Source organism: Lemur catta, chromosome 3 (assembly GCF_020740605.2).
Source record: "Lemur catta isolate mLemCat1 chromosome 3, mLemCat1.pri, whole genome shotgun sequence".
Classification (NCBI taxonomy): Eukaryota; Metazoa; Chordata; class Mammalia; order Primates; family Lemuridae; genus Lemur; species Lemur catta.
The window spans coordinates 18,699,561-18,771,649 of NC_059130.1; the positions used below are offsets into that span (position 1 = coordinate 18,699,561).

General features: G+C 43.6%; 2 protein-coding genes across 2 annotated transcripts; one reads left to right on the forward strand and one right to left on the reverse strand.

Moving 5' to 3' along the window:
- Positions 1 to 781: 781 nt before the first annotated feature.
- TSHB (thyroid stimulating hormone subunit beta) lies at positions 782 to 1,726 on the forward strand. Its single transcript, XM_045546888.1, has 2 exons — positions 782 to 1,025; positions 1,472 to 1,726. The coding sequence occupies exons 1-2, from the start codon at positions 864 to 866 to the stop codon at positions 1,724 to 1,726; spliced, it is 417 nt and encodes a 138-aa protein (XP_045402844.1). The 5' UTR covers positions 782 to 863.
- A 9,841-nt stretch (positions 1,727 to 11,567) lies between these two features.
- On the reverse strand, positions 11,568 to 53,057 carry TSPAN2 (tetraspanin 2). The gene is made up of 8 exons (XM_045546889.1): positions 52,917 to 53,057; positions 37,545 to 37,647; positions 25,375 to 25,472; positions 23,614 to 23,688; positions 22,320 to 22,418; positions 20,992 to 21,063; positions 15,478 to 15,561; positions 11,568 to 12,913 (listed from the first exon to the last, which is right to left on the reverse strand). Exons 1-8 carry the CDS (start codon positions 52,983 to 52,985, stop codon positions 12,848 to 12,850), a joined length of 666 nt encoding a protein of 221 aa, XP_045402845.1. The 5' UTR covers positions 52,986 to 53,057; the 3' UTR covers positions 11,568 to 12,847.
- Between the last annotated feature and the right edge of the window lie 19,032 nt (positions 53,058 to 72,089).

The following is a 72,089-nucleotide window of genomic DNA, read 5'->3' on the forward strand; positions in this document are numbered from 1 at the left end:
TATTCTCATTATGTCAACTTATATTTTTGCCTCTATACTGTTTTTGAAGTAATGAATTCCATATACCTTCTGTGTAAAATAATCCTTTACTTTTTCCAACTCTACTTCTTTCCACCTTAAAGGAATATTCAAAGGGTTCAGAAGGAGGGGGGGTGGGGAGTCTTAGATTTCTGAGTTATCCCCTTAACACCAGTGGCAATTTTAGTTGACCTTTTCTGGACTTTCCTTAGCTTCATTGTGTCTTCCTTGACAGCTAATAGGTAGAATTATATGCAAGATTATATGCATTGAGATGGTGTTGAAGTTTGGTTATGCTTTTTCTCAGTTTCTTTGCCCTTTCTGATTATAACCAAATAGTGTTTTGTTGCCATTTAAGCAATTGAACCAAAGTTTTTAGAAAACTACAGTTCTGGGAAAGCCTTTCTTGAACCTAACTGTTAACTCACTTCTTATAATCATAAAGGAAAGTATTTATATTATTTATCCACTGAATGAATTATTTTACAGTTAGTTGACATGTACATCTCTGCTTTTCTGTTGTGGTGTTTCAGGCTTGCCATTTCACTGCCCAGTGGTGCTTAGTGGAACTTGCAAGCAGCATCTCCACTATGTGAGCTCCTACACTATGGAGTATGTGGATCATAGCCACATCTAAGTGTATATTGGAAAGTTATGGAGAGTATTAAATATGTAAAAACACCTAATGCGTCCTAGGACAAAGTAGGCATTCCATAAACAGCTGTTATTGTTATTATTGGCTGTTTGTGTGTATGTATATATATTCATGCTCTTTGCAAATGTTCCCTCTGAATGTCCTGAAAAGATACATGTAAAACGTTCTTTAATTTTATCTTTGATCTAGCATGACTGCTATCTTCCTGATGTCCATGCTTTTTGGCCTTGCATGTGGCCAAGCAATGTCATTTTGTATTCCAACTGAGTATACTATGCACGTCGAAAGAAAAGAGTGTGCTTATTGCTTAACCGTCAACACCACCATCTGTGCTGGATATTGTATGACACGGGTATGTAGTTCATCTCATTTCTTTTAGCTGTAAATTATATAAACCTTAAAACAGTCTATTTCTATCTAAAAAGGAAATGAGATAAATCACAACCTCATTTCCCCAATCTAATGGTTATTGGCTCCTTAGAAGTAGAGTGCACAGGTTACACTATTATGTGGATCTACTCAGCACAATGGGTACAGATAATTTGATAACAGTTTTATGTCCCAAATTTATTTAAACCATATCTTGTTCTCATGAACAAGGATGAAAGAGAGGAGGGTGTCACTTTTGTCTCTGTAGGATTCAGTGTGGTTAAGTTGGTATTGGGGAACGAGGCCAAAGAATCCTTTCCCAGTTTTATTTGTGACAAAGGAATATAAATGAATTTATTTTTGTTTCCATTATCTATGTGTTTCCTAAAATCCTATCACATTATACTCTCTTTTATGTTCTTTCCTCAGGATATCAATGGCAAGCTATTTCTTCCCAAATATGCCCTGTCCCAGGATGTTTGTACATACAGAGACATCATATATAGGACCGTAGAAATACCAGGATGCCCACACCATGTTGCTCCTTACTTTTCCTACCCTGTTGCTATAAGCTGTAAGTGTGGCAAGTGTAATACTGACTATAGTGACTGTACACATGAGGCCATCAAGACAAACTACTGTACCAAACCTCAGAAGTCTTATCTGGTAGGATTTTCTGTTTAACTTTAAGAGCACTATAATTTGCAATTTGGTTAAATGTGTTAACCTAGAATAAAACTAATAAAATATCATTATGTTTCACAATACCTTGTGTACATTTTAAGTACTGTTTAATCCATACCCATACCCACAAAGGCATTAGAGAGCTGAAGGAATTTTGGAAGAAAAGGTGAATGAATGACTCTTTCAAACTTAGGTGAAGAATGGTTTTCATGTGAAGGGTGGAGTGGAGGAAAAGGGACATGAAATGCTAATGAAAGCTAGTCTTGAGCAGGCTCTCCTAACAGAGGTGGGAGGTTTGTCTTGACATAGAAAGTAAATGTGGGACCACTACAGAGTTATGAAGAGAGGGTGATGTGATCAGAAGCTGAAGGAACACATGGTATCAGGATGGTGTCAGAGTAGTGGAAACATCAACTTCCAAAGGCTAGAAGCAGGCTGGAGTGGAGGTGGGGAGTAAGGAATATGTGGAATCTACAATATAATACTTTATCCTAGTCACTCAAATGCACTGGATAAAACCCATTAAAACTCAGTAAAGATTATAGGAACTATTATCTTTAATTTAATTACTTTGGTGGGCCAACTGACCTGTGAAAGTTATACCCTAAAAGGTCAATTTACAAAGCCTAGAAAAGAGGCCACGATCATTTTACATGTAGAAGTCTAAATCCTTCATAGTCCTTCAAGTAATAGGAGATACTTTCCAGCATTTATACCAAAAGCAACTTGTACTGTTTTGACTTTTGATGTCATGAAAAACTAGTATGATTATGAAAGGTTTTAGGGACAGGGGAAGAGTGCTAAGGGATTTAATAGCGTAGAATCATCCTAAATTCTAATCTAAACCTTCATCAATACTGAAACACTGTTTTCTGGTAAATGTGCTTGGTAAGCAGCTGTTTATTTTTCTTTTCCTTCCTTAGATACTCTTTCACGAGAGTTTGGTTTCAAAAGACACTTGAAGTGAGACAGACCTAGTGCACTGTAGAATTGACTTCAAAAAGAATATTTATACTCTTTGTCCATTACTCTCCATTCACACTGCCACCATCAACGTGAAAATTAATAATCAGCAGGGCCAGTTGCCTTTACTGTATCCCACAGCCACTGGTTAAATTTAGCTGGGCATCTTGTAAATACCTGCATGCTGATAGTACCCAGGGAGGGGGTGGGGGTTGTGGTGGTGAGGTACAGATGAATTAGTACAAAGCCTGTGGTTTGCCAGTGGGGAGGGAATAGTTGTATATTTACATGCGAAAGGAACCTAATCATTTTTACCTCAATATTGAAGTTAATAATTGTGTGGTCCAAATATTAATTTGGGGCTTTAGGTTCTTGATAACATAGACATTTAAAGCTGCATAGCACTTAAAACTATATATAAAATATAGAACTTTAATTAATGAATCAAAAGTCTAATGTTCAAACCTAACTGGCACTAGTCACAAATAACTTTCGTGGATTCTGAAAGAGTTTTTTCAAGGACTTGAACTGTAGAAAGGCCAAGTGGTTTGGGGAAGCCCTTTGTAAACAGTCTAGATCAGAAGACAATACTGAAATGGGTTTCCTCAACCTGCAGGGAGGAGGCTAGGCCTGGACAACGGTGTGGTGGGCCTGTGCCATCATGGGCCACAGAATCCTAGAGTAAGCACATCAGAGACAACTTATTTCCTCCTACTGAGGGCAATCCATTTGGAATAGATGCACATATGAATTATAGACTGTCCCTGACTTATGATGATTTGACTTATGATTTTTCAACGTTATGATGAGTTTATCTGGATGTAGCCCCATTATAAGTTGAGGAGCATCTGTATATTAAACTGTTCTTGAAAGTGGAGTTGTCTGAGACAGAGAATCCTTAGGATAGAGCTTAGGGATTGGGAATAATTAAACTTTGCCTCAACTGGATCCAGAAACTTGGGTATATGGAAATACTGTCTTGGAGGGTCTTGGTGTTCTTTGGGTTTAAGACAGGGAGAATGAATGGAGTGCTTAGAAATGAGAAGGCAAAGAATTATTGTGTGTGTGATAGGAGAAATATGGAAACTGGAACATCTTCTGAAGGGATCTTTAAAGTCAACCTAAAGTTTAAAAAAATCAGTTCTTGGCAGAGGAAATTTGAGACTCAGTTCTTTAAAAAAAAGGCCTCTCTTATTGTGATTTGACTCTGAATTATAAGGGAATTCTAGTAATAAAAACTCTTTTATATAAGAAATTGCCTTTTTTAAGAGGAGCAAATCTAAGTGCAATAAAAATTATTTTATAAAGATAACTTCCACTCTAACTCTATTGTTCAATATTGGATTCTTCTCATCTCTCCTGGTTAATTCCTTTTTATCTTTTAAGACAACTCTGTCACTTTCTCTACTTTTGATGCCTTCCTTCCACCTGCTATTTCTGCCTGCTTAGCATCCATGTCCTTTCTTCTGGTAGCTGCACCTTGATTTTCCTTTGGGGATTCTCATCCTCCACACTTTGAGTTAAAGTGGTTTCAGTGGGGCTGATGGGGTTGGATATGCTACTGAGGCTCAACCAAGCCTGTACTATCGGAAAAAAGAGTGCTTGGCCTGTGGGGGTTCCTAAGCTGATAGAATGTGAACCTGGAGCCACTTCTGGCCATCTTTGGCATCTCTTGGAAACAGCTAGCCTGAGAATAAAGCTAACCCAGGGAGGAGCAAGAGAGACTGAGGAGAGCGAGAAACCTATTGATATCATTTCAGCTTAAACTAAAGCCAGCTTTACCCCTTAAAGAAACTGTAACTTTCCTTTTCTGTTTAACTAGTTAGAGTTGGGTTTCCAACACTTGCAGCTAAAAAGCCCTGACCGGCTGGGTGTGGTGGCTCACGCCTATAATCCTAGCACTCTGGGAAGCTGAGGCGGGAGGATTGCTTGAGCTTAGGAGTTTGACATCAGCCTAAGCAAGAGTGAGACCCCGTCTCTACTAAAAATAGAAAGAAATTATCTGGACAACTAAAAATATATATATAAAAAATTAGCCGAGCATGATGTTACATGCCTGTAGTCCCAGCTACTCGGAAGGCTGAGGCAGAAGGGTTGGTTGATCCCAGGAGTTTGAGGTTGCTGTGAGCTAGGCTGATGCCATGGCACTCACTCTAGCCCAGGCAAGGGAGCGACTCTGTCTCAAAAAAAGAAAAGAAAAGAAAAGAAAAAAAAGACAAGTTATTTGAAAATACAAAAGCAGAGGAGGAAAAGAATGAAGTACACTTACAATATCTAGAAAATAGCCTAAGAAGGGCAGATCTATGAGTTATTGGCTTTGAAAAAGAAGTAGAGAAAGCAATAGGGGTAGGAAATTTGTTCAAAGAAATAACAGAGAACTTTCCAAACCTATAGAAAGATAAGAATACTCAGGTACAAGAACGGCAAAGAACACCAAGCAGATTCAACTCAAGTAAGACCACACCAAGGCATAAAATAATTAAACTTTCAAAGGTCAAGGACAAAAAAATATCCTAAAAGCTACAAGAGAAAAGAAGCAAATAACATATAAAGGGGCTCCAATATGCCAGGGCAGCAAACTTCTCAGTGTAAACCTTATAGGCCAGGAGGGAGTGGGATGACATATTCAAAGTGCTGAAGGAAAAGAAAAACCCATTCATCTGAGAAAATCTATCCTTCAAACATAAAGGAGAAATAAAGACTTTCCCAGACAAACAAAAGCTAAGGGAATTCATCACCACCAGAACTGCTGCAACTAGAAATCATTTGAATGTATAAAATTCACTGGTAAAAGTAAGTACAAATTCAGAATATTCTAATGCTGTAATTGTGGTGTGTAAACCACTCATATTTTTAGTATGAAAGCTAAAAGACAAAGCTATCAAAAATAATAACTACAGCAATTAGTTAAGAAATTAGCAATATGAAAAGTTATAAATTGAGACAACAAAAAGTGGGGAAGATGAGTTAAAGTGTATTTTTTTTTAGTTTTTTCTTTGCTTTTTTGTTTCTTTCCCTTGTGATCAAAGTTAAGTTTTTATCAGTTTAAAATAACTTATTCTAACTTTAAGATGTTTTTTGTAATCCATGGTAATCACAAAGCAAAAACCTATAATAGATACACTAAAAATAAAAAGCAACAAGTGAAAACATACTACTAGAGAAAATCACTTATCCACAAAGAAAGACAGAAAGAAAGAAAGGAAGAGAAGACTTAAAAAAAATAGAAAACAAATATCAAAATGGCAGTAGTAAGTTCTTTCCTATGAAAATAACATGTAGATTAAATTCTCCAATTAAAATATATAGAGTGGTCTTAATCTATAATCCCAATATATGTGAAGCCAAGGTGGGAGGATCACTTGAACCCATTTCTAAAAAAAATTTTAAAAATTGCCAGGTACAGTGGCATGTGTCTATAGTCCTAGCTACTTGGGAGGCAGGAGGATCACCTGAGACCAAGAGTTTGAGGTTACAGTGAGCTATTATTGCACCACTGCACTCCAGCCTGGGTGACACAGTGAAACCCTGTCTCCAAGACAAAAACAAAAATAAAAACAAAAACAATGACTGAATAAATAAAAAACAAGACCTAGACCCAACTACATATGCTGCCTACAAGAAAATCATTTAACCTATAAAGTCATATAAAGTTATACACAGACTGAAAGTGAAGGGATGGAAAAAGATAATTCCATACAAACGTAAACCAAAAAAGTGCAGGAGCAGCCATATTTACATCAGATAAAATAGACTTTAAGTCAAAAAAGGAGACAAAGAAGGTCATTATATAATGATAAAGAGATCATTTAGCAAGAAGACATAACAATTGTAAATATATTTGTACATAATATCAGAGCACCCAAATATATAAAGCAAATATTCATAGATCTAAAGGGAGAGAGATTGCAATACAATAATGGTAGGGGATTTCAAGACTCCATTTTCAGCAACTAAAAAATCATTCAGATGGAAAAATCAGCACAGGAATATTGGAAATAAATTACACTCTAGACCAAGTGGACCTAACAGACAGAACATTTTACCCTACTGCTGCAAGAGTACACATTCTTCTTATCAGCACATGAACATTCTCCAGGATAGAACATCTGTAAGGCCACAAAACAAAACTGAAAAAATTCAAAAAAATTGAAATCATATTGTTTCTTCTCAGACTACAATGGAATAAAACTAGAAATAAATAACAAGAGGAACTTTGGAAACTGTACAAATAAATGGAAATTAAACAACATGTTCCTGAATAACCAATGTCAATCAAGAAATTTAGAAGAAAATTAAAATATTTCTTGAAACAAATGAAAATGGAAACCCAACATACCCAAACCTATAGGATACAGTAAAAGCAGTAATAAGAGGAAACACCTACATCAAAAAAGTAGAAAGACTTCAAATAAACAACATGATAATGTACTTCAAAGAACTAGAGAAGCAAGAAAAAACCAAACACAAAATTAGTAGAGAAAAGAAATAATAAAGATCAGAGCAGAAATAAATGAAGTTGATACTAAAAAATATAAAAGATCAATAAAAAGAAAAGTTGGCTTTTTGAAAAGATAATAAAATTGACAAACCTTTCTAACAGAAAAAAATGAAAGAAAATCCAAATAAAATCAGAGACAAAAAAGGAGACTTTACAACTGATATCACAGAAATACAAGGGATCCTTACAGACTATTATGAATAACTATATGCTAACAAATTAGAAAACCTAGAACAAATGGATAAATTCCTAGACACATACAACCTACCCAGATTGAACCACGAAGAAGTAGGAAACCTGACCGTCAATGAATACTGACATAGAAAACAGTAATAAAATCAAAACCATAATGAGATATCACCTAACCCCAGTGAGATTGGCCTCTATCAAAAAAATCCCAAAACAACAAATGATGGCGAGGATGTGGAGAGACGGGAACACTCTTACACTGCTGGTGGGACTGCAAATTGGTGCAACCTCTGTGGAAAAGAATTTGGAGATACCTCAAAGAGTAAAAATAGAAATACCGTTCAATCCAGCAATAGCACTATTAGGCATCTACCCAAAAGAGCGAAAGACATTCTATAATAAAGACATCTGCACTCGAATGGTTATGGCAGCACAATTCACTATTGCAAGGATGTGGAAACAACCCAAGTGCCTGTCAATTCATGAATGGATTATTAAAATTTGGTGTATGTATACAATGGAATATTACTCAATTGTAAGAAACGACAGTGATCTAGCACCTCTCATATTTTCCTGGATTGAGCTTGAGCCCATTATCTGCAGTGAGGTATCACAAAATCAGAGGAATAGCCTCCATATGTTCTCGCCATCAAATTGGCACTAACTGATCAACACTATGGTGCTCACACGGTAGTAATATTCTCCAGGGATTAGGGGGATGGGGGTGGGGCAAACTCACAACTAATGGTCACAGTGAGCATTGTAGAGGGGAAGGGCAAGCCTCTAAACCTCACTTGGGTGAGGCAAAGACATAAAATGTAACCAAAACGTTTGTATCCTCATAATATCCTGAAAAAAAAAAAAAAAAAGAAACAGTAATAAAAAGTCTCCCATCGAAGAAAAGCCCAGAAACTGAAGGCTTCACTGCTGAATTGCCAAACATTTAATGAAGAGTACTGATTCTACTCAAACTATTCCAAAAAATAGAAGCGGAAGAAATATTTCCAAATTCATTCTCTGAGGCCAGCATTACCCTGATACCAAAACCAGACAAAGTAACAAAAAAAAAAGAAAACTACAGGCCAATATCCCTGATGAACATACGTGCAAAAATCCTCAATAAAGTAGTAGCACACAAAATTCAATGACACATTAAAAAGATCATTCACCATGATCAAGTGGCATTTATCCCAGGGATGGAAGGATGGTTCAACATATGCAAATCAATAAGCATGATACATCAAATTAATAGAACCAAGGATGAAAACTATATGATCATATCAATGGATGCTGAAAAGGCACATGATAAAAACTTCCAACAAACTGGGTATAGAAGGAACATACATCAAAACAATAAAGGCCATTAATTACAAACCCACAGCTAGTATACTGAATGCAGAAAAATTGAAATCCTCTCCTCTAAGATCTGGAACAAAACAAGGATGCTCACTTTCACCACTTCTATTCAACATAGTACTAGAAGTCGTAGCCAGAACAATTCAGCATGAGAAAGAAATAAACAATATTCAAATAGGAAAGGAAGAAGTCTAATAATCCTTGCTTGCAGATAACATGATCTTATGTTTAGAAAAACCTAAAGACTCCACCAAAAAACTCTTAGAATTGATAAATTTACTCAGTGAAGTTGCAGAATACAAAATCAACATATAGAAATCAGTAGCATTTCTATATGCTAATATTGATCAATCTGAAAAAGAAATTAAGAAAGCAATCCCACTTACAATAACTACAAATATTAATAAATGAAATGCCTTGGAATAAATTTAACTAAAGAAGATAAAGCTTTCTCCAAGGAAAACTATTTAAACACTGATGAAGTAATAGAAGAGGATAAAAAAAGGGAAAGATATCCTATGTTCAAGGATTGAAAGAATTAATATTGTTAAAATGACACACTACTCAAAGTGAGCTACAGATTCAATGTAATCCCTATTGAAATACCAATGACATTCTTAACAGAAATATAAAACACAATCCTAAAATTCATATGAAACTAAAAAGAACCCCGAATAGCCAAAGCAATCCTGGGTAAGAAACAAAAATAAAGCTGGAGGAATCAGATTAATAGACTTCAAAATATATTACAAAGCTATAGTAACCAAAACAGCATGGTACTGGCATAAAAACAAACACAGAGATCAATGGAACAGAATAGAGAACCCAGATATAAATCCATTTATAGCTACCTCATTTTTGAAAAAGCTGACAAGAACATACATTGAAGAAAGACCAGTCTCTTCAATAAATGGTGCTGGCAAAACTGGATATCCATATTCAGAAGAATGAAAGTAGACCATTACTTCTCACTGGATACAAAATTCAATCAAAATGGATTAAAGACTTAAATGTAAGATAAGAAACTATGAAACTACTAGAAGAAAACCCTGGGGAAATGCTTCGGGACAATGGTTTGGACAAAGATTTCTTGAGTAAGACCTCAAAAACACAGGCAACTGAAGCAAAAATTGACAAATGGGATTACATTAAGCTAAAAAGCTTCTGCACCTCAAAAGAAACAAGTGATCCTCCTGTATCAGCCTCCCAATATGCTGGGATTACAGGTGAGCCACCATGTCCAGCTAATACTACTTTATACAAGGAACTTGAACATCTGTAGATTTTGTTATCTGTGGGGGGTCTTGGAACCAATCCCCCACAAGTACCAAGGGACAACTGTATATGTAATAAGAGTCCTTAGCATGTTGATTTTAAATCCAACCACTAATTATAACATTATAGAAGGGTTACCGCTCTGTTTCATTTTTTACTATATAATGTGATTTGATTGGTAGTTGGACATTTAGATAAGTTGGGGAAAGGTGTGTAGAAAGATATAATGAAGACTTTAAGAGAAATCAAATAAAACAATTTTAGTACATAGAAAATTTAATTTGAAATAACTTAAAATATTTCATCATTAATTTTAATTCAGTGCTTTGGCAAGAGAGGCTTAAAAAAATGTTTGGGTCTGATCTCAGATTAGTTCAGATAAACAGAAATAACCAAAAATTTATGCATACATGTGTGCATGTATATACACACACATATATACTTAACACACACATACATGTATACATACATTTAAATTATATATGTATATATAATCAAAAGGTATAGATTCAAGATATATAGATTCAAGATATATAGGGATTATATATCTACATATAGACATACTCTATTCACATACACAGATGGATATATATCTTTTGTCTATATTTATATATCTGTGTGTATGTGTGTGTATAAATATGCACAAACATATATACACACACATACATACATATATATATATACATATATATATATATAATCTGTCAGTGATGGAATTTTCTAATCTTGCTCATGCATATATTTTGGAAAGCTTACCCCCAAAAGGGGCACATTAATCATATGTAGAACAGATCCCTTCTCTTCTCTTTTTTTTAATTAAAAATTTTTTAAAAAAATTAATTTGTTTTTATTCTTCCACTTTTAAGTGTTATAGTCTTTTAAAAAGCTGTAAATTCAGATAGGGAATGAAACATTTTTGTGGAACCAGAGATGATTCTGTGCTGGAAGGAACCTGAGTATGTACTTGGGCCTTTTTCCTGTCTGCAGGAAGACAGATGAACTAAAGCTACTAAGAGAGCTGGACTGTATGTTCTTTGCTTAAAAAGTGAAATTTCTCAACTACTGGGGTACAAATATTTATTTCATGAAGTGATTTTCTTAAAATAATCTTTTCTTTAGCTATAGACACAGTCAACTAGCCATGCACAATTAAGTTTTTAGCTTGCTTCCAATCATTTTTCCTAGAAAAGTTTCCTCCATTGTTAGCAGCAGTAGTAAGTATGGCAGAAAGAGAAACGTGGTTCTACATGGGAGCGAGACTATTTCAAGCAGTTGTATCAACAAAATGTTTTGTGAAAGTTTCTTGGGAGCATGATATCTATACTTTCCTTTAGTGCACACCCAAACACTTGTGTTCTCATGTGTATAGAAGTTCACTTGGGGTTTTATAAAGTCACCCAACTTTTGTGTGGCCTTTTAAAATGTAATTTTTAAGAATCTATGATTTATTAAAAGTAACAAGTTACTAGTTAAAAATTACTGACAAACATGCCAATTTAGATCCTAAATTTGGGTTTACATGCTTAAAGTCAAGCATTAAGACCCCTCCCCCCATGAAAAGCCCTGAAAATTTTATTTTCATAGGAGACTTGCACAGAAAGAACATATTTTTGTGTTGTGTGTATATATAAATATATCTGTTTCCTGAACTTGTTTCTGTTGTGTGCACACAATTGGGAGAAGATGCTTTTCTTTGTTTATTTTGGTTTGGCCAAGGATGCTCATAAGATAATACTGAATTATGAAGGACTTTGTTTTACTTATTTTAAGTGGTGAAAACTGTAGTACTTAATCTATGAAGAAGAATTCTTTAGGTGAATAAATAAGAAAACACAAAAAATTAGGAAAATATGTAAACTCAAATTATGAGGTATTTCAGATACAATGCCAGTAAAAATTCTCTTTCTCACAATTTGAAACTGCCAGATCTCTTGCTTTAGTCTTTCTGTCCCTACATTTGGAGAAACACAGATGAGTTTGAGATAAAAGCAGTTTTGGGGATGGGAGGGTTGCAGTACTTCAGAGTCAGAAAAGGAAGTAATAAAGAAATATTTACATGTCTTTGTATAAGAACAAATATTTCCTTAAAAAATCGTTAAAAGTTTTTTAGTCCTATAAACACTCACTTTTATAGGGCACATGATTGTCTGTGTGACTTTTCTTTCCAGAGGAAGGTTTTTTTTTGCTTTTAAATACTAGGAAAACATGACTTATGCAAATTAGATTTTCCATGCTATATTTAGTTTTACAGATGTGTTTAGTTCTAAAACTGTGGTTTACTGTATTCTGGGGAGAGCATGTATATAAAAAATCCCAGGAAACCCTTACACCCAATTCAGACACAGTCAATTTTAACACTCCACTGTGATCTCTCCATTCTTGTAGCTTATTGCTTCCATGAACTAGGAATCCCTGAATTCCCTGTATCTAATTTTCAATGGCTAGAGTCTGAGAAACTGACCCATTATCACTTTCTATGAATAGCTAAGTTTTAAAAGTCTCTCAAAGTTTCTTGATCTTTTTCTGGGAGTTAAATAGGTGGTTCTTCTTACATAACAAGAATCAGGAATTCCCAGCAAACAGACTTCATTATGTACAACGCATATACCAGAAACACAGATCACACATTAATATGCTCTCAGTCAACATACACAGGCAGTCACTCAAGGGGCAAACCAGTAATGAGCCAAACATATATACATGTGCAAATGTACAATTGACAGCAAATTATTTTAGATCCTAATGTCATTTGAATATTTAAAATGAGCTGGGAGACAGCTCCTGTGACATTTGGTATGAAAGCCCTAGATTGCAATTTGCATGTAGAAGTACATAGTTCATATCACATCCCGTGAGTTTCGTATCGCACAGCAAAGGACCATGCTGAATATCATGCCAAAGATCTGAAACAGAAGGAACCATTCATTAGTGACTTTTAAACGAGTACTGAATGGTCAGCAAACACCCTGGGTGTCTACTTCAAGTTAACAAGTGATTATAAGCAGTAATTACTGGTTATAAATAACATTTGTATATGTTACTTAATGTTGGCTACTGGGTAAAGAGTTTTCATATTAACTCTACTTGAAATGCATTATTATATTATTATTGTTAAAACATAATAACAATGCTCTGCTGTAAGAAAAGGGCTCTGTTTCAGAATTATAGAACAGTTCTTTATAACTGTGAAGACTGATATACTACTAGTTTTGGAATTTTATTTCAGGCTGATCCAAGATCTCTTTTATATATTCATGTTGAAAAATGGGTTCATAACCGCTTGTATAAATATGCTTGTAGTCTAAACAGTTTTCTATTGTTGGAGAAACTCTAAGTTTTTACAACAGTGACCACATATTAAAAAATGGAGCATCACTTCATTTCTGGTCCATTTCTAAGTACAAATGATGTTTAACTGTTTAACTCAGTTTACCAAAGTGTAACAGGTATCTGAACTATGATATTATTGACTTCTTCTACCTCTTGGCTAGCTCTCTGAGAAGTTAAATAGTTGGGTGAAATCAATATTCACTTAGATGGTCGGAATAGAAGAATGCCAAAAGATCCTTCTTGTCCTCAATTATTTCCCTTACAATTCTGCAGAGCCTGTGAAATCCTATCTGTGGGCACCATTTTATAAATTACTGTCAACATTTGTTTTAAAAATTCGGTACCATAACTCTCTGGTTCTCTCCTCAATTCCATCCTAAGTCAGACCGGGATCTATAAATGCTAAATTCAACCAAGTATGAGTGACCAGTTGTTTCGGAAGGGGAGGGGCAGACTTAGGTCAGGACATAGCCAGGAGAAGGATTTCAAGCCTCAATGCCAGTGTGTGGCAGGGGAGACAGCTAATATACACTTAGTTAACTGATTACACGGTGCAACTCTCCCCTTATAAAGAGAAGAATTAAAAAAAAAAGAATTAAAGGAAACTCTGGGATTGCTGATTCGAGACAACCCATGAGGCACTTGCCCTTTGCCATGGTTGTAAGGCTGGACACACCCCTACCCCCCCTCCTGTGCTCTGAAGGGGCTCCTTGGAAAGAGACTTCTGTCCCAGCCTGCTGCTGGTATGAGTCAGGGGAGACTGCTGCCAGGACGCTCGTTTGTTGAGACTTTAGGATTGTTAGGAGGGTCTATTTGATACCTCCATTATGTAGAATGTTTCAAACCTCCTGCCTCAGGATTGTCTTTGGGGGAGCTGCAGAACTGCACCAGGCTAACCCCAGGGCAGGTGGGGGCGCCTGAGGGATGTCCCTGGATTTGGAGGTGCTTAGCATAGTATTTCCAGCCACTGTCCCACTCCTCTGTTGTCTAAATACAGAAAAGGGGAAAGGTGCTTGTATGTCCCCTGAGAACTGCCAATTCATTGATTTCCTCACAATTCCCAAAGCCCCTGCCTTTAGGCCATGAATTAATCCAGTAGAGGGCTGGGGAGAGTGGGACTTTATCACTAGCTATTACAGCCCAAGCGCTGGATAATGGAACTCACCTCTCAACTGGCCTCCCTGACTCCAATCTTGCCTCCCTCTAACCTTTCCTCTGTCCTTCACCACAGGTCTTTCTGACCCTTGGAGGCTCCCCTCTCTCTGTAAGGATGAAGTTCAGCCTCTCAAAAGGGCACACGAAGACCTCAATGATGTGGACCCGATGGCCTCTCCATTTCCATCTCTTGCTAATCCTACCATACCCATCTGATGTTATCAATTCTTCCTGCACATTCTTCTTCTGCACCTTAGAAGTACTGAGCTTCACATCTTCTCATATATGCTATTCCCTCTGCCTGGATTCTGGGTTTGGGAACACTCAGATTATATAGAGAGCTGCCACTTATTGAGTGCTATATGTTCCAGACACTTTTTATGTATTAATTCATAATCTGTAACATGCAGTATCCCATTTAATCTTCACAACGATCTTATGAGGTTGGGATATTAAATTCCCCATTTTACAGGTGAGGAAACTGAGGCATAGAGAAAATAAGAAAGTTTCTCATAATCCCAGGGCTTGTAAGTAGTGGAGCCAGGATTTGAAACTAGACTGTGATGCCAGAGTTCACCCTATGAATCACTATGCTGTGCTGATTCTTCAAATCCTAGGTGAGATAGATGAACCTGACATTATGTTATTTTGAATTTGCAACAGTAGAAAGAGCCTGGGAATTGAAAATCACTTACCTAGGTTAAGATTGGTGGCCTTAAAATGGGAAGTTACCACAATGATAAACTCAAGGTCATGATTAGGTAAAAGTTGGAATTTGCACTATATTTTAGAGGACTACTAAGTATTGATGTATTAAAATGTAATTAGCTTTTTTCTTAGAAGATGTACGGTGAACAGAGGTCTTTGTTCTTTATGAGAATTCTCTTCTAAGATACTTCTATATCACACTTGAACAGAAATAAGATGCAAAGGTTCAAGGATTCTTAGGGGGCAAAAAATGTAAGTTCTGGAACTTTCTCACCGTGAGACCTGCAATTCCAATACCGACAATTCCAATGAGGTGGAGCTTAACACTGATTATGGTGTCAATTTCATCAATGCAATTCTGTTTTGGGAAAAAAAAGTCAAGAATAAAAACTGATTGTATGTGTGAATCATCACCCTCATCCAATCCTTTCCATCACTACAGATCATCCTGTGAGAGTTAATCTGTGTCAGCATCTACTCATATTTAAACCATTCCTCTTGGGGTAACATCATCCTGACAACCTTAAAGCAAAAACATAGTTTGGGGAAAAAGAATACAACCCTTTCCTTTTGGTGGGATTCTCCTGTTTTGGCCAATGGCTGCTTCAGGGTCCTGAAATCTGGCTGGAGGAAGCTATTTCTCTGGTATCTGAGGCATTTAAGGATTTGGGGCCTGTTTTTACATTCGGCACAGAAAAATGATTAAAATATCCCTAAAATAATAAATAGCCCCTTGTTTTCATATTATCATTTACAGTTTAAAAGACTTTCTATGTACTTGATCCAATTTGCTATGCAAAGTAGTCATTACCTATCAAGAAACTAAAACACTTGTACAGGTTCAGATTAAACAAAGGGAAGCCAGTGCTTAAGAAAGCCAAGTCTTGGGAGCTAGAGGATCATTCTCTTCTCTGGTGACTGGGCTGGGCTGGGTGGGTCCCTCTCCTTTCATTTGTGCCCATAAGAGCCCTGTGCGGGGTGGGTTCAAAGAACTTTCATAGTGGAGGAAAAATTGGACAGGGAGCAGAAAAGATCACCTGTAACCATTATTAGTTTCTCCAGCTTCAAAAGCTATTCAGAGTCCTCTTAAGTAGAGGGATGCTCTCAATCCAACGCATCCTCAGGCTGCTGAGATCCTTTTAATTGTCACTAGTCAGCTCCCTCTGAAACCCACACAAGCTACGAGAAACCCTCACCGCTCTCCTCCTTTCTCCTATCATACTGCATCCATTCCTCATTCATGCATTCAACAAACATTTCTTGAGCATCTACCTGGCACCAATCACTGGAAGGGGGTGGTGGATGCAGAGATAACGGGACAGGGTTTCTTCTGCTCTCAGGGAGCTCACAGTTTAGAGAAGGACACAGACCCAGAGGAAATAACTATAGTACATTCTGGTAAAAGTTTGAAAACTGCTGCTCTAGACAGTGGCTCCTTTACTTACTGGAGAAAGCAGGAGCCAACCTATAGCAATTCTCCCAACCTTCCTCTTCTCCTACACACTTAGACGCTCCTCCCTTTGGTGCCAGGCACTGTCGCAGGTAGCGAACACACAAAGAGAACAAGGCAGCACCGCTCTTAACTCCTTTTTCTCTCACCAGAACCAAAGAGGTGCCATTCTCCGTTGCAAGTTAACCCTCATCCTGCTCTGGGCTTATTCCCTCTCTACTCCTCGGGAAGCCCGTGCCACCAGTTACCTTCTGTCCATCCTCTACACTCAGCCTCTGCTTCTCTGCTGACATTCTCACTCATCGTATAGCACCCTGCTCGAGCTCTTCCACCTACACAGGTGAGCCCTCACAACCCCGTCCTCCTCCAGCTCTGCCTACAGCCCCTTTCCTTCATTGCCAGCTTCTCTTTGTGAAAAACAAATGAACACAGCATGGATTGGCTTTACTTAGTCACCAAAGGAATACGTGCTTATTGCAGAAATTTGGAAAAGAGATGTGTGAAAAAGAGAAACATTTGTACTCCCACCACTAGAGATAATAACCAACATTTTTGGCGATTCTTGCACAAACAAACACACCCACATACTTAGTTCATTCTTTACATTCAACTGTGCTTTTTAACTGAATATTACAACTTCAAAAGTATCTTATTTCACTAAAAATTCTTTGAAACCATGATTCTTGATGGCTGTAAAACATTTCATCATATGAATGTACCATAATTTAACAATCCTCTACTGTCACATATTAAGGGTCTATCCAACATTTTGTTCTTATGAATAATACTGCAATGATTACAGTTGCACAAAAATCTCTGTCTACCTTTCTGATTCCTTTTCCTTAGAATAAACTCCAAGAAGTGGAATTTCTAAATTGAAAGGCATGAACACACTTAACTCTCCAGTCTTACATAGTCATACTGGCCTCTAAAACTATTGTACCAATTTGTCTGAAAAAGCTCATTTCACATCGTTCTTGCCAAAACTATATTATTACTAAGGAAAAAAACTTGGCCGATGTCATAGGTTAAACAACAGCATCTTTTCATTTTCATTAGCTATTTAATCTTTAAGATTACTTTTAAGTGCCCACATTTTTTACGTGTTTAATGATCATTTGGATTTCATCTTTTATGAACTCTCTTTTTTGTGTCGTTGGTTCAAAGTCAGACTACTTGAAAGGGTGCCCTCTCCCTTCACATCTCACTTCCTGCAGCCTGAGCTCTGTCCTTACTCGTCCCTCACCCCAAGTCACCGCCCACTCCCTTAAAGGCAAATTCTATCCGCTTTTCAGTAGTTACCTTAGTGGACCTTCTTGGGCTTTCAGCTCCCCACACAAACCATCACATTTCTGCCTCCATGCTGCTGCTTACACTGTTCCCTCTGCAGGCAGGCTTCCCCTTCCCATGCCCAGCGCTCCCATATTCTTTCTCATCTTTTAAAGTTTTAGCTAAGACATCATTACCTCTAGTCAGCCTTCCTCTGGCTCCCCAGCCTCTGGCCTCTCCTCTGTGCATTCCTCTATTACTGCACTGTGTCTATTTCCGTGTCCCTCTCTCCTATTCGACTACAAGTTCCTTGTGAGTAGGGACTTTTTCTCATTCATCTGTGTGTCCCCCTGTGCTCCACATAAGGTAGGTAGTCGATCAATACTGAACCAAACTCAACGGCAGCCCCGGGCCCTGGCAACCATTCCCTCCTCCTCACCTGGCCTGGCTGCTCTTCCCAGTTTCCTTCTTTGGCAACTCCTTCTGCCCACCTTTAAATGCTGCTGTTCCCCAGGGTTCTATCCTCACCCTTCTTTTCTTCCCAATCTAATGGGTCACATCCAAATCTATAGCTTTAAGATTCCCATAAAGTACTGACACGCAAACCCCTCTCCTGAGCCACAAACCAGATTTTCCAACTGCCTACTGGATATTTCCACTTGGAAGTTCCACTGGCTCCTCAAAATCACCATGTTAAACACTAAACTCATTTTTTCCCCATAATTGGCTCCTTCTCCTCCATTCCTTACCTCAGTAAAATGACACTGTCATCTATGTAGGTGGTGGAGTCAGAAACCCAGCAGTGATTCTCCCCTCTTCTCTGATCTCTAACTGTCCACCAGTCCTGTAGATTTTACTTTCTAAATGGCCTCCCCCTCTCAATTCCTGCTGCTCAGCCTGGTTTGTACCAGTTAACAACTCTTTGCTAATGATGAGAATAACAGCCTTCCCACACTGGTCTCCTCCACTCCTCGTCATTCATCTTCCATCCGTCCCCCACACTGTCACTACAGCAAAGTCAATAAAATGCAAATCCCATCCCAGATCCTACCTTCAATGGCTGCCCAGGCTAGCAGCACAAAGGCTAGACTTTTGGTTTCACAAGAGTATCTAAGGCCCTTTAAGAAGGGTCCCTCCTCATGGAAGCACTCATCTCCCACAGGAACCTGGGGCGCCCAGCCACTGGCCCTTACCTGGAAACAACTACCCTCTCTTGCCTGTGTACCTTTGCCCTATTCCCTCTGCCTGGAATATCCCGCTCTTTTTTGTTTGCTTACTGAACTCCTATTTATCCTTCAAAATTCATCCTAAGAATTACACCAGGGCCGCCTTCCGTGACTAATGGAATCCTATGCCCCAGGTGAGTCTGCAGTGCTCCCTCTGGTGCTGCCCGGACTCTGCTGTGTGGCGTTAGTGGCTCCCTCGCACGTCCCCCAGCCAACGTGAGCACTTTGAGGGCAGCACCGTGTCTCGTTCATTTCATCCAGGCAGAAGGACCCAGTAAGTGTCCAATGGGTGATTCAGGACGCAAGCCGGAGCTAAAATCTCACCCATCCCTCCACGCTGAGGGCCTAAAAGCATCTACACCATTGTCTCCACAATCCCACAGTTTCCCCTTTCATCCCCACACATTGTAGTTGTGCTTTCCCCAGTTATTTCACTGGAGCTGTGCGACAAAAGTCATTAGTAATCTTCTAAGCAACAAATCCAACAAATGATTTCCAGCCTTCATTTGCTTTCCCTCTTTCCAGTATTCACTGTGTGGACAAACCAACTCTTCCCTTGGCTTCCTGGACATCACTGTCTTTGGACCTGCCTGACCCTCTGACTCCTCCTTCACAGCCTCTTGTTCCCACTTCTCATCCTCAGCCTACCCCTTAAATGACAGTGCCCATACTCCTCATTCTACTCACTCTCCCTGGGTGTTCTCACTCACTCCTATGGCTTCAGCTACTGCTAACATGCTAAGGTCCCCACACCTGTGTCTTCATCGCAGTCTACTCGTAAGTCCCACAGGCACCTGGAGTACAAACTTGACCAAAACAGAAGTTGCCATCTGCCTCCTTTCCCTGTATTCACCTCTCTCGGTGAGTGGAGCCTCTACCCACCCGGTCACCGAAGCAGAACCTGGAAACCTTAGCCTCGTTCCTTTTACTCACCACTGACACCCAGTAAGTCACCCAGTCCTGTCGATTTTACCTCCTGAACATCTCTTGAATCTGTTGCTTCCTCTCCATCCCTACTGTTTATGAGTAGCTGTGGCCACTCTCTTACCAGGGTGACCGCAAGGTGGTCTCCCTTCATTAATCTCCAGCCTTCTATTCTACCCTTCAGCCCAGCAGCCCGAGCATTCTTCCTACAATGCAAAACTGATTATGTGCATTCTCCACTGAAAGCAATGGCTTCCTCAAACCTCCCGGTGCAAAATCATGCCTTTGCCTGCCTCTCCCACAACGTTACCCACCATCCGCTCGGGGCTCCCTGTTCTCCTGCAGCCCTGCAGTTTCTCACCACTAAGCCTCTGCTCCCGCTGCTTTCTGGGCCTGGGATGACCTTCCTCGGTCAAAACTCAGCTCAAGGATCCCCTCCTCTATGAAGCTTTCCTCACACTACTGTGTTTCCGGGGTACCCTGTACAGCCTTGTCACACATCACCATTGCCCCTGGCTAGTCTGCAAGGCCGCTGAGGGCAGGGACCGGGCCTTTCTCATTTTAGAGTTCCCAGAAATTGGCATAGTGCCTGACACACAGCACTTAATCAATGAGACATTTATCAGTGCTGTGACTTGCATGCACAGGTGTGGGGCAACCTTCTCAGGGCACACACCTCCAGCCCTGGTGAGCCTAATTAATGCCATAGGCATGTAGCATCATTACTGGTAGGTCAGCAAACCACAATCCTTGGGTACCAAGGGACTGTGACTAAGCATTGCTTCTGGCCTATTTTACAAGGAATAAAGCCGAGGCACCGAAGCCTCTGGGAGAGGGCCTCCCAGAACCCCTCACAGGTCCCCGAAGGCAAAAACCACCTCACGCTACAGGTAGGCTAGGAGCCTGGGTAGAAGCTTACCTTGTGTCCTAGAAGCTCCTTTGGGCACGTGGGTTGGACCTGTTTGGAGCTTTCTTTTCCACAGCACTGAAACTAGAGAGTCAGAGAAGAGACTTTAGGACGTGGGAGGGAGAAGCAGCAGCTGCAAGTCTGGGCATCCCACTAAGGACTGGGGTGCCCGGGCCGCGAAGCAGTGACAAGGCCCAGTCACTGCCACCCTAACTGCCATTTCTGGAATGAGAATGAAGACTCATGTGATCGTGCTAGCAAAACAGGAAAACGACTTCTCTAAAGCGGTCTGAGTTTTATGATGGGAAGTGACTCAAGGCAACCCAAACAAGGCAAGAAGGTAATTGACGGTGTCTGTGTAAATTGCTGCCGTTTAGACAGGAGTTGGGGCTTTCGGGTTCCTTCTTTCAGACTGGGAGTCATTTAACTTGCTGTGGAGCTAAAATTTTACGAGCTTTAGCAAGGGCTCATTAACTGGGGACAGCGTGGGAAGCAGAGGAGAAGTGGCGACAGTGAACTCCAGGGCTGACAGGCCAAGCTTGAAGACCGGCCAGCAAACAGGTGTCCTGCCTTAGGGCTGGCCCCTTAAACAAAGGAACCTGTGTGCTGCTTGATGTCCTTGGGGCAGCAGAGGCCAAACCACACAAACAGTGGGCACCCTCCAAGACAGGCTTGTCACAGACAAGAACCAGGTGCCTGAAAACCCTTGGCCCGGGAGTGCATAGCTACTTCTCCATATCACAGCGTTTAAAAGATCAGAATGACTCTGGCCTGGCCTATCTCTTCTGTGAAAAGCCTCCCTTGATTAACTGTATGTAGCTCTGGGCATGCCACTGACAGTGCAGTGCCACAGAAGGTTCCAGAAGGGAATGCAGCTATCTCCTGTGGCCCTTCATTTTTATATAATGAGGGAGCTGAGTGGGTCGCAGGGAGGCCCAGTACCTTGCTCAAGGTCACACAGCTGTTAAGTGGTGGAACTGCAGCTAGAAATGAGCGTTTCTCACTGAAAGGTCACACTTGTTTCCGTCACACCACAATGCTACCCTTTCAGAGAGCCTGATATTTATTTGGGCCGCTTTCTCTGTGTTCTCGTTCACGCTCTTTTGTGTCTTTCGGGAACATATCTTGACTTCCTCTTGTGAACTCTGTGTGGCGGGCCTCTTTCCCTTCTAGGGTTCTACACATAATGCAAATTGTGGCTCTCTAAGGGCCAAAATAGGCTGCTGTCACTTGGCGCCACTGACTTTTTAATTTTTAATCCAGGTGATTAGAGAGAATCTGGCTTACACATAATCTTCAGAAGATGTGGTTTCAAGGGAGAAGTAAAGTTAGTTACTCACTGTGGAGTGGAAGGTAATAAGAGTCCCATTTCCCTTCCCCTTGTCTTTCAGGTAATCATTATAAGCCTCTTCGTACATGGTCTGGACGTGTCGTATAGCCTGAAACAATGCCAGGGAAATTGAGGGAACAGTGAGTGGGACATTTCAAACACTCTCCTCTCGTCAAGAAAAATCCCCTCTTCCATATGCTTCAAAAATACTGCCTTTCCATATGTTTAACTGTATTTTAAGATAATTCTACATATATGGAATGGATTATAGATTCTAGAATTCCTAAGATGCTTTTGAGGAAGGGAGGATAGACTAACCAAGAATAGTCTTCATGGACTAGAAAAATTTCTTAGGAGTGGAGGTTCCCAAACCTGCCTGGGCTGCAGGAGCAACTGGACCCCAGATTCCTGCACAGCCAGGGCTAGGACCTCTGCAATCTTGGTGCCCCACTGGTTAAAAGGACTCAAGTCTTTTTATGACATGGTTTTCATCACCAAGGAAAACTTTCTACATTCAAATATAATATAAAGCTTAGAGAATGCTTTTTCTAGTATAAAGGTATGTGACCCCAAATCCATAGAAATCTCAAAAGATCCTAAGATACAATTCCACTTCTCTATGTAGCTGAATTTAAACTAACCTATAAACACAGCCAGCTATTTTTTAAAAATTCCAAAGCTGATATTCACTTATTCTACCTGCTTACAGTTTTTTTAGTCTAAAATAAGTTCATAAACACAATATTGATGGCACATGAATTAATCTGAAATATAGTAAACTTATGGTTCCATTTTTTTTCTTTTCCATTCTATTCCTGTCTACCCCACAGGTATTTTTACCCTTCTAAGAAGACCACTTCCTCTGTGGGTTCTCCTGATAACCTACTCTGGACACCTGGTGGGCAGCGACTCTAAACTGGCTTCACCAGCCCACAGCAGGTCAGACTCAGTCTCTGAGGATGACATGGCCTCTGTCCCTCATCTCTTTTTTGAGTCTATAATCTAACCCCTACCCCATTTTAAACTGAGGATAATCTTAGATTTTTTTTAAAAAAAATCATAGACCACTTTATAAATCTAATGAAACTATCTCTTCAGAAAAATTGTGTGCACATACAAGCATGCACGCTTACACACACATATGCTCAGTTCTGTACACTTCTAGGTTAAAAAAAGTTCTACTTAAACTATAATATTGGGGGCTATTTGGTTTCTTAATAACATTGTGGGTATTGATATTTTCATATCCTTTGCCATAAAGAGAACACTTTATAAAACACACATTGTAAGTAATTTTTACTTACTACACCCTTGCCTATAAAAGCAAATACTCCAGTGGTTACTTCAGCAGCAAATATCACCAGAAGGCAGGTGAAAAACTGTAGAGGAGAGAAAATACTAATTTCATTAATTTAATACCTTTTCAATTTGTTTAGCCTCTTTGATTCTAGTTGCACTGGAAAAGCATTAGGCAGGTTATTAGTTTGAACTGATCCAGCAGGAAGCATTTGTCCCTTAGTTTCCTTTATGTAATGGCTGTGTCACTTTCATGTAGTTTGCCCATTCCTTCATTCAGCAAATTGTTTATTGAGCATCTATCCTACCCCAGGTACTGTCCTTGGTGCTGGGTATACAGTGATGAACAAGATAAGATCCCAATGTCTCTGCTATCATGGACCTTATATTGGACAGAGGAAGACATGATAAATGAGTAAAGGAATAAAAAGGTGAGTAAGATAATTTCAGACAGTTATATAGAAATCCCACCACCTGGAATAGTGTCTGGCACCTGTGTGCTCAATAAATATGTGATGAGGCCAGGCACAGTGGCTCAGGCCTGTAATACCAGCACTTTGGGAGGCTGAAGTGGGAGGATCGCTTGAGCCCAGGAGTTCAAGACTAAGCTGGGCAACATAGTGAGACCCTCATCTCTACAAAAATAAAAAAATTAGCCAGGCATGGTGGTGCATGCCTGTAGTCCCAGCTACTTGGGTGACTGAGGTGGGAGGATCTCTTGAGCCTGAGAGTTCAAGGCTGCAGTGAACTGTGATGACACCACTGTACTCCAGCCTGGGCAACAGAGTCACACCTTGTCTCCAAAAACAAACAAACGAACAAACGAACAAACAAACAAACAACAAACCTTCATGAACAAAAGGGCCTATAAAGATATGGGAGATAGAGAGTCACTGATGGGGCCTGTGCCTGGGGAAGGGTGTGATGTGAGACTCCGTGGTCTGGAAAGGCTTCTCCAAGGAGGTGGGAGTGGAGGTGGGGGTGTCCTTCTGGAAGGATTTCTGTTCAAGTCTCCTGGGTTTGCTCTGATGAAACTAAGGTCAGTGATACACAAGATAGAGATGCTCAGCGACAGGGAAAAGAAAGAAAGAATGGCTAAAGAAACAAGTGAGAAACTTCATATAGTGAGGGATCAGAAGCAGCAACTAGAGTTAAAAAATCCAAAGATTACAATGAGTAAAGAAAAATGAGAGGCTGCCTAATAAAATTGCTGTTTCTGACTCCCGATGGAGAGACACGAACACTTTCTCTCCCTCTGCTCCTCTTCTTCCTTTGCCTTGTTTCTCCCAGGCTACACTGGCATTGTATGTATAGCAGTTAATTGAAATTATTTGTTTTTTTTTTAAACAGATGTTGCTTGTTAAAATAAGACAAAAGAGGGATATTTGGTTAAGTTATGTATCTCAAACAGAAATGCTTTGCTTGTAGATAACAGCACTTCCCTGGCTATAGGAATCTTTTGGCTGCCTCACCCACTGAAATATTATTTTTAAAAGAACAATCATAATCACCCCTTACAATTACTAAGCACTTTTCCTCTCAAAACGTCTTTATACCTCATTTTTTCACACTTTTCATATGAGGCAGGGACAAAGATAATATTATTATTATGCAAGAGATGGAGAAACCAAGATTCAGGGAGTGTGGGCCAAGGGTTCCAAGAGTCCAGGGAGGAGCTGGGCTGGGGCCAGATGTCTTGACTCCCTGCAGACCTGCTCCCCACCCTCTCTCCCTGCCCCCCGACACCGTGTACCCGACACCCCACTTACTGATCCCAGCACACACTGCGACTCCCGCATGGCTCCGCAGCACCCGAAGAACCCCACGGCCATCATCAGGGCCCCGGCTCCAACCAGAACATAGAGGCCTGTGGGGAAGAGGTCAGAGAAGACCACTGAGAGCCCACTGAGAAAAGCGCCTGGTGCTTGGCCCCCAGCACTGCCTCCTCCATGACCAAGCAGGCTCAAGAGCTCTCTCATGGTGCCATCAGTAGGTGCCATAATTACCTCCACGTTTGGGGGATCTGGGGGTCCCCAAAGGTTAAGAGGCTTACTCAAGATCATAGAGCTGGCGTTGGGCAAAGCTCAGACAAAAATACTCATGGGCCTCAAAAGACTCATGACCACGACGCTATCCTGCCTCTCCGGCAGTAGTGGCAGCCTTAATTAGGGTGGAGATTTTACGGACTCCTTAAGTCAAGCCTCAAGAACAGTTGTTCTGGCAGAGAAGAAAAGGGCAGAAACCAGAAATGCTCTGGTACTGAGAGAAGGAAAGCCAAGCCTTTTCTTATTTCTGTCTCTGATCCAGAGATAGGTTAGCACACAATACGGATCAGGCTAACGGGCTCTATTTCATGTTTTGCATTTCACTCTCATGAGTCACCTGGAAACCACTCCCATTCACAGAGGGAGGGTGGGGGGCTGGTGTCCCGCCTCTGCGGGGAACCCCTGAGCCTGGCATCCAGGCCACTTCCTGGGGCTCCTCTGGGTAGCTGACGGTGGTTTGTGGGCAGATCTATCTGTTCTCAGACTAGACAGAGCCGCAGGCGAGGCCGCTCTGCTTCCCGAGCCAACCGGGCCAGGTCTCAAGGTCCTCTTGGGGGGTGGGGGACAAAGCCCTGCTGCTCTGCGCTGCTGCAGCAGGTGTCCGCTTCCTGCTATCCCAGCTCCGCCACTTCCTCCCACTCCCTGTTCTCTAAAAGAATAGTTTCATGGGGGAATGGATGTAGTAATGAGGGAAATGATCCCACATTAAAAATAATAGTATTGTTGGCCCCACTGTCTAAACATCTTAATGTTTTTAGAAATGTCTTTCTCTGTGTTTCAGTATCTTCAAAGCTCTTTCACTTCTGTCTCATTGGCTCCTCAAAACAACCCGGGCAGGGGAGGCAAGAGTTATTGTGTGTTACAAATGTGGGGGGAGAGGCGAGAAGGTTGCAGGCGGGACTGACCGGGCCTGGAGCCCTGGCTCCCTCCCCACCCTCCTCTCCCACTGGTCCTTGGGAGCAGGCGAGTGCAGGGGCAGTGGCAGCACCCATTCAGTTCCCTCCCAGAAAGTCTCACGGCGCACCACCTCCCCACTTAAAGTGCCTGCTGACCCCGTTGCTGCTGCTGCAGCTGCTGCATAACACAGTGTGCAGATTCTACACGGAGTCACAGCCCAGGGGCCAGTCCTCGCTAAATCCTTATCCATCCTACACTCCAGCCACTTGGGCTTCACAGGATCTGACCTGCTCTCTTCTGCCTTGTGCCTTTGCAGGTTCTCATATTTGTCTCTCTCTGGAGATTTCAAGTCCACAAACATCCCGTCTGGAACATGCCCATCACTAGGCAGAATTCCCAATCAGTGTGTGTTGGGCAAGTGGATAAAGAGAGGAAATCAAATTGGTTCTGGACTGGCCGGCTCTCATCGCCCGTCTTTGCTTAGAGATCTATGCGGGGATACATCTCAGCAAACACCCCCGAAGCCACCACGGGGCTGGCTCGCCAGGGCCAAGCAGACGAGGATGGTTGCTTCATACCCGAGAAAGTCTGGACTGCAGGAAAAGGGGTGCTCCTGAGGAGACCAGGGCTCAGTGGACACAGGCACAGGGGTTTGAGGAGGACGCGGTTGCTCCCCACTGTGAACAAGACTGCTTAGTCCCTTGCCCTTTGGAAATAATGAACTTTCCAAGAAAATTTGCTTATTTGAACACTATTCCATTCTTAGGCTATCAGAATCCCAGTGCTCATGGCAAATATAACCCAAAACTGCCCCAACAGTGTCCACTCCTGAGCCTCTTCCCAGCACATCCATGTTGTACACGTGGGCCACGTGACTCAGCCCAACTCCAAATGGGCACTGCTGGCTGGAGCTGAAAGGAAAATCAGAAGCAATTCTGCAAGTGGTAAAATTCCTTGGGCCTGCTGAATCCAGCTCCAAATCTGGTTGTCATCCTCTGCACACCATGCGGCCACCTGTGGCTTCCAAGGGTACCTTATCCTTTCATGGTCTGGCCCTCAAAACATAGCTGCTGAGTGAATAAATTAGTTTACAGCCACATTTTAATTCCAGGAAGGTTTCTGCAGTGCCCCAGCCTTTCCATAGCAGCATGTGTGACAAAGGTATGACCTACTTCCGAAATCCCTCATGCTTTCCGAGTGCTATTTCCCTTGACTTGGAAAAGAGAAACACTTTGAAATTGTATTTTTATCATTGATACCTGGGCTTTGGGATGCCAATGATCTTCAGTGACATGCCACCAACAAAAGCTTTCCTTGGGACACTTTCTTTTTTTAATTTTAAATTATTTTTATTTTTATAGTTTTATTTTTGATTGTATTTTATATATATTGTATTTATATTGTATTTTATATTTTGTATTTTGTATATAATAGTTGTACATATTTTGGGGGTACATGTGATATTTTGATACATGTATACAATGTGTAACAATCAAATCAGGATAATTGGGATATTAATAATCACCTCAAGCACTTATCATTTTTCTTTTCTTTCTTTCTTTTTTTTTTTTTTAAGGGACAGGGTCTTGCTGGAGTGCAGTGGTGGGATCATAGCTCACCACAGCCTCAAACTCCTGGGCTCAAGGGATCCTCCTGCCTCAGCCACACGAGTAGCTGGGACTATAAGTGCACACCACCATGGTTGGCTAATTTTTAGAAAATTTATTTTTCTTGCTATGTTGCCCAGGCTGGTCTCAAATTCCTGCCTCAAGTGATCCTCCCACCTCGGCCTCCCAAAGTACTGGGATTACAGGCTCAAGACACCACTCCCAGACCATTTATCTTTTCTTTGTGTTGGGAACATTACAATTATTCTTTTCTAGCTATTTTGAAATATATAACAAATTGTTCACTATAATTTCCCTACTGTACTATCAAATACTAGAACTTATTCCTTTTATCTAACCCTGTTTTTGTACTCATTACCCAACCTCTCTTAATCCCCTCCACCCCTTTACTTCCCAGCCTCTGGTCACCACGACTCTACTCTCTACCCTCATGAGATCAGTTTTTTAGCTTCCACCTAAGAGTGAGAACATGCAATATTTGTCTTTCTGTGACTGGTTTATTTCACTTAACGGAACTACCTCTGCTTCCATTCATGTTGCTGCAAATGACAGAATTTCATTCTTTTTATGGCTGAATAGTATTCCATTGTGTATATATACCACATTTTCTTTATCCATTCATCCATTGATGGACACTTAGGTTGATTCCATATTGTGGCTATTGTGAATAGTGCTGCAATAAACATGGGAGTACAGATATCTTTTTGATATACTGAATTCCCCTCTTTTGGATATATACCCAGCAGTGGGATTGTTGGGTCATATGGTAGTTCTATTTTCATTTTTTTGAGAAACCTCCACATTGTTTTCCATAATGGCTGTACTGCTTTGCCTTCCCAATGAACAGTGTGCAAGCATTATCCTTTCCCCATATCCTCACCAGCATCTGTTATTTTTTGTCTTTTTGATAATCAGACATTAATTCTAATGTCCCAGATCTCTTTTGAGGTGAGAACTTCTTCCCAGACAATTCTATCACTTCACTTCCTTCTTAGGTTTCAGATACTTATTTTAAAGCCCATTAGCATGGAAATGAGAAAGGGGCTCCTAAAGGCCTATCAACATACATTTATTTTAAAATGGCTCCCCCCTTTTAGGAACTATATATGGTCATCAATTTCAATGGCTTTTTGGCAGCAGATGGTTTTACATAACATGCTAATGACCATTTTTCATCCAAAAATTTTTTATGCCTCTGCATAAAAACTCTCTCCCAGTTTTTCCTAAATGCACATAATTATATAAATATCTAGAATATTGGATGGGACTTGGTGCATGGGAAGGCAAAGAGGTTGAGTTCTTTCTAAACAGCAACAGCAGCAGCTATCAGTTACTGAACACTATTCTAATTGTTTAACATGTCTTAGTCATGGAGTCCTTCCACTACCACTTCTTGGCTGGCTCAGCCCGCTCTGGGTGGCATCTGCACTATGCACTTGACAGACATCATCTCAAGAACCCTAGGCTGAGGCCGGGCGCAGTGGCTCACGCCTGTAATCCTAGCACTTGGGAGGCCGAGGCGGGTGGATCGTTTGAGCTCAGGAATTCGAGACCAGCCTGAGCAAGAGCAAGACTCCGTCTCTACTAAAAATAGAAAGAAATTATATGGACAACTAAATATATATAGAAAAAATTAGCTGGGCGTGGTGGGGCCTGTAGTACCAGCTACTCGGGAGGCTGAGGCAGTAGGATCGCTTGAGCCCAGGAGTTTGAGGCTGCTGTGAGCTAGGCTGACGCCATGGCACTCACTCTAGCCCGGGCAACAAGAACTGTAGGCTGAGAAATCTCAGTGTATATACAAGTCTCTCATTCTGACTAAACGGCATCTAAGCCACTCCTTTATCTCTCCTTCCTGTGCTCTCCCAGGTAGTCATGCCCCTCACGGCGAGCCCTTCCTCAGCATGCCTTCATTATGACACAGGCTGAGCATCTCTTATCTGAAATGGTTGGGACCACAATGGTTTCAGATTTCAGATGCATGTTTTTGGGTTTTGGAATATTTGCTTTATACCAGTTGAGCATTCCTAATCTGGAAATCCAAAATCCAAAATTCTCCAATGAGCATTTCTTTTGAGTGTCATGTCGGCATTCAAAAAATTTTAGATTTTGGGTAATTTTGGATTTTCAGATTAGGGATGCTAAACCTGTTAACAACAATGGCCAATGTTTACTGAGGGCTCATCAGACAACTGGTACATTCATATTTCACAGCTGAGGAATCTGAGACACAGAGAAATTGAGTACTTTACCTAAGATTGGGTAGCTAGTTGGGACAAAATTGGAATCGAACCAAGGGGGTTAATCCAAAGTGCGTACCCTTAATGCCCATCTACACTTTAAGTAGGAATTCAGAATAATGACTCTCTTGGCTGGAAATCAGTTCATTCTGCAATTTATAAATGGCAGGAGGATTCTTCTTCTTCCTTGAGAAAAGTGCTTGAGGAATCTAGGATTGATGATTCCTGGGTTTTCCTCTGAAAGTGCAGGGCTGGGAGCCAGGGATCCCGGCCTGCCAGCCGTGGCTTTAGGTAAGCCTGCCGTTCTTCAGCTCTGTTATCTGCAGTACGGAGAGGATTATCTGCTCCAATTCCTTGTGAAAATGCTCTGCAGAAACTGCTCAACAATGTAAGCTATCATACCTCCCTGTTGTTCAGCTGCCAAGACTGTCAGGTACAACTGAGAACCAAGAAGTAAAAAAATATTGCCTGAATGAGTCAGAGTTTTTAAAAAGGCAAGCCAGCCCCTTAATGTTCAGCACTGGAACGCTTTCCCTGCACATAACTTCCAGCCACAACCGAAACCAGGCTCAGAGACTCTGAATTCGACAGGGAGAGACAGCTGCAGCCAGGCTGCCATCCCGGAGAGCCAAGTGGCGCCTGTGTGTGTGGGCAACCCCTTCACGGAGAAAACCTGCTAACATCCTCTGCTCACAGACATGACTTCATGCGTCCAGCACAGCCTCTCCAGCTTTCCAGGGGCTGAGGACATCACCCCCAACCCGTGCTCCTAGAAAGAAGACCCCTGGGGTATCTGCCCACTTAAGAGGCAGGCCAGAGAGGGACGGTAGCTGGACGTCAGATGAGCAGGTTGCTGGAATTTGGAAGATGCAGGTGCTACTCCCAAGAGTGCCCTGAGAGAGACTGGAGTGGAGACGGTCTAGGAAACACTGAGGAGCCCAAGGCCTCCTGCTGCCAGCTCCACTCCTGCCAGGTTCTCCCTTCTCCACCTTAGCAACCAGTGCACACAGAGACCCTGGATGGGCCTGCTGGCCTCGGCCTAGACCCAGAGGTCCTTGGGAAGAGGCGGCAGGCGACAGTCAGTCTGACTACATCCCTCCCTGTCCTCGTTTCCCACAGCTGAGTCCTCCTGCCCTGCCCTAGGATCTACCACTCCCTGGCTTGGAAATCATGTCCAATCTTTATCACAGGAAGGGAAAGTCACTCCATCACCAAGGAGAGAGAACCAAGGATGCCTGAAAGGAAAGTAGCCCCCAAAAGATGGGACCATTTTTCTTACAAAATTTAGCAGTCATCTGCTCAGAAGCAGGGAGCTAGACAACATGTCTTCCTGGAGTCCCCCTCAGAAAGAAGTGTCTAAGCTGGGAGGCCTTATTTCTTTAAGCACCACTTGAGGCAGGGTGCGGTGGCTCACGCCTGTAATTCTAGCACTTTGAGAGGCTAAGGCAGGAGGATCACTTGAGGCCAGAAGTTTGAGACCAGCTTGGGTAGCACAGTGAGACTGTAGTCTCTACAAAACAAAACAAATTAGCTGGGTGTGGTGGCATGCACCTGTAGTCCCGGCTACTTGGGAGGTTGAGGCAGGAGGATCAGGTGGGCCCAGGAGGTGGAGGCTGCAGTGAGCTATGATTGCACCACTGAATGGTGCCCTGTGACATGGAATGAGATTTTCCAAAAACTGGGACTGCTTCTTTCTTAAGATCCTACTACCCCACCCTGTATGCTACCCAAGTCCATAAATGGTGTCCTAGTGTATTTTTCATTTTTTTTTATTGCTCGGGAGCATTTCCTATTTGGAAAATTATTTATTGAAGAAAAAATATATTAACTTCTACAAACATGTATACTGCTCTTTTTATTTATATTGTAAGAAATATTTGAAGTGGAGGAAAGGTCCCTGACTTCACAAGGACTTCTGGTTGCCATGATCCAGACAGGCAAAACAGAGCAAGCGCTGGCCTGGGTCAGCAGACCCGGGGGCCAGGCTGAGCCCCACCAGGAGGAGCTGGGACGCCACGGCTGACCGCTGCCTACCGTGAGCATCGTCACCAGCAGCCCCTCTGGGCGGACTTAGAGAGGGGAGATGGGGCTGAGGAAGAACTGAGGGTGGGTAAACCCACATCCCTGCCCCACGCCACCAAGGACAAGCAAGAAGGATTCAGGCCCTGCTCAGGGATTGTTGCTTTCCCTACACAAGATTCACTTCCTCTTTTCCTTTGTTAGATAAAGGAACCTCCTGCACTCCCAGTCCTCGTGGTTTGAGGGTGCAGACTCACCTCCCGCACCAAGGTAGGCGTGAGGCCCAGGCTGACGCCAGCAAGTAACCACTGCAGCCCATATTGCCAGTGGGAGTTAGGCCTGGGACGTGGTTGGATCTGCAGGGATGAAGGAAGCAGGCTCTTCTACCAGGGTTTACTCCAGAGATGGAGCCTAGAGCCACTGGCAGCCATTTTATCACCTGGAGAGGAACCTGCCTAAGAATGGAGCCAGAGGAAAGCAGGGCCAACAAATGGCTACAGACTAGATTCTGGTCCCATCATTTGAGTCCCTGAGACTAGCACTAACCCTGGCCCTGTCAGTTGTATGAGTCAATACATTGCTACTTTGCTCTAGTCAATGTGAGTAGGTGTTTGTGATCTGCAATAGAGAGAGTCCTGGCAGATATGCCTATGAAGATATGACACAATCACGCACTGCTCATATCTCAGGCAGTGGGCGCATTGCTTTGGTTTAGATTAGAAAACAGAATCAGGGATGTTCGTGGAGAGCTAGTTCGGCCCCCTGCTCAAGCCAGGAATCTCCTGAATTGACAGAGGCCTAATTCTGATTTTTCCTACATTAGTGGTTAAATAACCAACATAAAGGAGAGCTCGCTTTCATCTGTGGAAGTCTGTCCAACTTTTTTGATTTACTAAATCATTAAAAAGCTTTTCTTATGTTGAACCCAAAGTCATACCTGTGAAATCGCTACCAGCACTTTGTTTCTGGAGCAACACAGGCAGAGGCTGCTCCCAGGGACTGGCTGCCACCCCGAGTTCCCCACAACTGCCCCCCTCTGAGCAGGAGGCGCCTTACTTACACCTGCAGCTCAGGTTTCCACCTGAAAACCTGGACTATCACCTGTAGGCTTGACTCTGTCTATCACTGCTATCTTCCACCATGTTCATTTCTTCTGTCCCTGAGTTTGATTAGTCAGGCTTAATAATGGTTAATAATGTTTCTTTCCTTTCTGCCTCTTTCTTCGTAATTCCTACTGCAACCACTGTGGGTTATGCCCTCATTTCTTCAGGCCTGACTATGTCAATGATGTACCATGTACTTTTCTGTCCTATGACTCCTCTTTCATTCCACGGCTGCCAGAATAGTCTCTTTAAAGTGCAGTGTAGACCAGACCCTGCCCTAAGCCCCAGATTACCCTTCTGTTGCCCACCAAATTAACCCTGATATTCAGGGCCCTCTACACGTACCCACCCTCCCTCCCCAGCCTTCCTAACCTTACTCCCTGCCATGCCTGGGCCCTGTGCACCCTGTTCCAGCAAGAGCCCCCGCACAGTCTGGGCTTGCGGGTTGCCACCCTGTGGACATGCCTGTGCATTCCTGTCCCTCAGCTTTTGCAAGTTCCTGTTCTTCGTCCTCTCCATTGATTAGAGCTCAGTCTTTAAAACCTAACTCAAACCCTTCCTGCCCCACCAGTTTAGAATGACCTCTGTCTGATACACCCACTGCAAAAACCACTTGGTTGGCATTTAGTGACATACTAGTTTTTATTGTAATTTAAACTATGAAGTCTATGAGTCTTTTCAAATATGTTGCAAGTTACATGGGGCCAATTAGAGAGTTCTTATCCTTTTCTGTGTGTGACACCAGAGCCCAGGACTGTAGGTGCTGGCCGATGGATTATATTTAGGTTGTATTGATAGGTCACCTTTTTTTCTAAAATAGAGAAACTGCCAAAAATGGAAGGAATACAGACACTCCTGCTTGAATACATAAATATATATACATAAAACCAAATATCTGGTGAAATCCAAAAGACTAAAATAACCATGGAGAGACTTTTAAACAGACAGATGTTGATTATCACTGAGAGGGATATGGCTTCTCTTGGATGTCTCTCACATAACCCCTGATGGCCTTTTAAAATGGCTTTTCTTTACTATTGCTGAGAAATTTCCAGTTCAGTCTCAGAAAAATGACATTATAGAAATTGAAATCCTTCAGCCTCAAACTTGGTGGTGAGGGTGGGTAGGTGGCTGGGTTTAGGGCAGTTAGCTATTGGCAAACAACTTGCAGAATTTGTGAATGTAACTGAATTGGTTGGTGTTTTCCCACGTTCTGGCTCTAACTAGGGGTGGACTCCTCATCAACCTAAGCACACAAATGCAGTTTTTGCTGGAAAGTTCTGGGATTATATCTGAGGAAGATGAGATAAATAGGGTTCCAGGGCAAACCCAATAGTACATAAGTGTAGACAGACTGAATGCCACACCCTGAACCCCCAAATGCCTGAAGTTTAGGAGCCAAAGAGTTCCACTGTTTTATTGGGACTGACTTCATGTGAGGACATCAAGTAACTACTGACCTCAGAGTAGGGACAGAAAATAAGGTTCCCCCTGAGCATCCATTGTAAATGGTTGGGGAAAGCTGGGTTAAGAAGACTCCCCCAAGGAATGTCCTGAACAATTAGCCATATTCTCCACAGACAAGGAAAAAGATAGTAGCTGCCTGCCATATGTTGGCCAAGCTTAATTTACAGTCATGAAAAAGGCTCTCCCTACCTCATTCTATCCAAAACCCACCTGTCCTTCCAAGCTCCGTTCAAGCCCCATATGCACCACCAGTCCCCGGTGCTCTCTCACTTCTTAATTCAGTGGTTATGTCTGGACCACGCACATGGCACGTGCTATGCTTGTGACTGTTGTCTGGCATTGATTATGGAACATTTCTTCTACATACGTCTGTCCAGGTAAGAATCCCATTACAGTGCTAAAACTGAGTTAGACATTGTGGTGAGTAGTTATGAAATCAGCAGTTCTGGAATACCAGCAGCATGAAGGAAGATGCATTCCTTCGCCCACCCTCCCCTCAGCCTGGTTCTATGCGTCTTCCGGGTGGGCTCACCGACTCCTGGGGGTGGTACAGGACAAGGACGGGCTAAGCTTGTCCTCGGGGCACTCGGGGCCTGCTCTGGGACAGGAGAATGCTTCTGGGGAGGTTTTCAGAGCCAGAAGTCCGGCAAGGAAGAATATGCTAAATGTATGTGTTAGCTCTTGGATGGAAGGGTGTGTACCACCTGGAAATCGTGTGGGTAGAAATGAGCATTTCAGTATTAAGTGTGCCGTAGATTCCTCAACTTTTTCCTTGTCAAACACCTCAATCTTGTCCAAGTGTCAGAGGCTCTGGAGGTGGGGGCGCTGGGCTGCTCCAGGGCCCAAGTGTGAATATCAATTAGTCAGAGAGCCAGCCCAGCCATAATAATTCCCTTCTTGGCCATCATGGTTTAAGCGTGAATACACAGTGCAATTCTGGCCAATAAACTACAAGGGGAAATGTGTTGGGAGCCTTTTGAAAAGGTTTTATTCCTTCCTAAAAAGCATATGAGGTGAAACTTCCTCTTTTCTGCTTTGGGCGTTGCTGTGTGAGGGAGCGATGCTTGGAGCCCCTGCAGCTATCTTTTAATCACGAGAGGTGAGGTCCGAGGACTTTCTGAGGATGGCAGAGTAGAAAGAGGGCAGAACCTGGGTGCGTGAGCCCTGAACTAATTCTAGAAATTCTGCATCTCCAGACTTCTTTTGCCACATTGCATCAACTTTGAGATGTATTTTTCCCAACATTTTAACAATTCTGAAATGCGTATGCATCTTTTACGGCATGTCATAGCTAAACTGTCAGCATTTTTTCCGTTCTTAGTGGAATCTAAAATAATTGGGTGTTTTACAAAAAGCTGCATCTAAGATTTCATGAAGTGTGGCATGTCCTTACTGTTGTCCATCTTTAGTAGGTGTTCTGTTACTTTCCTCTAAAAGTATCCCAGCCGATATGGCTCTTCTCCTCCCGGAGGGTGCTGTGGAGGGAGAGTGTTTGGAAGAGGAGGCAACACAGCTGTGAGCCGGCCCTTCAGGAAAAAGTCTGTGGCCCTGAGTGGGGCTGGATTCTCTTGCCCTCTCCGGGGAGAGACTCTACTCTTCTTGGGATTCGGAGCAAATCACCTGTGCAGGACCCTCCTTCTCCCAGGCACAGAGGTTGCCACGAGTAACTGAAGCTTACCCTGTGGCTAGTGCGGATCTTAAAACAGCTGATCAGAGAGGACTGTCACCTATAATGACAATGGTCTTGGGCTTTCTGAAATCTAGAGTCCAGGCCCACCTAGCTGGAGGATAGGAAAAGGCCACAGGAGAGGGCTAGAAGTAGGTCGACCAAACGCAGGGCAGCAATGCTCAGTCCCCACCGCACTGCTCACCCCTTCCTGCTGCTGGCCCGGGCGGGGCCACGGCCCCTCCTAGGGTAGCCTCTTCCCAGGGGCAGCCTTCCTCGCCCTCCTCCTCCCCCTCGCTCCTGCCTCCTCTCTGTAGTCCCCAGCCATGCAGGGGCTGAGATTAGCACCTCCAAACCTCGAGATGTCTCTCTTCATTTTGAGTTACTTTTCCCTCATAGATAATTTAAAATACAAGAGCACAAAATAAAATCCTGGCTCGGCAGAGGCCCCATGTCACCCCAGCTGGACTAGTGAATGACAGCCTTGTGGTGCACCCACTTTACTCAGGGGGGAAAAAGGGAGTTTTCTAATTCTTTGAAATTAATTTTAGTTACATTTTCTTGAGACTTCTTTCCTTGAGAAGAAGAGCAGTACAACAGTTCAACTTGCCACACTGGCCTTCCTTGATTTTGGAGAGTGGAGGATGGACCCTGTGGGGGGTGGGGTGGAGGGGTGGCAGGTCCCCTCCACCTACTGGCCGGTGCACGTCCCTGAAGGCCAGGTGCAGTGTATAGGGGTGCGGGTGTTGGCTCCTTCCCGCCTCTTTCCCTGCCCCTCTGTCCCTCCTCCTCCCCTCAAAATCCAAGTGCAGGCTCTGCTCTAAGCCTCTGGGCCGCCCTCCCCTGGGCTAAAGCTAGGAAAGCTGAAGTCACTCACCCACATAGAAATACTCTGGGGACTTGTCCTCTGATGATAAATCCTTTATGGTGCCTCCGAACCGAAACCAGAGTCCAAAAGCAATGACTGCCGAGCCAGCCAGCTGGAAGACAAACAACACCGCGTTTATGCCGGAAGGGCAGGCCGGAGGCACAGAATGTCGGATGGGGCCACGTCTTTAGAAATTGCCTAGTCCACCCTGCAAGTTTTATAGGGGAGGAAGCGGAGGCTCAGGGAGGAGGGAGGAGGTGTTCGAAACCCCTCAGGCCTCTGACATGACGCTAGGACTAGGCTTTCCTGATTCTGAGCGCAGCTTTCTCCACGCTGCCGGGCTGCCCTGTGGCTATGGGCACACACAGCACAGCCTGGAGGCACCTCCAAACAGTGCGCCCACATGCTCCCCCTGGAAGGCACCTGCCGTACTGTCCCTTGCTGGGCACACTGGACCTCCTCACCAACTCCACAGTGAGAGGTGCCCGTGTCCTGGGCTCCAGGTCACCAAGAGCAAGATGAACTCCAAGACCTGGGGGAAACCCACTTTTCTAAATTGGAAGAAAATACACCACCCTCAGCACCCACCCACACCTCATGAGTGCACAGTCCTCAATTAGAAAGCTGTTTTGGAGGTGTCTATAACCCCTTCTGTCCCCTGTTCTATACGGTCACTGCCCTGCCTGGGGATGGTTTTGCAGGCAGGGAGAGAGCCTGGTCTTATTTTTTTTTTTTTCCCCTTCTCTTTTGGTTGCTATTTTGAGTTTCCATGGAAAGTGAGAAAGGAAAAAATAATTTTCTGAAAAAGCGTGGTCTGTGTGCTGTGTGGCTCACGGAGAGGCTGAGTGGCTGGCGCGGGCAGTGGCTGGGCAGGCTGGCGGCTGGTAGAGTCATCACCCGCTTCCTCTCCGCCACTCTGAAGGCTTTTGTGAGGCTCAGCGTGGAAGCTGGAAGCCCTCTCTGCCATGCAGGACTGTCACAGCTGCAAGCCAGCAGGCTGTAGCCACGGTGTTCTCTCCACAAACACCACTCTCGAATTTCACTGTATCAATCAACCAGCAGACATGTACTGGGCACCTTCTGGGCTCAAGGCACGATGCGAAAGTAAGCAGGGAGGTAAAAATAGCCTCCTGATTCCGCCAGCCCAGCCCGCTGCTGTTGGGCTGCCCCAGCCTATCCATCCCCAGGTGAACAATGCAGAGGCTGCCCCTGCCCGAACGGAGCAGAGCATCCACAGATGCTGGCCACAGGGTGACAGGGCACGGAAATCAGAGGATAGAGGTCTAATAAGGAAATACCACATCAAAGTCAGGGGTGGATCAGAGGTTTCCTTGTACAGCATCCTTCTCTCTTTCTGGCAGCTTATCAAGGACCTAGCACCACCCTTTAGGGCTACTGGCTGGATGGATCCGAGGACACAATCCCTCTTCATCTTCTGTCTCCCAAGGCCAGTTCCCCTTGTGGCCGGCTCCTTCAGAGAAGCGGCGTGACTCGTGAGGAGTCAGAGGGGCAGAGTTCTACCAGCTGGACTCTCCCATGTGGAATAACTAAAAGTTTCCAGTACCCAGAGGAAAGCACTAATTGGATAACGCGAGGGATAGCTAAGGGACCCGGGCTCAACCAGCTTTTGAAAGACTTTTACATTTTTAAAAAGGGCAGCATGGCAGGGAAACCTACTGAAAGAAGTCTTGCTACACCATTAGCAGTATGTATTGCTGAAGGGTGGGATTACAGGCAACTTTTTTTCTTCTCACTATATTGTCTAAACTCTCTGCATTAAGCATGTATTTCTCTTGTAGCTTTAAAAACGTTATTTTTTTAAAAGCGTTACATAGCAGGTTTTTTTTTTTTCAATCCAGAAAAAGTGGGGAGGGTCTTCTTGGGCCATGCTTTAAGTTGGGAGGAAACCAACTTTGAGGTCGTCACTGCTCCTGTGCAGGAAAGAGGGTGATGCCCTTGGTCAGGCTCGGTCCCCAGGAGCACTCGGAGGCTGCCTGGGACAAGTCCCAGCAAAGCCTCACAGGCAACCCTGCACACCCTCGTCTCTGAGGCCACTTGATGGAAAGACAAAATTTCCAAATACAAAGTAAAATCTATTGACAGAGGCCTCGGGCCAAAGCCAGCGGCCTCGGAGCAGACTGTGGAGGAGGTGACTGGTCTCAGGGACACCCTACCACGAGGCCACATTTTTGGAATCTCTGTACACAAACTCTAATTTACAGCTGTCTGGGATCGTCCTCCCAGACAGAATACATTTGTCCAGTTCTGGCACAGATGTGTTTGATGCATAATGGAAAATGAAAAGAGAGGTTGCAATTTAAAGCCATCGGGCAATTGGAAAAAATCTGCGCTTGCTTCTCCACGCCCCCTAACCCCAAACCACACGGGTTTCCTCCTGGGTCAAGGAAACTGTGACTTAGCTGAATGTCATCACTGTGTGGAAGGGAATCCTCCCAGCGTGCTGCTCCCAGCTCTGTTGGGGCACTGTGGGTGAGGGCCTGGCCGGCGCTGAGGGCGGTTGTGACGGGACACAGAGTGATCCCTGCTTTGGAAAGTGGCATCGGCAGAGACCATGTAGCCCGGCAGTCCTTTTAAACTCACCACTCCTGCAAGGCTCATGGAATGCTGTGTTCACGGGACTTGGGCTGCTCTACCACACACTAGAAATTGCTTGAAAAAAGTTCACACCAATTCCAGTACGGTCAGGAACAAAGTGAGTCACTAAGTCCTCATCACTCTCTGCTTGCCTGGAGCTGGAAGAGATGGTCTCCCCCATGACCTGAGGGAAACCTGCAAGCCCCTCTGCTCCTAAACTTTAACCCCGTGAGGCCTAACTTCTCCATGTCCCCATTCTCTCTTCTCCTTGCAATCTCAGCCAGTCTTCTGCATTGAAACACAACATCACACCTCAGCCAATGTTAACACAAATAAGGAAGGAGAAGTGACTCCTTTTTCTTCCTTTCCTTCTCCTGCCCCCACCCTCATCTCCTTTCCCTTCCTTCCTTTCTTCCTTGCATCTTTATTAAGAATCAACTAGGGTCCAGGCCAGGTGCTGTGCTCCACATCAGGGAAACAGTGACGAAGACGACACAGCTCACACTTGACGTGGAAGACAATCACGAGAGTAAATAAATGTAATATAATGCTGGAAGCGTGAAGAGGAACAGCGTGCACACTGCCAAGGGACTGGAGCAAAGTACGACTACTGACTGGCGTGCAGCAGACATCATTACGTTTTGATTCACAGCTCGAAGAAAGAGTTAGAAGTCACTGAGCAGAACTCCAGGCAGCGGCATGGCTAAGGGCTTCCTCTCCTTACCTCAGTGTTGTGGTGGGAAAAGAGACGAGTCTTGGGGGTCAGAGTCTGCGGCTTGAGAGGAGAGTTGGGGCAGACTCACGGCTTCTATCTCACTTGCTACCACCTTGGAAAGTCCATCACAGGGCGTTGAGGGGAGGGGAAGGGAGGTGGGAGCCCTCACTTTGAGAGGAAGAATCAGGAGCAAGAGATAAAGGTCTGAGTGGCTGAGGACCAGAGAGAGGACACCAGGGAGTGGATGGGGAGGGCCGTGAGAACCACACACAATCACTGTACCCACTAAGGAACCTTGTTGGCGGCTGCCCTGCTTCCAGAACCAGTCCCAAGCCCCATGCCTTTGGAACAATTACAACCAGAAATATTGTTGTTTTTCCAGAAATGGACTTTTTCATACAAAAGCACGAGTTAGGCTTTGGTGTTAGTCATTTAAGAAACATTTATTGAGCATCTATTGTGAGCCAGGAGCCAAGGATCCAGAGATGAGGAAGATCTGGTCCTTCTCCTGGGGATCTCAGGGGCTCAGGGAGAATGTAATCTCCACTCAGTGGCCCAGGAGGGAACCCAGCCCTGCAGGCGGGAATTCCATCACAGAACCAGCCCACTAGAATCCACACGAGAAGATGCAGAAAGCATCGTTCCTTGTGCCATATTCCTTTTCTGCGGACTGGCTGTGCGCAAGGTGCTCAGAGAATGTGATGATGAAATTGTGAGGGCAAGAGAATGTCCACTATTTAGTAAGAGAAGAGAAGAAAAATAGAAAAGAAAAAAGATAAGGAGAATGCAGGGAAAGGAACAGACAGTAATATGTCCGTGTCATTAAACAGGATCGCCAGATACAGTTATAGTATGGATTTTTATGGCAAGTTATTTCAGGAGCTAACCATATTCCAGAGAGTTTGTGGGACACAAAATTACAAATTGTAAGCATGTGTCTTTAGAGAAAACAGTTCATGTTCTAAAGCTAAAGAAACAGAAGAGAGGGCTGAGACTTGACTAGAAAGCATTTAAAGCAAAGTGGATGGACGAAAGTTTCCTTCAGTGGCTATCTGCCAAAAACAAGTCATTTAGCATGAGGCAGAACCATTAATGGATTTTAATTTTATTTGACTGTATTTATTTCCACTTTCTCGGGATTGCTGATAAAATGTCTTATCTTGAGGACATAATTTTTCATTTCAGAAAAGAAAAGCTTTCATGAATTCCAAACATGGTGCCTAGGAGGGCACAGTCTGGTTGGAGGCAGGTGGTGCTGAGATGCAAGAATGCAAGGATCATTCCTGCAGTCTGCCCCGCTGCCCTCCCTCTCCCGGATGCTAGCCAGCTGGATCACAAAGAGCAAATATATGCTATCTGCTCTCTGGTGACCAGATCTAGCAGAAAGTTCCCCACCTTTTTTTCGGGTAAAAAAGCATCACTTAGGGAAGTTCTAGATAGCACGTCTTATACCTAAGTAGGAGCCACAACTAATGGTGCTCAGATGCTCCAGCCACAGTTTCAGGCCCTTCTCCCACCTGCAGGCCCCTGCTCTTGCTGTTTCCTCGCCTTAGAATGCTCTCCTCCCCGCCCCTCACCCCAGCTGACACAGCTATCAGCTCTGTTGTCCTTCCCTACGGAACCCTACCCTGGCCTAGATGTGCACCTTCCTTTATATCTCATATAACTTTTTCTACTTAAATATTTCTGTAATTAAAAATTAAGGCCTAAGTTGTGTGAGGGCAGGGACAGGGTCTATGTTGCTGGTACCCCAAACTCCTTCCTCTCGGCCTTGCAGAAAGGGCTCCCTTCACAAGGGTACCACTGAGGCTGTGTTAGGGACTGAATTATATCCCCCCAAATTCACGTTAAAGCCCTAATCCTCAATGTGATGGTTTTTGGAGATGGGGCCTTTGAGAGATCATTAGGTTTAGATGAGGTCATGAGGGTACAGACATCATAAGACTAGTGACCTTGTAAGAAAAGACACCAGGGAGTTTGTGCTCTCTGCACCATGTGAGAACAGGGCAAGAAGGCAGCTGTCTGCAAGCCAGGCAGAGAGCCCTCACCAGATCCCAACCACGCTGGCACTCTGATCTCTGACTTCCAGCTTCCAGAACTGTGAGAAATAAACCCCTGTTGTTTAAGCTACCTGGTCTATGGTATTAATGTCAATTAAAAAAAATGTCAGCTCGAGCTAAGACAGGCTGACAGGAGCAATTGTGAACAACCTCCCTCACAAGTCTCCAAGGCAATACTTTGCAAAGTACTATTTTGAAATTCATCTGCACCTGGGAAACACTGTGGATACCTTGGAAGGCACTGTGTGAACACACTGTTGAATAGTCCTAGCAAAATACTTGCACACAGAAAAAGAAAACAAAACTAGAACATATAGTGTGAGTTTTGTGTTTTCCGATGCCTGTGGGGATGTGTGCCATGCACCATACATGGACACAAAGAATAAATCTATACATGTTTTCTCCTGGCAGGGGGATACGAACACTTAATATGATCAAAGCACCACACACACACACACATACTGCATTTGAATGAAAGAATGAACAGTATCAATTCTGTATTTTTGTTTCTCCAGGGTGAATACCATATGTACACACAACCCAGCTCATTTGTAACTCTCTTCTTTGGGATGAAGTCACACAAAACTGGAAATGATGCTTCAACCCTAGAATTTTCATTAAATGCTTTTAAGCTAATACTTGCTCTTGGTGGCAATTCTCACCCCAGATGGAATCATGTAATGAGCACTTATGATTCTTGATCTGATTGTAATGATACCATGAGGGCAACGGGGTCTCATCCTTTTAGCAGGCAAAAGTCAGAAGCACATTTGCTCTGGAAGATGATACTAATTTTCTCAAAGAGGAAAACCGTCTCTGAAGGTTTTCATCCTGTTATGCAGTGAAAGCAAGGGAAGGATTCAGACGGCACTTTCTCAAAATCAAGGATTTTTACCAGAAGAAACACAAGAGCTGAGCGCCATATGACATTCATGCCAAATGGCCTCCGAGGGACCTTGCTGCCCTGGCCTCGACATCAGGACCAGGTGAGGGGAACTGGGAGGCAGGACTGCATCAGTGCGTGATGATAAGAAGGCTGTATTGGTTTGGAAATGCATGGTAGCTCCTTAAGATGCCAGTGTTTCTGATTTCCATATTATTTTCCTCACACAATTTCATAAGAACAAGCTTATGCTAAGAAAGACTTCCTTTAGGGAAGAGTATATTTTGCAGTCAATCAATGCTTAATTCTCTGCATTGATGGAAGGGTGTGCAACTCAAACCACAGTAGAATAGGGAATGTTCTACTCATCTCTGGAAAGAACACTGGGCTATATATTTGTACCAGACACAACGTCTTCCGTTTGTTTAGGTTGTTATAAAGTTAACTTGCATGGACCAACTGATGTTGCTGGGAGGCAGTGTAGAATGGGGCTGGGGGATGGAAGTTTACCTGGGATGAAAAGCTGGCTGTGAATGACAGAGCAGATAATTTACAGGCAGACAGTGGAAAGTGCAGTGTGTTTATTCAGTGGTTACACATATACCCTTTCTCTTAAAAAATAAAAGGAAAATGAGGAGGAGGAGAGTAGGAAACAGCAAGAATTAGGAAAAAGATGATACCTGTATAGTTTTCTTTATATGGCAAATGAATACCACAGACTGCTAGCTAATGATCCCAGTGAACAAATGGCTCGAGCGAATGAAGACCAAATACCTACAGAATGAAAATCCAGTCCACCAAGTCACAGAAGTGAGGGGATAAGCTCTGGGAGGACAAAAAATGGTCTTTTCTTGGTTCTCTGGCTTCCTCCTCCCAGCATCCAGCTGGCTCTTATCCTAGGCTCGCCTTCCACACACATAATCATGTATCTTGGGCACCACAATGACTACTGTGACATCTCATCTATATAGAGCTTTATACAAGCCAAGATGAGACATTAAACAATATTTATTTTACAGCCTAATAGTCTTCAAGGTGTTTGAGAGAACTACTTGGGAGCAGATAAACAGGATTCTTAAATGTTGGTCAATAGTAATGATCTTCTCCCAGTTTTAGTTGTTAGAGAGTGATAACGGCAGAAAAAAAAAATGTTTCAAGTAGAATTCAGGCTAGATCGGAACAAGCCAAAACACTCTGTTCAGTAAGAAGTTAGCTTGGATGGAATCCAGCAGAAATCATGAAAATCTGGCTTGGCGCTCTATAGAGATTTTTTTTTAATAGCAATTTTACCAGAACCTGTTCGAGGTCAGGAAGGTGTGGCACTTGCCCATTCACAGAGGACTAGACAGATTGGGACGTGTGCAGGGGGACCACGTCAGCTTCCTGGAAGAGTGACAGCAGCTTCCAATGCACCCCTGGCCCTGCCCACCCTTGTTGGGGGATTCTGCCATCCCTGCCCAATTCCCTTGGCCCCATTTTATAAGTTGACTCCCTCCCAGTCACCATTACGATGGGGAGGACAGAGCGTGGTACACATATTGGAACATTTGCCAACTGCCCTCCCAGAAATTTTACCTCTTCTGTGTGTCAGTGAATTCACCCTTCCCAGAGTGAATGATGATGCCCTTAGACAGGATAATAACAAGCATGTCCACACATACAGCGCCGTGGTGTAGAGTCGTGGTGGGTACAAATGTGGGTTCTAGGCATCGGGGTTTGAATCAGGCTCTGCCACTTACTAGTCCTGTGGTCTTAGGAGAGCCACTTAGCCCCTCTAACCCCAGCTTCCTCATCTGCAAAGGAGAGGTAATAATAGCGCCTCCTTAAGAGATGAAATGAGTCCATGTTACACACTCAGAACATTGAGTGCCCAGCACTTTGCATTATGATGATGGTAAACTCGCTAATGCTCCCTTCAAACTGAAAGCTTAGTCTTTAACATAGGAAACACCACTCCTATGGTTCCAGTGACTTAGTCCTTTGCCACCTTCCTCTACTCACTTTTATTTCAACTCTGTGCTTCCCTCTTTCCATGACAGTGGAATTCTCGTGAGTTTTCTAAACCCTCTACACTAGAAAGCCAGTGGCCTCTTACAGAAACTATGTCCTCCTCTCTTTAGTGTTTTTAAGACCCAATAAGAGAACAATATGAAGAGATGTATTTATGAAAGAATAATTATATTTAGGCTAGAGCTGTCCAATAGAATTTTCTCCAGTGATGTGCATGTTCTCTGTCTGTGCTGCCCAATACTGTAGCCACTAGCCACTGACGGCCACAGAGCACCTGAAATGTGGCTAGTGTGACTGACAAACTGAATGTTATGTTTCCTTTAACTTTAATTAATCTAAAGAGCCACATGTGATCAGTAGCACGGCCACTGTATTGGACAGCGCAGGTCTAGAATTCACCAGCTGGTCAGGGCTTCAACCTTCTCTCCCCGTTAGTCTGTAGAGTTGCAGTGGTTCAGAGCCTACAGAGACTCTGGGGACACACACTCAGGCCTGGCTCTGGCGCTGGCTAGCTCCGAGACCCGGGCAGGGCCCTTCAACCCCTTGTACCTCTGTTTCCTCGTATGTGAACTGGAGCGATAATAGCTGCTATCTCACAAGGTTGTTGTGAAGATTAAAGGAGTTAATAATAACATGTGCTTAGGAAAGCAGCTGGCACACGGCTTACATTTATACAGCACTCACTACTGTTCTGCAAGTTTTTGCTGCTGAAATTAATTTGCTAAACTGTCTCTGGATACATACCCTTTCTCAATTCATGCCTACTTTTCCTCTGTTGGGAAGTGATCAGTAGTGTGCTCAGTCTCTCTGCCTCTCCCCTGTGCCTGAGTATCTCGGGCATCTCTTTGCCCCTGCATTTCTGGAATGCATCAAGACTAAATCCAACACTGGATACACTCTCCCTGATCACAGACTCCACGTTTTCCAAATCAGTAGCATTTCTTATACCTTATATTCCACAAGTCCCAATAAGTTAAAACAGTGAAAAGAACATGAGGTTTAAAATCAGAAGACCTGGGACATACCACTTACCGTGCCTGACTTTCAGCTTCCACATCTGTAGAATGGGAACAATTACCTCTCTTTCATGGGATTGCTGTGATTCATTATCAGAGGGGATAATGCATGTGAAAGCATTTTGTGATCTAAAACCTCAGGTGAAAGTTAATTAGTGTAGTTATTTCTGTTTCCAATCAAATCTAAAGATGACAAAAAGGGCAGGCCAATGTAACCCAATGTAACTCATCCGTAAGATGTGCTCCCAGCCCAGCTGGTATTCCCATCTTACTGGCATTGTTCTTCCCTTAATTCCTTAGCAACCATGACGTGGCTTGTTTCAGTGATCAGCAGAGCATCACTTGTCTCAGGAGAGCAGCCCTGTTGTGATATTAACTGTCACTATTAAGGTTGGGGGATGGAGATTTCATTCTCTTTTGTCACACATGGATAGAGGCCCAGAGATGATGTTTTAGAATAACCCAGTGAAATGCAATGGACAATAGATAAATGGTTTGCTGGTCTTTCTAGAAACCATCAAGCATTAGCGCAAAAAAAGAGACTTAGAACAAAAGGTAAAGTGGTAACTGAATTAAGAGAACTGCCAAGAGCCAGCCAAGTGAGACAACCAAGAGAAGGGGTACTCCCTGCCCCATTCAGAAACAAGTGCCACTGGGGGGTGTCTGACCCCTTCAGGCCACACCTAAAACAGCAGTTCCCCAAGTGAGTTCCCAGACCAGCAGCACCAGCAGCAGCCGGGGGCTTGTTGAAGTGCGGAACCACTGAGTCAGAACGTACAGTTGAACAACATGCCCAGGTGATCTGTATGTACATTAAGGTGAAAGACACTGGTCACTAAAGGCTTTCCCACTGTCTCCCCTTGGCCCCCACTTGGTAGCACAGTGGCGAGCAGGGCACAAACAACCCTGCTCTAAGGTGTTGAGGGATTGGAAGAAGGGGATGCCAGGAGGACACAGTCCCTGCCCTCAAGGAGCAAAGACTAGAGAGGGAGTAAACTACAATCAAAGGTAAAATGGAAGCTAAAAAACAGCACAAGTGCATCAAGATCAAGGACTGTATCTTAATCATCTTTGAATCTCCAGCACCTAGCAGGATGTCAGGCACATAGAAGGTCGTTGGCGCATGTTTGTTGAGTGAACTGATTGTAGAGGAAGGGATCTCACCTTCTGACTCCATGTCCTTGATAAACCATAAGACTCGTGCCACTTTGCTTGGTTGACTGGATGTAGGCCATCTGCTTGCTTCCCCTTACCTTTAGGAACCTCCTGGATTCCAGATTCTACTTTCCCACTGTACTTCTAGTATTTAAATATGACTACTACAATATGTTATTGAGTATTTACTACGTGCATATGCCATACTTATTACCTCACATATCTTAACTCATTTTTTTCTGCACAAAGATCATAGATTTATGTTGGCACTTTATTATGTCCATTTTACAGATGAGAAAATTGAGGCTCAAAGAAGTTATAAAACTTGCCCAAGGTTCCCTAGGTAGTAAATGGTGGAGCCAGGAATAAACCCAGGCAGTGTGATGCCAGTATTCACCTCCCAGGCTTTGAATTCCTGGATTTGAAGCGTCACACTGCATAGATCTGTCCGAGGTCTACCAGACCACTAGAACTATAGCTCTGGCCTCCCTAGACTGGCCCCTATTGTAGACTTCTTGCTCCTCCCAGCAACACGAGGTCCCTCATCCACACTAAGGGAAGCTGACCACTGCTGCTCTCTTCCCACCCGGACAGAATCAGACATGAAGACTATCCTACAGTGAGGCTGAGGAAATTCCTATCTGCCTTCTAGGGTGGTTTAGCTTTTGAGTGGACCCCAAACAATATTTTCTTAGGTATTTTTTTCTAAATCAGTCTTTCTGACAGGTGATTGCTCTGAAGTTACTGCTTGCAACAAGTTTGAGAAAGAGGCAGAGGTGACCTCTATGAGCTTCATTTGAGTCAAACTTCTTTCACTCCCAAGCCAGAGAGACACTGTCTTTCCTTAAAGCACCTGTCAGGTATCAGCAAGTGAAAACGCAGAGCTGTAGGACTAATGGTGAGAAGGAAAGGAGAGCAACTTCGAGCTTGCCATATATGGCATCTGACTTGCAACAATGACCCACCCTGCTTCCTGTCAGTTGGTAACACCGAGCGGCTAGTACAGCACAATGATAGGAAAACGCTGAGCATACAACAACAAACCAAGGAATAAACAGTGCCCAGGGTTTTCTTTAAACCAACATATGTGGCTTGGTGGGTTGGAGTGTTTTATTTATATTGCTATGCAACGGAGGAAAAAAATAAAGGTGATTTCAATGAAAGGCACAGGGATATGCCGTGCTATCTGATTGCAGTGTCTGAATTTAGACTATGTTGGGAGGGGTTTCATGTCAGACATCAGCCATGATAACAGAAATTAATTTAGTGGGGTTAATGGCGAGGCTTTACTTTTGTTTTTAAAAATTCAATGGTGAATAGGGGCAGCGGCCCTGGGCCAGGGAGTACTGTGCTGGCTCGGGCAGAATCTAGTTGAATGTTTATACAACCAGGAGCACAGCCTAGGGAAACTTAAACCGAGCTGCCAGAGGAGGCTGCAAAACGATTTGTCAAATGGCAGATCACAAAACATACCCCGCCCCACCTCCATGCCTGCCACTGGCAAGTTTCTGATAGGAAAGGAAGTGCTGTCACCCAGGGGACCTTATATCTCAGAGGGCAGGCACATGAACTTCTAAGGGTGTGTGTACATGTTACACGTTAAGTCATGGCTAAAGCCTGTCCTTCCAGGAAAGCTGTCCTCTGCTCCTTCCCCAAACTTCCCACAAAGCCCTCCAACCAGGAAAAAACAACTTCAGAAACTAGGGTGGAGCTTTTCTGGAATCAGGTCCCCTCAGTTGCAGTGAAGGTAGATACCTAGATCATTAATCCCACACAATTGCTTTCCCCTAAATCACTAGGTACCTGTTTTGGTCTGCCCTTTTCGCTTTGGTTGTGCAGGTATAGACATGGGAAGGCAGCCGGTACCTGCTGCTGTTCTGCACAGTGGCCCCCCCAACCCCACCATGGAACTGGGGGAGGGGAAGGTCCCCATATTTCCCTACTGTGCTCTATTTATGTAAGCAGAGCAAAAACAGCTCAGTAATGAGCAGGCAGAGATAGGCTCAGTCCTTCAGATAAAGATGATTATTGATTATCTGTGCAAATCAAGAAGGCCACTCACACCAAGTTCTCTAACCCGAAGATTCACTAATTCATTCTACAGATATTTGTTGAGCGCCTCCTGTGTGCCGGGCACTATTCTAGGTGCTGGGGATACAGCTGTGAACAAAACAGAACAAAATTCCTGCTCTCAGAGTGTTTTAAGTTGCAGTGGGGAAAATTCACAAATACAGATTGAAAGGATAAGGTGTAGTTCTCCTCAAATGGAGAGAAGCAGCGAGTCACTTGGCAAACATATATACTGTTCCCTAACATTAAGGGCATCAGAAAGAGAGCTAACACTTACTGAATGCTTACTATGTGCTAGGCGCTTAGTAATAATTAAAATTTTTTGAGCACTTACTGTGTACTAGACTTATAGAAAGTTGAGGTCAGATACTTATTTCCTTTTAACCCTCCCAACAACTTTATTACTCCAATTGTGCAGATGAGAAAACAAGACTAGAAGTAAGAATAAGTTGCTCAAGCGCACCCTGCTTGTACAAGCCCAGCCTGCTCAGGATCTCTGCGCGCAAGCCTGATGGCTTCCTCGGTCAGGCTGTGGCCCCCACACACCCCCTTGCTCTGTTCCTCTGTTGGTGGATGGTGCGTCACCTTTGCCCACCTCCACCCTCCCAGTCCTTCCAGGTTCAGCTTAAATATCTCCTGGTTAAGGACAACTTTTGTTTCCTCACTACTACTGTGATCCTTTCTGTAAACTCCTGAATTAGATCATGTATCTAAAAGGTCATATCTAACCTCAGTGGCTCACACATAGAGGCACTCAAACATTGCGTTGTTCCCACTTCCCTTCCTTGCTGTGTTTATGGTCAACAGCGTGAAATTTGTCACTTGATACACTGGCTTATTTTTGTGTTGTTGTGCTATATGCTTTGGTCTCGTTTCCTCAACTAGATTAGCAGTTTAGGGGACAGTGTTTATATCTGTAAATTATTATTTGTTTAATAATTGTTTAATAGAATAGTTTTCAAACTTGAGATCAGAATTACCTGATTGCTGGGTCCCTCCCCTCATTCAACAGCTTTGGGACAGGATGTGAATGTGCATTTCTGACTAATTCCCAGGAGAAGTTGATGCTGCTGGTCCAGGAACCACACTTTTGGGAACGACTGGTTAACTGAATGCAGCACAGCACTTAAGAGCAGATAGGCTGGGTTTGAGTCCTATCTCTGCCACTCACTAGCTGTGTGATCTTGAGCAAGTAAACCTATTTGAGTCTCTGTTTCCTCATCTATAAAAATGGGGATAATAATAGTATGCACATCAGAATTGTTGTGAGGATTAAGTGTAATCATGAATGTAAAGTGCTTAGCAGTGTCCCTCACACACTGAACACATTCAGTAAATGCTTCTCATTATCCCCGGGGAGGCTGGCACAACATCAGGTGCTAAAGAAGCAATGCACTCAGACTAAGAATTCCTTCTAAGGCTTAAAACTTCTTTTGAATTTGTAAGCAGTGAGAGTGAAAAAGGTGTCACTTTAGCATGACATCTATAATTAGCAGGTTTTGAAATTAAGCCAGACTACTAAAAAACATAACATAAAGGGCCTTCAGAAATGCCCTTCCCTATAGTACGCTGCATGTAAATGACCAGGTGTACAAAAGCCATGTGTATCTTTAAGATTCTGGGGATGTCCACGTGGTACCTCCTTCACAGCTTCCACTGCGGAAGGATGCTGAAGATGGCCCTTGACCTCTGAAGAGCCTGGAGTTGCTGGAGTAACCTGGGCGTCTGGGCTAATTGGTTGGCAGACACGGAGACCATCATTCAATAATTAAATAGTTGCAGTCATGGGAAGACAACTTGCCCAGGGCAGAGAGGACAGCTACCTCCTCCAGCCCAGTGGTTTCAAATCACTCAGGCCCCTGCTGCTCCCTCCCCCTCTAAGCACCTCTTCACCCCAAGCCAGCTCTGTATTTTCCCTCAGGGTCTATCTGAGCACTTACACTGGCTGACATTCTCTTAAGAAACCCCAAGAGGTAAAGTGCAGAAAAGACAATTTTCAGACCTTGTCTCACAATCCTCCAGGGTCTGGGACAGGGTATCCAGGGATCCAGTGATGGTCTGGCCCTAATCATGTCTCATTAACACAGGAGACTAGGGTCAAGGCCCTATCTCTCAGTGAGGCATTAATCCCGGGAATGCTGTCAGTTCCATAAACCCCTGCAAAGTTGAATGAGATCATCTCCGGGAGCATTAGTAGTTAGCAGAGGCTGCAGGCTGGCGGTTGTGAGGACACGCTGCTGCCCCTTGGAAGCCCCTCTGCTCCCCACCCCTTTCACAGAAGAGCACCTTCCACCTCCTCATGCATTGGTACCCTTCCCTAAAGCCCAGAAAAAGGACGCTCCCTCCCTTCAATTTTCACTCCTACCCCTAACTTCCTATACAAAACCATCATAGCCGGGTGGCATGTCCACACACCTCGCGTGGGGCACAGCCCCAGGCAGCCCCAAGGGCAGGGGTTTCTCTCCCCACGCCCCGGCCAGGCCTGGGCTCCAGCTGGAAGGCAGAGAGGAAGGGGGTGTGTGCAGGGCAGGCTGGGAGGGAGCGGGGGCCGCCAGGGCCCCAACCCTCGGGGCTGAGGAGAGGCCGTCCCCGCACCTGGCCTCACCAGCTGGGAGATAAAAACCAAGGCAGGGGGTTCCTTACAGCCGCACGGTGTCTCTCCCCTTCTCACCATTTCTCCATGATCCATCTCTGTCTCCGCTCTCTCCCCTCCATCGCTCCCCTCCCTCTTTGTCTGTCGCCTTCTCGCCTCGCCTTCTGAACACCCTGCCCTCTCCCGGAGCGCGGCTCGGGCGCCGCAGCGGTCGGCTCCCCGGGGACCCCGGCCCCGCGCCCGCCGCCCGGCCCCCTGCCCGGCCCTCCAGCTCCGGGTCTCACCCAGAAGAGCAGGTTGAAGCCGAGCAGCAGGTACTTGATGCACCGCAGGCCCCCGCGGAAGCGCCCCATGCTGCGGCCCTGGCGGCGGGCTCCCGAGTCCCCAGGCCCGCGCTCCGAGCGCCGGGAGCGGCGGGCGCCGGCGGGGAGGGGGCGGGGCGGGGCCTCGGGGGGCGGGGCGCGGGGGCGGGGCCTCGGGGCGGGGCCTAGGGGGCGGGGCGCGGGGGCCGGGGCCTGCGAGGACCCCGAGCGGCGAGGCTGGCGGGGACTGGGGGCGCCTCGAGGGTGGAGATGGAGCGGCCAGAAGCAGCGCGTCCGCTCTTCCTCGGACGCAAGGGCTACCTGCGTCCCTGCTGACGCGGGGACCACCTTCCCAACCTCCCGCGGGCGCACCGCTCCCGGCACCCGTCCGGGCATCTGCGAGGAAGGAGCGCCCACCGGGGACGCGGAGCCCAGTCAATCGGCGCCCGATGCGGAGACTCCTTTGGGGCCCGCGATGATGGCTGAGGGATCCGGACGCGGCCTCGGTGGCTGTGGAAACCTAGGAAGGCGCCTTCGGTGGAAGAGAGATGTAGGACCCGAGGCCTCCCTGAAGCTGGCGGGACCCGTCGCGGGGCACCGAGCCGAGCGGCCAGAGACGCGGTTCCCCGGCGCCAGGCCGGCACGCAGGCCGCAGAGGCCGCTTCCAGGGGACCCCCCGTGCGGCCCCTCCCGCGCTCCCGCGAGGATTCTTACCTTAATAGGCAAGAACCGGGCGGAGGCGCGGGAGGCGGCGCCGGGGCCCCGACAGCTGCTCCCCACCCTGCCCAGCTGGCCCGTGCGAGAGTCACACTCAGACTCCGCAGGTCCTGCTGGGGTCGGCTGATGGGAGAGCTTGGAAGGAATCCAAATTCTCCTGGTCTTAACTGTGATGTGGAGATGGGAGAACAGGGGGAGGTTTTGTTTTGCTTTGTTTTTATTAAGTTCGGCTGCTGGCGGGAGAATTCAGGCTCCCACTCCCGTTGACTAAGTGTCTACAATATGTGGTGTCAGACAGTATGGGCGAGAGAGGAAAGCGTAAAACTCAGGGAGCTTATGCTGTTGATTCAGCAAAACTTTAAGTGCCTATTATAAGCCCGGCGTAGTAGCAAGCCCTGGGGACTCAACAACGAGGAGACAGCCAGGCCCGGAATCACATTGTCTGGTAGTGGAGGCAGATCTGTAACAGAAAGACATGGGGAGTGTTTGGTGGGACCTGCGGCCTCAAGGCCACATGTGGCCCTCGGGATCCCCAAGTGTGGCCCCTCAACGTAATCCAAATTTTACAGAACAAAATCCTGATGTTCTGTAAAATTTGGATTTGGTCAAAAGGCTGCAGTTAAGGATCCAGAAGGCCACATGTGGCCCCGAGGCCGCAGGTTCCCCACCCCTGGCTAGGTGCTGGGCGGGCCTAGCCTCACTGCGTCCGCCAGGGAAGCCATTGCCAAGGAGAGTGGGCCTGATCTGGTCTGGAAGAAGGAGTCCGAGCCCAGAGGAAGAGCGGTCCAGGCAGAGAGCACGTGCAAAAGCACAGGGTGGGGAGAACAAAGCCTCTGGGGGAAGGATGAGAACCATGGTTAGCCCAAGTGAAGCAGGAGCCCTGCGAAGGCAGAGGGGGAGGTGTGTCAGGAAGGCTGAAGGCCAAATCTCAGCTTTCAGTCGGATGAACAACGTGCAACACCATCCTCGGGCCTCAGTTCCCTCATCTGCAACATGGAGATAATAGTACCAACCTCATAGACTTTTGTTGTGAGGATTAATGAGTTAATATTTGTAAACTGCCTAGAACAGTGCCTGGCACAGAGTAAGTACTACATTATTGCATTGAACTCTATCAGCCAACCATTCCGTTTCTACCATGTTGCCATCTTTGCCTACATCTGTGCCTTTGGACATTTGTTTGAGTAGTGAATTTTATTTATAAAAATGAATAGAAGGCAGAAAAATGAAAGTGCTGATTCTGATATTCAGCATAAGTCTCAAATAGTGAAATAAAGACAAAGAGGAAAATCAGACATACAGAAAGAGGTGAATCTTTAGCTTTAGTCAAACACTTAGAGTTCTATATCCGTCACCTCTGTTGTATTATAAAGGAAAAGAACTAAAAGAATAGTGTCGGGGACACAGTAGCCATTCAATAAATCAACTGAATGAACAACAATGATATGACACTTTAAAGACATTGTTGAATTTTATGTCTCTAAGACAAAATATATTTAGAGATTATATATTCTATACTCTGGGAACCAAATCTTTATTGTTATATAACATAGAAATCTATGTGCTTTCATACTACAATTTTAGCACCCGTGTTAGAGACAGATGACTACCTGCAACGTAGCAGTTTTTTAGATTTTGAGTATAAACTTGCCTTCTTTTCACAAAGTTACATTTCTTAGCAGAAGCTGACCCTCTATATGACTAGGCTAAGATAATCCTATTTCCCTTGTGATTAGTTCAGGAAACAAATTGACAGGCTTTCTGACGAAGGTGATGGGAGTGGTGTCTAGTGGGGAGCCAAATGATCTCTCTTCTTCCTCTCGAAGTTGTTGGGTCTGGAATGATACACTTGGAGTTGCTGTCCCCATCTTCATATCAGCCTGAAGACAGATCCAACGTTGAGAACAACAAAGTGGAAAGTTGAAAAAACCTGAATCATTGATGACATTACCCCCTAACTGAGTTAGCCATTTCTGAAGCCAGTTGTAGTCCAGGTATTTATGTATGTGTATGTATGCATGCATGTTGGTATGTATGGTGGCTGACCCTAACCCTAAACCCAATTAAGGAATAGACCATTACTATCAGCCCAGAAAGTTCTCTTGTAACCCTTTCTAATCAATCTATGCTCCCACCCCTTCTAGAGGCAAACATTGTTCTGATTTTCTTTCACTATAATTTTGCCTGTTCTAGAACTTCGTATAAATGGAATTGTACAGTATTGACCCTCATACATTTTTAAGTTAGCATATAAAATTATTTATTGCAAATTTGAATATTTTCAAAAGATGTCATTTCTGATGTATCTTAAATTTTGACTTTTAAGAGAAAATTGTCATGTCACTCATTTTAATGCAGCCAAAAGAAACTAAATGCCAGTGTGATCTGCTACCTCATCAATTTAAAAAAATACACAAACAAGCTCCTCTTTACAGGGTGAAAATTTTAATCTTTTTTCTCCTTGAACTTATACTTCTATTCTACAAAATGTAATCCTAAAGTAACGCATTTTTATGCTTGAAAGATTTTTCTTGATTGTCCTTTTATACTTGTCTGTACAAAAATTACTATATTTATTAAAAGAAATTAAAATTTTCCCCCTGAGACCATAAGCCTCTAAATGTTAATTAATTTCTTCTAGATTGAGTTATTGTTAAAATTATTTTTAGTACACAATTGATTAAAATAAATATAATTTTAAATAAATAATTAAACATAAAGGCAAAATATTGCTGGAAATGCATCTTTTAATGAGATTGGTGGGATTATTTTTTTCCTATTATTTCATGTATCCATGAATGAATATTACTTATTGCTACAACAATATAGAGCTCAGCATAAATTCCTTTAATATTTTTAATTGCTTTGATATTAATTCTGAAAAACTTTGTTTAGACAAATAAGTAGATGAGGATGGAAGAAGTTGTTATAGCAACCCATCAATTCTTTAAACTCCTTCTGAATTATATACCCCAATTCACATACTGGTCTATCATCAAAAACTATTTTTAGGTGGGGCATGATGGCTCATGCCTATAATCCCAGTGCTTTGGGAGGCTTAGAGGGGAGGATTGCTTGAGGCCAGGAGTTTGAGTCCAGCCTGGGCAACATAGTGAGACAAAAAAATTAAAAAAAAAAAATTAGTGGCTACTAGGAAGGCTGAGGCTGGAGAATCGCTTGAGCCCAGGAGGTCGAGGCTGAAGTGAACTGTGATCACACCACTGCACTACAACCTAGGTGACAGAGTGAGACCCTGTCTCAAAAAAAACCCAACTATTTTTAATCATCAATCAGTCAATCCACTGACAATTCCATTTGGCCTTTCTTCAATTCCACTGAAAGCATAGAGTTGGAAACCTTCTCACTTATAAGAGCATTTATTACCCATATTGTAGTTATTTTCATTCTCAGCACCTACAGCAATTTTGCAAATTGGTGGCCCAGAACTTTTTACACCCTAGGAAAATGTTCCATAATCAGATTCAGGATGGGTGAGAGGTAGCTGGTGTAGGAAGACACCTTGATCACAGGCATAGTCTCAGGCAGAGTGATTCTAGGGAGGATCCAGAAAGTGATTCTCTTAAAACTGTTCATGTTGGAGTAGCCTCTGGGAAGATTTCTTACACCCCCAGGACATGCATGTCTCGGAGATATATGGCTATTTTCAGCCATGAGAATAGATGGTATGCCCAGGGAGAATGTGAAAAGTGTGAAGAACAGATACTTTAGAACAGTAGCATTTTAAGTAGTGGGCAGAGGAGATGTAACACTCAAAGCAGACCAGGAAGAAATGACCAGACACGTAAGAGAAAAATCAGAAAAAAGTAAAAGTAGTGTCACAGAGACCGAGTGAGGAAAGAGTTTCTTGGCAGAGGGAGCGGCCACAGTGCAAGTGCCTTAGCAACAACAGGTGAGAGAACAGTTCATTGGATTTGGTGACCTGGTACCTAAGGACACTGACAACCTGGGTAAGAGCTACATCAGAAGGAGGGGTATGGGGTGGGGAAGCTGGACCACAGTTTAGGGCAGAATGGACCATGGGGGAGTCACAACATTTGCTCTTTCAAGAAGCTTTTGGGAGACCGCCTGGGAATACCGGGTGCTGTAGGTTTTTAAAAATAAAAAAATAATAAAAAATAAAATAAGTAAATAAAGAGGCTTGGCCATGAGCGGTGCAGCAAGATGAATGTAAGCAAGTTTTCTTTTCTTTTGTTCCTTCATGGTAAAGATTCAGATGTGTTCATAGTCCTCGGGAAGGTGCCTCGGGAGAGAGAGTTGGAAAGAAAGGAAACGCAAGAGCAGCATCTCTGAAGAAATAGAGACTAAGAGCCAGACACCGGTGGGGGGCTGCATTTGGAAACAGGAGGAAATAGGCAAGGATGGAGTTGTGGAAACATTTTGTATTCTATAGCTCATAATCCCACTATCTGAACTCTCTGTGATCTGATTTTGCTGCCCGTGGAATTTTCTACCTCTTGATCTTAGTGTCTTGTTCCTTGTGTATTGTATGATTTTTTTTTTTTAACTGTAAGCTGCTTATTTTCCTTGGAAAATGATGGGAATTCTTTGGGTCCTCAGTTGAGGTTTTGTTCCTCCAGAGAGTATTTCCTCTGCTTTCTGCACATCATCTCAAAGCACTACCACACACTATTAGTGCAGACAACAAAGCCATGTGAAGGCTGGCTTGCGGTTACAAGTTCTCAGGGGAGCTTTCCCCACCTCCACACCAAAATCAAAACAGATACATTTCATTGTCCTCTTTTGCAAGGTGAATTTATTTCTTGTCTACTCTTCCCTTGCGATTGCAGCCCCAGGGAGGCGGCAACAGGTTTGCATGGGGTCTCCTAATGGACTCTCTATTAATGGCATTTCAGGCTTTACTTCACGAACCCCAAGTCATTGCAGCTATTGAGACAGAAACTCAGGGCAAAAGGTGGCTTTGGTGCCTGCTTACTTCCTGGGGTTCTTGCTTTCACTTCATTTTGGCCTTTGTAGACTCTTTTCCTTTTGTGCTAGCTCAGCAATGTGGTTATATTTTTATGTGCTTATATATTTTACCCCATGTCTTAGTTTCAGTTGAGAAGGTAGTTCAGGATATCAAGTCTGCCCTATCGCTAGAAAAGAAGCTAGAGTGCCTGCTGTCTATGATCACTTTGGTTTTGATAAGTATGAGCAACACATGAACAGTTTTTCACTCCTGGGTTTACAGCAAATTATCCTGTTGCTATGCAGCTGTTGTTGGAAAATAGTCTGTGGGCTCAGGGTTTCTAAACCAACCATTTCTTGGATGCCCAGAGAAGGAAGGAGAGCGAGGGCCTTGGTTTGCTGATTACAAGCCATCTCCATGGTCACAGGTTGCTGGGTGCTCCTTTTACAATGTTTTCCCAGCAGCATTCAGGCAGCAATAGCTTCCTTTCACCATTTTCCAGCTTCTGGTATTTGCTAGTGGGAGGGAGGAGTGTATACCTGCTTGTGGAGACGTGTGTGAAGTCTAAGGGACTGTGAAACGGGAGAGGAGAGCAAACTCAAAGGATAACTGTTTCCATAGGACCCTTTGAGAACAACTAGCCCATTTTTATTTTCACTTTTACAGGCGGTTGGGGGAAGGAGAGGAACGTAAGTCATTCAAGTCTGAGTTCTAAGTCTGAATATTTATTGTACCTCATACTTGATCCTCATTTGAATCATCTGAATTAGGAAACACTTAAAAAATTACAGAATAATAATCTGGGCCGGGCGCGGTGGCTCACGCCTGTAATCCTAGCACTCTGGGTGGCCGAGGCGGGTGGATTCTTTGAGCTCAGGAGTTCGAGACCAGCCTGAGCAAGAGCGAGACCCCGTCTCTACTAAAAATAGAAAGAAATTATCTGGACAACTAAAAATATATATACAAAAAAAAAAATTAGCCGGGCATGGTGGCACATGCCTGTAGTCCCAGCTACTCGGGAGGCTGAGGCAGTAGGATCCCTTAAGCCCAGGAGTTTGAGGTTGCTGTGAACTAGGCTGATGCCATGGCACTCACTCTAGCCCGGGCAACAGAGCGAGACTCTGTCTCAAAAAAAAAAAAAAAAAGGAATAATAATCTGGCATAATTTTAATATGACTTTTCTTGCTGTCTTTAAGTTTCAACAGAGGCCCCAAAGGCTGAGAGAAAAATTATAGGTACTTTAGTACCTTTATATTCTAAAGCAAGGTGCAGGATTGTTTATATTAGTCAGTCATCATATATTTATATAGGAGGCTTATTATAAGGAATTGGCACACATGATTATGGAGCCTGGCAAATTCCAAGATCTGTCTGCAGTCAGCAAGCTCAGATCCAGGAGAGCCAATAGTATAGTTCCAGTGTGAAAGCTGGCAAGCTTGAGACCCAAGAAGAACTGATGTTTCAGTTCAAGTCTGACAGCAGGAAAAGATCAATGTCCCAGCTTAAGACAGTCAGGCAGAGGACTTCCTTCTTATTTGTAGGAGGGTCAGTCTTTTCGTTCTGTCCAGGCTTTCAACTGATTGGATGAGGGCCACCCAATTAAGAATGGCAATCTGCTTTATTGAATCTACCAATGTAAATGTTAATCTCATCCAAAAACACCCTCACAAACATACTCAGAATAATGTTTGATCAAATATCTGGGCACCCCATGGCTCAATCAAGTTGACATATAAAATTAACCATATCAGGAAGCAAAAGAAATACAGAACAGGTAGGATAAATTAAAAGCACACAGTAAGATGGTAAATTTAGCATCCTAGACATGTCAGTAACTTTATTAAACATTAACAGAGCAAAAGCTCCAGTTTAAAAAAATCTCCAGTTTAGATCAGATTAAAACATAAACAAAGACAAAAACAACTCCAAAAACTTGCTGTTTATAAGAGACACATCTAAAACATAGGGCCCAGAAAAGTTCAAAGCAAAAGAATGGAAGTGCACATACTAATCACATAAATAAATGAATAAATAAATGCTGATATACCTATATTAATATCAGAAGAAAAATATATATCACTGGTTGATTTAAAATGGCCATACATTTCTTAAAACTCCTCCCAACAAGAAGTTGAGTATATTTCCCCACCCTGTGAATCTGGATTGGCACTGTTGCTTATTTGGACCAATAGAATGCAGCAAAAATGACATTGTGTGACTTTTCAGTCTAGGTCCCAGAGGCCTGCAGTTTTGTTCTTGCCCAGTTGGAATACTGCTGCCATGTGAACAAGTTCGAGCTAGCTGGTTTGAGAGGCCACTAAGACTCCCCGGCCATCTGCCAGATTATGTGAGGAAGGCTATCTACAACTAGCTATCCTCTAGCCAACTCATTAATTGTGAATGGATAAGTGAGCGCAGCTGATGAGTTCTCAAAAGAATTGTGAGCAAATACAAATGGTTATTGTTTTAAGCTATTAAGTTTTGGGGGTGGTTTGGTATGCAGCAATGGATAATATATATAGCAATGTATTCTAAAAGTGCAGAATACACATCCTTTTTCAAACACACATGGATCATTTACAACAAGTAACTGTTCAGTGGTCCATAAAACACATCTCTACAAATTTCAGAGAACAGAAATCACAGAGTTTACATGCTGGTAATAATGCAATTATACAAAGACAATTAGGAAATCTCAGTGTATTTGGGAATTAAGAAATATGCTTTTAAATAACCAGAAGAAGACATCATAGTGTATTAGAAAAATATTTTGCACTGAATGATACTAAAAATCCTATATCAAACATAATAGAATGCAGCTAAAACAACTTACAGAGAAAATTATAGCCATAAATGTGTATATGAGAAAAAAGACTAAAAATTAATTAGATGAGCATTAATCTCAAAAAGTAGTTAAAACCAACTAAAGAAAAATGAAGAAATAAACTAAAGAAAAAAACAAAGGAAGCAGAAAAAAAAAAAGAGGAAATGATAAAGCTAAAAGCAAAATTGATGAAATGGAAAGTAAGTCTAAGACTGACAAAGCCAATAGCTGGTCTTCACAATATCTAAAAACATCAATAACTTATGTTGAAACTAATCAAGAAGGAGAGAATGCACAAATAACCAGTGTCAGGGATAAAAAGGGATTAATAACTTCAGATCTGTAGTTGAACAACTATGGCAATAAATTTGAAAACTAAATGAAATGGACAATTTCCTAACTTATCAAAACTAACTCAATGAGAACTAGAAAGTCTCAATAGTCCTGTACCTTTAGAGAAATGATATATGATCTTTCCACAAAGACAAAAAACAAAAGTCCAGTCCCGGATTGCCCTTTGCTGGTTCTGCCAAACATCCAAGTATGAATTAATTCCAATCTAATGTAAACTCTTCCACAGAATAGGAAAAGAGGGAGCATTTAAGAAATACTCAATGTATGAGGCTAGTACCATAATCTTCAAACCTAAACCCAAAAAAAGACAGGACAGTATAAAAAAGGAAAATTATAGGTCAATTTCACTTATGAATATAGATGCAAAAATCTTCTGCAAAATAATAGCCAAAAAATACATAGTAATACATAAAAAGCTTAATACATTGTGACCATATAAGATTGACCCCAGGAATGCAATGTTGGTTTACATTTGAAAGTCAATCAAGGCTGGGCGCAGTGGCTCACACCTATAATCCTGGCACTGTGGGAGCTGGAGGCAGGAGGATTGCTTGAGCTCAGGAGTTCAAGACCAGCCTGAGCAAGAGCAAGGCCTTGTCTCTACTAAAAATAGAAAAAATCAGCCATGTGTGGTTGCACACACCTGTAGTCCCAGCTACTCAGATTGCTTGAGCCCAGGAGTTTGAAGTTACTGTGAGCTACGATCATGCCACTGCACTCTAGCTGAGGTGACAGACTGAGAATCTGTCTAAAAAAAAAATTACTAAAAACAAACAAAAAAATCAATTGGTATAATCTAACACATTAACAGATTAAAGGAAAAAATTCTGACCATCTCAGTGGATTCAGAAAAACCTTCTGATAAAATTCAATATTGATTTGTAGTAAAATTCTAGGCAGTTAGGGATAGAAGGGAATTTTTTGATATGATAAAGTAAAATTTGGGGGACAAAACAGATTCCTGCTATCATTACTTCTGTTCCGCATTGTACCAGATTACCAAATAAATCAAGAGAAAGAAATTAAGTGTATAACATTTAGAAATAAATAAAATTGTTACTGTTTTCAGGTGATCTAATTGTATGCTTATTTTGCTTTTCTACATGCAATGATAAATTACAGTATTTAAGACAGTGTAGTATTGGCACTGGGAGAGACAAATAAACCAAGAGGAAAGAGAGCCCAGAAACTGACTTTCATGTCTGTGGACATTTTATTTATGATAAAAGTGACACTGCTACGCAATGTGGGAAAATGTCCTTTAAAAAATAGCACTAGGTCAACTGAGTATCCACGTGGAGAAAACTTAACCCCAACCTCACACCATGCACAAAAATCAACTCCGTGTAGAGTATAGACTTAAATGGAAGGTGAAATTATAAAGCTTATAGAAAATGTGGTTTATTGCTTTATTGGCCCTGCTTCTTCTCTCCTCCCTGTGCTCATGCCCTTTCCCAGGTGACTTTGTGGTTCCTTTCATAAAAGAGCAGGGTACGTTTTCCCTCCCTTGACTCTAGGTTTGGCTACGAGACTTGCTTTTGTGAAAGTGACAGTGTGCCTTTCTGAGCATAGGCCACAAGGGACCTTGCTCATCTCTGCTTGCCCTCTTCCACTTATACCATCCCATGAGAAGGCTATGTCTGAGCCAGACTGCTGAGCCTGAGACAATGAGAGACACGTGAGGCACAGCTCCCTGGGTGAGCTGCCCCAGCCAAAGCCAGCCTGGAACCAAGCCCAGCCAAGATAAGGTGAGCTGCCCAGGCACTTGAGTGAGAATAAGAAATGATCTTTGTTTTCAGTCACTGAGCTTTGGGTGGGTTTGTTGGCAGTAATAATTAACTTATTAGAAGGTAATATGGGAGAATATCTGTATGACTTCCAGATAGAAAGATGTTTCTTAGGCTAGTCACAAAAGTACCTACTCACCATAAATAAAAAGAATGTTTATGCTAAAATTAAGAACTCTTGTTCATCAGAAGATACTATTAAGAGAGTAAAGAGACATCATAGAATGGCAAGTGATATCTGCAACCATTCAATCAGCGAAAAGCCAGCATCCAGAATATTTAAAGTATTCCTACCCAGAAATAAGAAAAGGCAGACCACCCCATACAAAAATAAGCAAAGAGACTTGAAAGAGTAAAGTGTACTTTTTAAAAGAGGGAATCCAAATGGATGATAAACATATGCCAATGCTCTGAATCTCAGAAATCAGGGAAATATAAATTAAAACCAACAACAAGGTGGTAGCCTAGGGTCCAAGACTAAAACAGTGTCAATGATAAAATACCAGTCACAAGGATAGTCAGGGAGCTTGTGAGAAACAAAGATGTCTAATGTTACATTTAAAAACACATGCTGAGCTGTGCTGTACTGCACACGCCTATCCTGCTGTAAGTCTGACCCACCATGTCTGTGTGAGTGATATTTTCTCTGGGTCTTTCAAAGGAAGGGGTGGTTTCCTTCTTCCTTGGGTTGGTATAGACCAGAGAGAATATTTCAGGAGGTGAGGGGCAGAACAGGGTTTATAAACTCAACTGCAGTGTGAAAAGGCTGGTTACCTCCACCCTGTCTTCCTCTCTTGTCTTATGGTGTGACAGCCATATGTTTTGGCTTATGGGATAGGCCCTGATCAATCATAATCCCATTAATCATAATCCCATTTCACTGGCCATGGATGGCTATCTAACCTAAATCGATTCAATCAGTCTGAAGTTCTGGACTCTTGCTGGATATGAAGCACATGTATAGCCTGAAAGTGCTACAGCCATTGTGCTACTATGAGGAGCCTAGTCTGGAGATAAATTCTATAGAGGGAAGGGGCAGGGCCAAGGGAATTATAGAATGAAATCCAGTCTTGATTATATCATGCCTGAAATCTTCCTGATTACTAGACCTTTCAGTTGTATGAGCCGATGAATTCCCTTTATTGTTTAAGCCAGTTTGAGTTGGCTTTCTGCTCGTTGTAAGAGAAGCATTTGTAGGAACTGAAGCAAGAAGTGATGAGGAAAGAGGTACTGTAATTCCCCAGGATCCAGTGATGAGGGGAAGCACAGGTTACCCCAGTAAATATGGGACAGAGGCTTAATCAGTTTAAAAATAAGATTTAGGGGCAAGTTTGGGAACTCTGAGGCAAGTGACACTTGCTCACACTTATAACACCTGATAGTTTGTTCACATTTAGAGGTGATTATTTGAGGGAACTAACTAGAGTGCCTTTTAAGATGCTTTTAAGAATGTAAGCTCTGGAAAGGACCTCAAAGATCAATCATTTCAATCTCCTCATTGTATAGCTGGGGAAACTGAGGCCCCTGAAGGTCATGTGGTTAGCTGGTAGTTCAGACAGGGACAAATCCCAGGTGTCCATATTTCTCACTAGGGTACTTTCACTTCATAAAACGTCCTCATTTTAGTGTGTATATTTAAATACTTTCATTTTCTGTACTCACATTGAATCTCACTGGCCACATTTCTTCTTCCTCATGCAGCTTCTAAAGATCTTTTAGGAGTTTAGCAGCAACCGCTGTAATGTCTCAAATTTACTGTCGTTTACAGATGTGGAGAATTCCTGGGGCCTCCTGTTTCCAGGTGGGTCATGTAAGCACTAGATGAGACCCATCCTGTCACAGAGCTGTTATGGTCTGAGACATGAGAAATGACCACCTAAAGACCGAATTGAGCCAAATCAGGAGTCTTTATTAGCTGGCCAGCGACTACCCTCTGCACTGCCCAAAGGTGGCACAGAAAGCAGCAGTGAGCCTTTGAAACAGAAAGTCTTTATATTGTAAGTTTGTGGGTGGACAGTTACTAAGACAGAGCAAGCACGTGTACAAAAAGCCTTGAGTAAACATTATATCATTTTCTTATCTTTGGTGTAACAGGATCTGGGCAGTTTGGGCTCTGGGCCATATCTTGTTCACGCAAAACATGAGTGCTGTAGTAGCTTCATGCAAAATGTGGGGGCTGTAATCATTTTATGCAGAACATGGGTGTTGTAGTCACTTAGGAATTTCTGTGTTGGGGGTAGCAAGGCAGGAACAAGCAGGTTTTAGAGAAGCAGAATGGCAGGTTAATGATTTTTTGGCGTGAAACTCACACTTTAACATTCCCCACTGCTTTTTAGGAGGAATCAAATCATTGATTCTTTGGCATTAACATCATAGACACATTGATAGTGGGTTTGGAGGACCATAAGTTTGACAGCTTGAACTCTTTGTTTAACATAAGAAATTAGGCTGTTTATGATGCAGGGGCCGGGGACCAGTGTCAGCAGAGTGGGAATAACTGGTTTTGTTATGGCTGACAAAAGCGTTGTCTGCGGGGATTAGGAATGCTAGAGATGACAAGTGCTTTTAAACTTACCCAGCTTTTTTGGCTTTTATAGCACTGTCAAATATATTAATATTTATTGTTAAAAATGATTTTACAAACAATCTATCTCAACCTTTTTCTGGCTATCTGTACCACCTTGCCCTTCACATAAATGTTTTAAGTAAATAAGGTGCTTAGCTTATGTCTAAGGATTTATCTTTTAAGTACGGAGTGGAATTTTGTGTTTAAAGGGCAGTCTTTCCTCCCAGCCTGAGAAGAGGCAGAGGAGGCCCCCTCAGAGACATGTCTTTAGAGGGAGCAGAGGGGCGGGGAGCTTGGACAGGCTCCAGCCCAGCCTTTGTTAAGGCTCTCTGGGTCTGTCCAATTATGACAGTGTCATTTATTGTCTTTGTAAGCACCTAAGTGTAGTTACAGGCTGATAGGGGGTGTCTTCTGCTAGATTAAAACGGATAACTAGGAGGAACCAGAGGAGTCTCTGGAAAGTCTTATTGTTAGTGGGTCCTCGGTGGGTCAGGTGATCTATTTTTCGGGGAGTTGATCTGGGGTTGCCTTCTTGACCTGAGTCTGGTGGATCCAGTGGTGCTTTCCAGCAACCTTCATGGCTGTTGGCGTGGTGAGGATCGCTGGCAGGGGTCCAGTCCATCTGGCCTCTAAGCTGGCAGGCTGAACTTTTCTTATCCAGACGAGGTCTGCAGGCTGTACCTGAAATAGAGCTTTATCGGGAGTGGGGTTAGTTGGCTGAACATGGTTTTACATAGGGTTATGTTTTCAACATATGGAGTGTATCTGGTTTTTAGTAGGGCAAAGGGAAGGAGGCTTATCCAGTCTGCGCCAGTCTCTAGTTTTAATTTGTTCGATGTTTTTTAAAGTTTTATTTATCTTTTTTATCTGTCCTGAACTCTGAGGCCTATAAGCACAGTGTAATTTAATAATTGAGTTGTTTGGGCGATGAATGCTGGGCCATTGTTGGACCCCAGTGCAAGTGGGAGGCCAAATTGGGGAACAATTTCAGTCACTAACTTTTTTGCAGCTACATGTGCTGTCTGTGATTTCATAGGAAAAGTTTTTGCCCATCTAGAGAAGGTGTCAATGAATACAAGCAAGTAGTGATATCTGTATTTGTCTACTTTTACTTTTGTAAAGTCCACTTTCCACTGTTTCCCCAGGGCTTGTCCCCTTAACCTGGTCCCAGAGGGGGGATTAGTCCCTTTACCTGAATTGACTTGTGCACAGGTGAGACATCTCATTGTTACCTGCTGGGCCATCTGATGTAGCTGAGGAATATAGTAGTCTCTCTGGAGAAGTTCGGTTGACTTGGTGCTGCCAAGGTGGGTGTTCTGATATATTTGCTTGATTAGGTCTTGTCTTAGGTGTTCAGGGACTAAGACCCCCATTGTCTGGGAGGATTTTCCAACCTCCTGAATCAGTTTTAGTCTTCAGGGCTTTTTTAATTTAACTTTTTCTTTGGTGTAGTTTGGGGAGTTTGGCAGGAGCTGTTCTGGCAGAACAGGGAGAATTTGGAGAGTCCCCACTGGTTTTTGTGTGACTTTTTTGGCTGTCGTGTCAGCAAAAGCATTGCCTCTCTCCACTGGGGAGTCAGTCCTTGCTCTTGGTAAAGTGTCCCATGTACATGTGCCATTGTAAAGGCTCTCCCCCATCTTAGGGCCTGGGTCAGGGCTATACGTTTAGCCTTTTGGGCTGAGGTTCCATGTCTGAGAGCTTGTGCCCAGATAACCCAGCCTGCAGTTATGACAGCCGCTCATGCACACCTGACTCCTTCTGAGAGGTAGATGCTTCCATCTATGTATAATTCTTGATCAGGGGCTGGCCATGGGTGGTCAGTGAGGTCAGCTCTCAGGTTGGTAAGAGACTCGAGCAATTTGAGACAGTCATGGAGTGGCTCCGACGGCTCATCATCCGGGAGCAGGGTGGCAGGGTTGAGGGAGGCTGTCTTTAGTAACCGGATTCTGGGGGGTCTAGCAACAGCACCTGATATTGGGTCATAGGCGAGCTGGAAAGCCATCTTTCAGGCGGGCTTTTTAGTAGAGCCGCCACTGAGTGGGGGGGGGGGGTAATTATACACAAGTCCTGCCCCAAAATGAGCTTGGTGGCTTCCTTTGCCAAGACAGCGGTCGCAGCAATGGGCTGCAAGCAGCCTGGCCAGCCAGATGCTACAAGGTCCAGCCTTTTAGACAGGTGTGCAACCGGTCTGTTCCAGGGTCCTAGTTTTTGAGTTAGGACCCCTTTAGCTATCCCTTGGTTTTCTGCAACATATAACTAGAAAGGCATGGTCAAATTGGGCAAGGTCAGTGCAGGGACACTCACAAGTGCCTGTTTGAGGCTCTTGAAGGCTTTAGTCTCATTTTCAGTCCAGATCAGAGCGTCCCTCTTTCCCCCTATGCTAGCATACAGGGGGTTTGTTATCTCAGCAAACTTGGGGACCCAGAGTCTGCAGTATCTCACTGCCCCCAGGAACTCTCATACTTGTCTCTTAGTTTGGGGCTGTGGGATCTTCAGGATAGCTTTAATTCTACTGGTGGAGAGGGTTTGTTTGCCTTTCTTTAGTTCATACCCTGGGTAGGTTGTTGTCTGGGTACAAAGCTGAGCCTTTTTAGCCAGAACATGGTAGCCCAACTGAGCTAATTCTGTTAGTAAGTCCTCAGTAGCCCTTTCATATGTGGCTTGATCCTTGGTGGCTCTGGTGTCTGTCAGAAACTCTATAGGTTTGTCCCCCACATTCAGAGTTACCTTGGGCTCCTGGGGGCTTATCAGAATGGAGCCCGGCCCCGTCAGTCTGTGTCCTCCATGAGGACCAGCACAGGCTTAGCCACCTCCTGCTTTCGGTGAGGACATTCGTTTTTTCAGTGACTGTGATTTTTGCAGTAGGCACACTGGTCACAGCTTAGGGTGGTCTTCCTCCTTCTAGTATCCCCCTCTGGTCTTTTGGGCCTCTTGCCTTTTTCAGTTTTATATTTCTCTTGTTCTACCGTAGCAGATACGAGAATTTTGGCCATCTTTTAGACTGGGCAGTCTCAGGATCCTCTTTGTTGTTATAAATCTTCTGGGCAATTTTTATTAACTCAGACAACAATTTTCCCTTAAATCCTTCTAATTTCTGTAACTTTCTCCTAATATCAGGGGCCGACTGAGTGGCAAAGGCAATATTAATGGCACGTCTATTCTCTGGTGCCTCTGGGTCTATGGGAGTATACGGGCGGTAAGCTTCAAAAAGGCATTCTAGGAATGCCACTGGGAACTCGTTAGGTCCCTGTATGGTTTTGCTTACCTTGGGCAGATTAGTCAGCTTTTTAGCCACTGCCTAGCAGAGTCTGGCAATACCGATCGACAGCCTCCTTACCTCGTTCCTCATTTGGGTCCCACCCCGGGTGCGTGGTGGGGAAGGTAAATGCAGGTTGCCTGTCAGGGCCAGGAATTGCCTATGGATGACAAAACTCTTAGAATAGCCATGGGTAGAGAGTCAATTGACAAAGTTGGTTAATTTTATGGCATATAACAACGTAACATAATAACCATAATTATTACTGATAATATCTATGAAGATATATCAATATTTTATAATTTAGAACATATATTAATAACATGTTTATATAAATATAATCCCAAGAAAGTTAACAGCATTTCCTATTTGGCAATGTTTCCTGTATAGTTTTAACATACCAAATAAGCCCAATATGTCTTTTTTAGACTTTCAGTGGCCTTAATATTTTAAAAAGCTAGTTTGAGGTCAAAAAGACTGGAATTTGGATTTTGGAAAGTTTGTCAAATATCAGAGGTTTAATCCCCTTTCATGGACTTTATCCCAACTTGCACAGACCAGCTACAACATACTTAAAACTTTTTGTTTTGCCTTAACTTTCATTTTAGAACAAAAGTTTACCATACAAGATTCTTTCTTGTATAATAATATTCTCCTTTCTGTTTAACCTTTCTTACCAAAAATGTGTTTATATACTGATAGCCTTTTTACATCTCTTTCTCTTACTTTACTGGTTACTTCCTATCGTGTTATTTTCTTTTTAAATCTATATTTTGAATCAACCTTTAAATAACCTCTGAAGTAGACACGATTCAACATCTAAGTGGATCATGTTTGACACAAGACTGGGACTGGTCCATACTGGTGACAAAAGAACTACTTTTTGTGAAGCACAAGGACAAAGACAGACAGCGCAAGGAGACAGAACAGAAACACAATTGGCCAATATCACTCAAAAGAACTCCACAAAGACAAAGACAGACAATATCATTCTCGACTGTGCTGTGCCTGGTGGGCAGCAGCGGAGGGCCGGGTTGGGCAGCCCTGGGGTCGGCCTTATTGTTAGACACTGAAGCCCCAACAGGACCAACAACTCAAAAGTGCTGATGGTGATATAGTAGACTTGCTCTGTACTAACCACTCAGAAGCCAGAATACCAGAAAACCAGAATTTCCACTGAGTGGTCCCGGTCTCACCCCTCTCGGGTGCCTCCCACTCTTTGGAAAAAGAAAACCAGAAAACCAGAAGTTTCAGCCGCCTAAAAAGATCTGAAGATCACACACAGAGAAAGGCACAGACAGAAAGAGAGGGAGAGGGAGGGAGGGCCCCAGTTCTACCATCCGAACGGCCTCAGGAAAAACACAGATAGGAAATTGACACTCATGGATCCCAATGATAGTGCGCACCATTCTTTAAAGTTTGAAAATATAATCTAGGACCCAGATGACAGGTGAAACCGAAATGGAATCCAAGCTGAGAGAAATGAAAGTAGTAATCCGAAAGAAAGTACCAGGAATCTGACCAGGACTCGCAAGTTCTAGGTGACGCCTCACGTCCCAGGACTTGCCTGAGGGAAAGAGAAAGAGAATCGGATTCGAGAATCTGACCAGGACTCAGGAAAAGGGAAACAGAGTCAGATTCCGAGAATCTGACCAGGACTCAGGAAAAGGGAAACAGAGTCAGATCCTGACAGTAAGTTCCAGGTGACGTCTCACCTCTTGGACCCCACCTGAGAAGTGAAGCTGCGTCCAGCCAATCTCCTGAGGCGCCAGACAACTCCGGAGCCATAAACAGACCAGAAAAGAACTCACCAGTGAACAGAACCAGAAGACTCATTCAGAAGAATTTGTGGTTTTGAAGGTGTCGGGGGCCGGTGCGTTGTCAAGCCTCTGCCCAGGGCTGAGGAACGTCTCTCAGAGGCCATCCCCTGGGCAAGACACCCGACTCCGCACCTGGTCTCCAGGCACCGGTGGTCGCCAGGTGCCCTATATTAGGGCAGAATCTCTCTGGCGCCTCCAAATGTTATGGTGTGAGACATGAGAAATGACAACCTAAAGACTGAATTGAGCCAAATCAGGAGTCTTTATTAGCTGGCCAGTGACTACTCTCTGCGCTGCCCAAAGGCGGCACAGAGAGCAGCAGTGAGCCTTTGAAACAAAAAGTCTTTATATTGTAAGTTTGTGGGTGGACAGTTACTAAGACAGAGCAAGCACATGTACAAAAAGCCTTGAGAAAGCATTATATCATTTTCTTATCTTTGGTGTAACAGGATCTGGGCAGTTTGGGCTCTGGGCCATATCTTATTCATGCAAAACATGAGTGTTGTAACAGCTTCATGCAAAACATGGGGGCTGTAATCATTTTATGCAGAACATGGGTGTTGTAGTCACTTAGGAATTTCTGTGTTGGGGGTAGCAAGGCAGGAGCAAGCAGGTTTTAGAGAAGCAGAATGGCAGGTTAATGATTTTTCGGCGCGAAACTCTCACTTTAACAAGAGCCTTCAACAGTATTCATTGCCTCCTTAGCTTCCGGTGTTTTTGAAGCTTTCTTCAATTTGACCCGGTTCGGGTTCTTGTCACGGGTTCTTGCTCCTGCTCTCCTTGGGGCTTAGTTCCCTTTTCTGGATTTTGAACACAGCTTCCCCAACTCCCAAATTCCTGGTGTGGCTTGGAGCCTGCTCCGGCTGTGCTCCTGGATCCTGCCATGACCTCTCCAGGTCGCACG

Excerpts from the sequence above, each read along its gene's own strand:
- TSHB (XM_045546888.1), top strand. The coding sequence starts at position 864 with ATGACTGCTATCTTCCTGATGTCCATGCTTTTTGGCCTTGCATGTGGC. Across the intron at positions 1,026-1,471 it reads CTGGATATTGTATGACACGG|GATATCAATGGCAAGCTATT; the intron begins GTATGTAGTTCA and ends TTCTTTCCTCAG.
- TSPAN2 (XM_045546889.1), bottom strand. The coding sequence starts at position 52,985 with ATGGGGCGCTTCCGCGGGGGCCTGCGGTGCATCAAGTACCTGCTGCTC. Across the intron at positions 25,473-37,544 it reads CCCAGAGTATTTCTATGTGG|GCCTCTATGTTCTGGTTGGA; the intron begins GTGAGTGACTTC and ends TCTTCCCCACAG. Across the intron at positions 15,562-20,991 it reads AGGAGCTTCTAGGACACAAG|AATTGCATTGATGAAATTGA; the intron begins GTAAGCTTCTAC and ends TTCCCAAAACAG.